Source organism: Dipodomys merriami, unplaced genomic scaffold (assembly GCF_024711535.1).
Source record: "Dipodomys merriami isolate MVZ:Mamm:240054 unplaced genomic scaffold, mDipMer1.0.p SCAF_17, whole genome shotgun sequence".
In the NCBI taxonomy this organism is placed as follows: Eukaryota; Metazoa; Chordata; class Mammalia; order Rodentia; family Heteromyidae; genus Dipodomys; species Dipodomys merriami.
Window position 1 is genome coordinate 10,873,577 of NW_027203048.1, and position 61,968 is coordinate 10,935,544.

The 61,968-nt window shown below is 49.9% G+C and overlaps 1 protein-coding gene across 3 annotated transcripts; it reads left to right on the forward strand.

Moving 5' to 3' along the window:
• The first annotated feature begins 22,514 nt into the window (after positions 1–22,514).
• Fosl2 (FOS like 2, AP-1 transcription factor subunit) lies at positions 22,515–47,402 on the forward strand. Of its 3 annotated transcripts, none has more exons than XM_070025288.1 (4): positions 22,515–22,600; positions 36,345–36,596; positions 40,296–40,403; positions 42,646–47,402. In XM_070025288.1, exons 2-4 carry the CDS (start codon positions 36,360–36,362, stop codon positions 43,162–43,164), a joined length of 864 nt encoding a protein of 287 aa, XP_069881389.1. In that variant the 5' UTR covers positions 22,515–22,600; positions 36,345–36,359; the 3' UTR covers positions 43,165–47,402. The 3 variants fall into 3 exon arrangements, with proteins under 3 accessions (XP_069881389.1, XP_069881387.1, XP_069881388.1); XM_070025286.1 differs by lacking the exon at positions 22,515–22,600 and adding an exon at positions 25,651–26,648; XM_070025287.1 differs by lacking the exon at positions 22,515–22,600 and adding an exon at positions 27,418–27,841.
• Positions 47,403–61,968: the final 14,566 nt, after the last annotated feature.

Here is a 61,968-nt window from a genome sequence, read left to right on the forward strand (position 1 = left end):
GGTGGTTCTGGGCTATGCCTTGAGGGCAGGAGAGAGAGGTCCAGGCTTGGGAGGGAACCCTAGAGCCTGCAGGGCCCAGGGCCTTTGGTTTGAGACACTGGGGGAGGAGTGAGAGTGAGGCGGGTTGTGCGAAGGCCCGGGCATGGCAGAGGGAAGACGCTGACGCTGCGAACCAGGGAGGTACCTGGCTGTGGATCCGTTTAGAGTGTGTAGTCTCCTTGTCCTTCTGGAAGTGGCCAAGCACAGGCATGGCAGGGCATCGGAGGGGCAGAGCTGTGGATGGTGAGGAGGCTAAAGCGGGCAGGTAAGAGGTGCTAGGGTCCGAGTGGCCTGGAGAGGAGGAGACTGGCCACTCCACCTAGCAGCTGCTGGATAACCTCCAACCCAAATCTAACCATGTCCCAGCTGACCTCTCCTTCCTGTGCTATCAGCTTTCTAGGACAGGTCCAGAGAGCAGGTGGGACCTCCCTCCCAATCACATGCCGAACTCCTCCTCAGATCCCCCATCGGCAAGGCAGTCTGTCCTCATGAGTCACGTGTGAGTCAACCTCAGAGTGGCGAATCAGCATCTCCCCTGCCCAGCAAACAGGAGGCTGACCAGCTCCTGAGCCAGCTTACCTCCCGCCTGCCATACACCCTCCATTCTTGGGAATAGAGGCGCTGTATTCAGAGTCCCGGTAGGTGGCCACCCCAGGAGAGGATGATGTTCTCTGTCTACTCTCTGCAGCGATGAACACAAGCTTGGGGCTCCCCTACCACGCTCCCTCCAAGGTCCACAGCTGGGGTGGAAGCCCGCAGGCATCTGGGGAAAGAGCACTGGAGCCTGAAATCAGGCCTGGGAAGGGGAGTCCGAAGAGGAAGGGGCTGGAATCCCTGGGGTGGGTGAGAATTGGGGGTTCCACAGAGCTTTTCTAGTGGAAATAAAAATCCCATGGCCCTTTGTCCCCAGAGCCAGAGTGTGATGTGTGTGTGTGCGTGTGTGTGTGCGCGCGCACACACACACACAGGCTCACATTCATATGTGGACATGCTCTGTCTCTGGTGGGACTTGTTTGGGATTTGAATGTGTTTGGGACTTGAGTGTGAGTCTGTGGGACTCACATTCATATGTGGGCATGCTCCCATCTCTGGTGGGACTCGTTTGCATCATCTAGATAAATATCACTCCCCAGAGATCCCTAAGGAGACAGAACAAGACCCCCCATGTCATTATTTACTGTTTATTTATATGTGTGTATGTGTGTGTACACGCACATGTGCTCACCAGTCCTAGGGCTTAAACATAGGGCTTAGGGCCTGGGCACTGTCTCCCTGAGCTCTTTTGTTATTATCCTTCAAGGTTAGTGCCCTACCACTTGAGCCACAGCTCTACTTCCTGCTTTTTGGTGGTTCATTGGTCCTAAGAATCTCACAAACTCTCCATCCCGACCTGGCTTTGAACCATGATCCTCAGATCTCAGCCTCTTGATCCTGATGCCTCAGCAGCCAAAGCAAGAGGACTTTCCTGACTCAACGAATCCTCTGCTTTACTCCAGCCATGAAGACCAGGCTTCTGTCTCGTTCAGCTAAGCAAGGCCTCACCTCACTGCAATAATGGATGCAAACCATGGCCTGGCCTGTAGGAAGCCCTTTATAAATGCTGGTTTTCATTGTCAATGTTTTTTGCTCTTTCTGTTCCCAACTACACTAGCACTCCAGATTGACAGCCATCATTCTTTTGTGTGTCACAGGCTGGGGTCCTTGGGGTGAAAGTTCTCAGAGGCCTAACAGAGTCTGCCGCCAGCCCCAAGGGAGTTCTGGAGCCGGGATCTGCTCTGCAGATTCCTGCCATGGTGGAGCCCTTTCTGTACTCACAGCTCTCAGTCTTTGAACCTGGGAGCCCTGAGAAGAAGCTCCTCTTTGATGCAGGGGCCATCCCCAAAGAGGCGGACAACTAGACAGTCACTCGCAGCAGCCGGGTGGGCAGAGGCACAGCAGTGACCACCGTACAGGACACCTGGCTCAGAGACGGGGTCACCTTAGCTATGCATTGTTGAAAATATTCACCCATCCATTCAAAACCCAAGGTTGGTGAGGCAGATGGCCCAGGCAAGACCCCGGGGTCTGAGTTCCAGGAGCCCTTCAGGTGTGATAGGATCAAAGGGGAGGAGAGCGCCCCAGTGGAACAGGCCGAATGCAATCAGATTTGACTTGTTGGCTGAAGGAGCCAGCAGCAGATAAGGGTGCTGTGGGCAACTGCTTTAATAGCTCTTCTTTTTAAAGGCAAGTATCCTGGGTCTCTAAAATTTCTCTTCCTTTCTTGGACTGATCTGTTTTGTGTGTAGAGTCTGTCGACTGGTTAATCCTGTAGAGTCTCCTTTCCTGAGTCTTTTGCTTCCCAGTGCTGCTCTTCCTTCCTCATGTCTCAGTCCCAAGTATGGTGGGGAGGGGGGGTAATGTCTCCTGTTCCCAGATACAGGACTCAAGTCTGGGCTAGGCTCAATTCTGGACAGGACAGTCCTTGGCCCAGCCTGACCACAAAGTCAGGGCCTCCTTCTTATCAGTTAAGAACCCAAGACTCAAGAGAGGAAGCTGGTGGTTCCAACAACACTAGAGAGTAGAGCCAGGAAGTGAGCCCCACTGCTCCCCCCACACCCCTGGGGCCTTCCCTCATGCAGAGCAAACCCACAGCTAGAGCCCACTCCACTGTCAAAGAGGCCCCAACACCAAGACTGGACGAAAGGAATCAGGCAGGGGGAGTGGAGAAGCTAGGTGGCTGCCTAGGAAAGGGAAAGGGAAAGGGAGAAGAATGTGGAGGAGGCCCAGCAAAGAGGCAGGTGAGGAGGGGAGAGGTGGGGGCTGCAGGAGGTCCAGGCTGTGGAGCTGAGGCTTGGGACTTCGGGCTGTGCAGGCGGGGAAGGTAGGAGGAAATCCTCAAGTGAAGGCTGGGTATCCTAATCTGAATGTACTCTGCACCATCAAAAGCTGCTTCTTAGTCCTCCCTTACTCGCATTGCCTATGTCCAGGAAGGGGAATAGAGAAGGGGCAGGTCCTGTGCCTGGGTTAACATGGTTTGGCACAAAGGGAGAAATGGAGAGGCAGCAGCTGCAGGCTGAGTGGGCTCTAGCATCTAAGTTCCATCCTCACCTGCACTCTGGAGGCCCTGTTCTCTGCCCTGGCATGGGGCTTCACAGTGAGTTTGCTTTGACCTCAGGGGACAGGGAAAACACATCCAAGTCACATGTGTATTCTCTGATCAACTTCTTTCAACATCCCTGGGAGAACTTTCCTTGTTCTTATGTTCCACCAAACGCTTCTGGCCCAACAGGGTAAACTAACGCACACACGAGGTCCTGGACAGTTAATAGTCAGGTGACTGAGGGTCAAGTCTGTGCCCTTCCTCCAAGTGCAAGTCGTCCCTGTGCATGGGACCATGTACCCTGTAGCCCTTCCCGGCCTGACCTTAACACCTGAAGAGTGCTGGGCTCACCCCAGACCCTCAGATCACAAATTACTTATGCACTGCCAGGAAGGACTGGCAAGCACAAGTATTGGACTTCTTAAATCTGGGTTTGAATCCAGCTGGGGCCCTTGCCACCTTCTTTAGAGGAGGATTTTAAGGTTCCTCATCTGTAAAGTAGGGGTTGTGCTGGATGGTGAGAAAATGCTAATATCCCTGCTAGTATTCCCTGCCTACCCCGAGCCCCCGAGCCCCCGGCAGACAGCCGCCACCAGGCAAACCCCTCTGCTGGGGACAGTTCTCACCCTTGATGCCGTCCTCTGCCCTGGCCTGCGATCGGTTTTCTTAAGGACAAGCTTTTAAGTGCAACTTCGTCCTTACAGGGTAAAAGTTTTATTCAGAAGAGGGAGAACCCCAGCAGAGACTCTGAATAAAGGCCAGTGACCACCCAGGATCGTGAAGGGGACCTTTGCGACAAAGGCTATGGCCAGAAATGGGCCAGATGGAGGTGTGCGGCCGTGGCTGGTTGCTTAGTTTCCAGTTTAAATGAGGAAATTCCAATACTACCCACCCAGCCACAGGTGAAGGCCCTCAGCCCTTCCGGGCTCTTCTACCTTGGAATTCCAGTGTCTGGACTGAATTTCTGGATTTTCAGGCATGACAGAGATATGCACTCTGTGGCCCCTCTCCTTCCTGCTTCTCTGTTTGGGTTGTGGGAATCCAGACCCTGGATCCGCACCTTCTCTGTCCCTTCCTGTCAAGGGGGAATCTGTTCAGCCTCTGAGCAGCTGCCTTGCCTTGTGGCATGGAGTGGTCCTGGGGCTCTGGGCACTGGCAGTGTTGAGGTAGCCCGTGGTTGTAGCCTTGCTGACTCCTTTTACAGATGAGGCCCAGGTTTGCCCAAGTGCAGGTAGCTCCTCAGAAGGCTACTGAGATTTGAGTAAACATTTGGCTACACCAAAAGCTGCTTACAGGATCTAAAACTGAGAAAAAAAAGAAAGGGGAAAAGAGGAGGGAGGAAGTCATGGCTTCTACTCATAAGCAGATGCAGTATTCATGTTTGGAACTGCCATTGATGAAAGAATATTGAATCACTTCTGATAAATACCAATGACAATGCATATACTGGGTTGACTCTGTGCCAGGCACCAAGTATTTTACATCTATGGACTTAATTAATCACCTGAGCTGAGGAGAAGGGAAAGAATGCCTTTGTGCCAATAGAACACCTTTCTCCCAACTCTGCACTGGTCTCTATCAGTCTATTTCACCCTCCTTCAAAACAAGGGCTGGGGAGGATAGCTCAGTGATAGAGCACTCACCTAGCGTGCATGAGGTCCTGTTTTTTAAAAAGGAGAAGGAGGAGAAGGAGGAGGAGGAGGAGGAGGAGGAGGAGGAGGAGGAGGAGGAGGAGGAGGAGGAGGAGGAGGAGGAGGAGGAGGAGGAGGAGGAGGAGGAGGAAGAGGAGGAGGAGGGGAGGAGGAAGAGTAGGAGGAAGAAGAAGAGGAGGAAGAAGAAGAGGAGTAAAGAGAAAATAAATCACCTCCCTTTTTAGGTCTTTTTGGCCAGCTAAGCCCCCTTCTCTCCTAGCCATCATCCCCAGTGGAGCCCCAGGATTGCTCTTGGCCTTAACACTGATTCAGCCAGCTTCTTTGCCTACACCTGGGGAGATTTTGACACCATAGTGAATGAGTCATCCAGTACCCCGTGGCCTCAGGGTTTCTTGACCTCTGCAATCTTCTGGTCATCAGGTTTCTTTCCACAAGCTATGTTCCTGGCTAGAACCTGAGTCTGGAAGGCTTCGTTCTTAAAATCTCCCTCCGATTGCATCTTCCTGAGCACCCACCTCTGCCTTCTGTGTCACCGGACCACAGTCCCCCCTTTCCCCACGTGTCCCCCAGAGGCTTCACTCTATTACACGTTCGTGTGCATTTCATTTTTACCCTGGTCCTAACCTCTGACCAAGACAGTGAGCAAGTAAACGCCAGGCTCTTTCCACTCGCATGTTTTGAGGCACCGTTGGCGAATGAGATATTAGCTCACAGAATCAGGCATCATCTTATGAAACTGCATCCTGTTCAAATGGCTTATTTGGGAAAAACAGGTGAATATGGCTTAATGCTGTTAAACTCAGTACTATAATTCTACTAAATACACGAAAAGAGGAAAAAGAATTTTATTGTCTAGATAGATACATCAAAAATAGATTTTATGAAGTCCAAAATACTTTTAAAGAGTCTTAGAAAAATTAAATGCCAGAATCTTTCTTTAACATGATTTAAATAGCCAGGTCAGAACAATAGATAGCATCATGTATGATGTTCATATACCAAGGACTTTTCTATTCATGTCAGGCACAAGATGGTGCCAGGATCTGCTCCTGTTATTGCACATTATGCTGGAATGGACAAGCAGTGTTGTAGGTTAGAGGCCATTGCCCAGAGTTAGTCATTTCCAGTAGCAATAAGCTACTGGTGTCCAGATCTGAGTTTTTAAAATGCCATTCTCCACTAAAAGGAACCAGAGGTCCTTAGATAAGATTCTATCTTTGTGTGCTAAAAAGTGAGAAAACAAATGAGAATAACGGAGACATGTTAAAATGACAGAACTCTGCCTGAAGAGGCTCCCACTGGCTACGTCTGGGACAAATTATTACAGCAGATTACAACCTTTGGCTAAAATAAGAATTCATGAATCTGGATTGACATATTGAACAAATGAACAAATGACTCTATGGAGTAAGGAATGAATGGATGGGGAAGAAAGACACTCCTTGCAATAGAATCCCAGCAATAAATGGGCGACAGACAAGGATATTCACTATTCGGTATCCATCATAATGATGGTTGATTAAGGCTGGAGTCATCAAAGGATGCGAAGGTGAGTGGGCGGAGGGGAGCCGAGCAGCAGGATATCGATGCAGTCTTGCAGACGCTCCTCCTCACATACTTATCACATACAAAGGCAAAGATGGGGAGGGTATGGTGGAGAAAAATGGCAGGTATCAACTGGACCTGGTGTTAAGATCAACATCACTGTTAATGAATGGTCTGTGTGGGACAGGTCAGTAATATATGCCCAGTATGGTGGCTTGTGACTTACATCTTTCTGAGGTGTGTTTTGAATGCATGGCCTGAGAATGGACACAAGGAAATAGCAGTTTTCCCGTTGGGAGACATCCTACGGAATGGATGAGTACTCTGTAAGACTGTCAAGCTCCTAACTGGTAGAGAAAGATCAAAAACCTATTCCAGATACAAGGAAGCTAATGAGGTATGCCAACCAGATGCGATTCAGAACCCTGACTATGCCAACCAGATGAGATTCAGAACCCTGACTATGCCAACTAGATGCGATTCAGAACCCTGACTTGGCTCCTGGATCAGAGAGACAAATGAGGCATTGGTGGGACAGTTGAAGAAATTTGCATGAAGTCTGAAGATTGGATGATGGTGTTAAACTGATTTTGATTTCCTAATTTGGAGAGTTGAATGGTAGTAATGAGGAGAGGATGTTGTTCAGAGGAAATAGAAGCTGAAGTGTTTAGGGGTCATTGGACATCACGTCTACTGACTTGTTCTAAATTCTCAAATGGTTCCAAAAAAAATAAATAAAAGTTCTCTCTATGCCTGTTCGTGTCTCTGTGTCTCTCCCTCCTTTTCTTCCTCCCCCTCCTCCTCCTCCTCCTCTTTCTTCACTTCATTCTTCCCCTCCTTCCCTACTGTGTCCTCCCTCTCTCTATATTTCTGTTCTTTGCCAAAGAAACATCCAGGAACAAGGCCCTACAAATTTCTGCAAGCAAAGCAGGAGAAAACCCAACCCTCCTTTTCTCCATTTGTCAGAACTTTATTGGAAACAAGAGGTTTCCAAGGACTTTCTGTGCTTTTTGATGACTGAGAAAGATCAAGGAAGAAAGCATTTTGGGTGAGAGGTATCTCCTCCTATGGTAGCAGACAGATTCCATCTCTCCTTGGGAAAACAAGTCCTGAGAGATGGCAGTGTGCAAACAGTTAACTGTCAGCTTCAGAAATTTGTTGAGCTGATTAATGTCACATGGATTGCTTGAAATCAGCCATGGTAGGACACGATAGAAATTCCCATATGCTATACATCAGATTGTTATTGTGGGGTTTTTTTTTAACGTGTGTGTGCTTGTGATTGTTTAACACTGAACATCAGTATCTCCCATTCGGTGTTCTGGTGTCTAGAAAGTAGGGCTGAGCAACAGGACAGGTCCCTGGAGTTGTGCAATATGGCAGCGTCAAGGTCTGAGGCTGTTCGCTGTGGACTATCTCTGCAGCCTACAGCATTAATGAATTCATTTTACATTACATAGTTAGAATTGTGCCTCATTATGCAAGTAAGTGTAGCTTGTCTCGAAACTACTAGTTCTGGGATGTATTATTTATGTAAAAAAAAATCACAGTCTCCATGTGGGAGACCACCACAGAGACACCACAAGCACCAAAGGCTTCTGATTGTCTCCAGGAAGTAAGAGGGCCTCCTCCAGAACTCACAGACTAAGGACTCTTTCATGCATTGGGCCCTCTGTGAGGCCAGCACCCTGGCACCTAACTCACCATCTTGTCAGTCTTGTAGCCTTATGAAATCTTCCCCTCGTAGATCTTCCCTCTCTAAAGATCTCTTTGGAAGCTACCCTTGGTTCTCCCAAGCTTGAATGTGATCCCACATAAAGGTGACCAGAGGAGTTTGGGGAATGAAGAAGTAGGACATCTGCATCCAGAGCTCTTGGATCAAGGCGGCTGCTCTGGGTCATGTTTCAGTGGTTCCTTGATGCCCTGGGCCTCCATCTCCTGTGGCTACCATCCTTTCAGAAGGAGCCATCTTCTGCTGACCAGCTGGACTGGATGTAGGCTGCCCTGGGGGCTCTCCTGGGAGCAGCACAGCAGGGGAGGGGAACCCCAGGAAAACAGAGCCTCTCACCAGCCCCCTGTGGACCCTAGCTGACCAAGGATGTCCTGAGTGTATGCTGTTAGGGGTGGAAGGGCCAAAACCACTATAAATTCTAGGAATTATTAGGTTGGCTCTAACCCCTTCTGCCCTCTTCTGACTTAACTTCAGTCTGTACCTTGGTTTTCCCATAAGTAAAATGGAACCAATCATCCTCAAAACATCCCTGAAAGGTACTAATTACTGTCTGTAAGAGGCTTTGAGATCCTTGGATAGAATATAACAGTACTAATAATGGATAATAACACTTTGTCCTTCCCCAAGCCCTTTCATCCATGGATCTCAAAGCCTTTTACAAACCTTAATTAATTCTCACAACACCCCAGTGCAGGAGGCTGATAGTCATTAGCCCCATTTTACTGGTGGGGAAACGGAGAGAAGCCAGGAGACTGGCTTGAGGCCACACAATAAGTTGGCAGCCTTGAAGGTTAGAACTCACAGCCCCCGGCCTCTGGGAAGGACCCAGACAATGTGGGCTTCCATGTAGTCTTCAGTGGGCAAAGAGGCAGATGAGGCCGCAGTAGTGTCTTCAGCCTGACCAGGGCCCCCTGGGTGCCCCCCAGGGGAGTCAGAGCCACTAGGTTCTTGGGAGACTTGGAGAAATCAAAGGCCATCCATAGGCATAGGCTTTGCTAGCTTGCAGTGACAGTTCAAGGGCGCCTACTGTATGCTGACCTTATGAAAAGATGCTTTTGTGTTATTTGGCCTCATCCCCCTGATGAGGGGGCGTAGATTTCTCCCTTTCACAGATGAAGAAACAGGCTTGGGGAAGAAGCCATCATTTAATCTCATCTACCATGAATCAAGTGGCCTTTGTCTTCAATGTCACTAGTACCTGCTGCAAGCCATGCAGGCCACACTAGGCATGATTAGGGAATCAGGGAAACGGCAGCACACAGAAGAAAACCAGCTCACCTGATGAGCTGAGAGTAGACAAGTGGCTGTTCTTCCATGACCTCTCCCTTCCCCAGCCCCTGACTCCTTCCCAACCCCACGCGAGCGAGCAGGTGAGGCTGAATGAGATCACGTCAGCCAGGGCTTTGAAGTGCTTGGAGACAGCATATCCGGGTCCTCCCAGGGGAAGATGAAAAGCCATGTGTCCTGGGCTCCGTGTCATCCCACAGAGACATTCCCAGAAGACTAGGGACGGCAGGGTCACCTGGGATGACCAGGAATCAATCACCTGGGAACAGAGCCTCCATGGGCTGCCCCCAGACCTGGCTGCCAGGGAGGAGCCAGGGGTGAGTGACACAGCCCTTTTCCATGGCCTGTGAGGGGCAAGGATGAGCTGAGATCAGGACTGTGTCAACAGGCAACTTCTCTCCTGTCTGGCCCCAGCATTCCAAGGGAGTTGACACAAGAGACCGCTGAGGTCCTTAAGATAGAATCACACACTCCAGAACAATGTCTGTTTTTAATGATTCCCCTCCTCTGTGAGCTTTGACGCTTTGTTAAGAAATCGGTTCATCCTAGTGACAGCGGAAGGACCTTGGGGACTGGGCAGGGTAGCAGGAGACCTGGCTCCAACTCCTGGCCACCTTTCAAACGGGCTGTGTGGTCTATACCAGGGCCTTCCTGCTCCCTGCCTCAGTTTCCCTGTTGGTGAAAACCATAGCAGGGAATGCCAATACAGTAACCTTGTGGGGGCTTTTGAAACCCAAAGCAAGAAATAGAAGCATGGCAAGAGCAGCTTCTATCCTGGCCAGAGAGTGGAGAATATGGCACTTGGGGAAGGCCTGGGTGGGGCACTGGGTGGGGATCTTTGGGGGAAAATGCTAGCAGCTCCATTGACTATTTTCTCACAGCTTGCTCAGTCTTGATCAAAATGGTATTTAATATTTGTGTGGTCTTCAAAGTCAGCAAAAGTTATCTCTTGCAATCTCCTTCCGTGACTGTGGGGAAGGCATATTCGCCCTCCCAACTCCGGGGCAAGGAAACCGAGGCTCAAAAAAGACAACAACCTGCTTTAGGACAGGGCGTATGGACCAAACTTGGGCCTCCACCCCAAATAGCTGAGATATTTTCTAGAAAGTTCTGTACCATAGAGTCCGTCCTAGGGAATAGAAGCATCTCTACATGACCCAAGTTGAGGGTCTAGATCCCAGAGCCCACTTGCTGGGTTTTCCCCCTGTTTCTGAGGGTCTCGCGGAGGTGGATGAGGTTCCTGGAGGTCCCTTGGAGTGGAGTCCTGACTCCACTGCAGGACTCTGGCACTGGTGAGGCCAAGGGTGTGGCCAGCTGTGAGGTGCTGGAGCGGCTGCTGGCTGGCAGGACGGAGCAGGGCGGGGCATTGGAGGACAGGGTGACCTGGGCAGCGAGACCTGGGACGGTTGAGTGTGGCTCACAGTGGTGGCAGCGGCAGAAGTGGGAGGCCCTTCGATATCTGGGGAGCCTCGCTGAGGAGGCTCCCACTGTGTGGCTCAGCAGCTTCTGGAAGGTGCAGCTCATTCTCTCGCCCAGCAGATTTCTCCCCAGAGAGCCTGCTCAGACCTGCCCTCCCCACAAAACGCAGTAGCAACTCCCTGGGGCGGAAAGTGTCTCTTCTGAAAGCAAGACAAGAGTTTAATTAAGCCCTAAACGCGCGCACAGTTGAGCCTGAAATTAGGGTGGCGGAGGGAGGGGGGGAAAAGGCAGCTGAGGACAGGGGAGGGGCAGGGTGGTGGGGGAGGGGGCTTCAGCCCAACCCTTCCCAGCTGAGCATAAACAATCCTGTGAGCAAACACGTCCTGATTGGCCACAAAACATTTTTGACCCAGAAAGAGGACAGCATCACCTGCCCCGGCCACCTCCCCATGCGGATGGGCATTGGGATTGGTGAAGAATCTGGAGACTGAGAAGAACGAGATCAGAAATAAAGTGAAGCCACTTTGGAGAGACGGTTCCCAGGCCTTGTGTGGCCCATCCAGTGTGAACCAAGACTGGACACTGGGTCCAGCCCACGGGCTCTGGACGATCCAGTCAAACTGCAAGCACAGGTGTGCCCAGGTTGGGGCCCCAGCCTAGGGCACACAGCTCATCTCTCCCAGGTGCCCCCGGCGGAAGAGAGCAGCAACCAGCCCTGATTTGTGCAACCAGCTGGACTCCTGGCCTAAAGGACAACGCTCTAAGACTTGATTCACCAGCAGCTGCAGATATTTGAGCCATGTGTATTTGAGCCATTTGAGCTTGGAACGCTGACTCTCTCCTCTCTTGTCCCCAGGTCTTCCCCAGCTGTGGCTGAGACAATCAAACCACAGCCTCTTTCTTTACCTCGTAATTGATTCTCTTTGCCCTGCATTTTGGGTTTGGTCTTAATTTGCCAGGGAGTAAAGGCAAGAAAAGACAGGCGGGCAGGCCTGTTCCTGCTTGTCTCTGGGCAGAGAGGCTGTTGCGACAGAAATCCTGGGTGCGTGTACAAGTGCACACGTGTAGCTGCGAAGGAACAGGCTGTACGTGGCAGGGGGTCCACTGAGATGATGATTTGTGTCATGGAGACCAGGGACCTGAGAGAGAGAGAGAGAGCAGACCCAGTTGGTGGCCTGCTCAGAGCTCACCAGCCTCCCCGTGTTTGTTCTTGGCTCAGTTCCATACCTAGTGCTTAGGGCCACTTGCCCAGCAGGGCAGCTGATTGCCTTGTGGAGATGGCCCAATATTCCTGGGGCTCTGAAGCAGGCTATGGGTTCTTTGACTTTAACAGGCTAACTTCAAAAGATGACAAAGTGAAACCAGGCGCTGGTGGCTCACACCTGTCATCCTAGCTACTCAGGAAGCTAAGAGCTGAAGATCACGGTTTAAAACTGGTCTAGGCAAACAAATCTCAGAGACGCCGATCACCAATGAACCAGTGCTGGAAGTGGACATGTGGCTCAAGCGGGAAGTGCCAGCTGTAAGTGAAATTGCTGAGGGGCGGCACCCGGGCCCTGAATTCCAGTTCCTAGTACTGGCACAAGGTAAAAAGGTAACCAGATGGTTACCTTTTAGTAGGCATGGCAGAGCCATGTAAAGCAGCAGCCAAACTCTGGCCACGAAGCTGTGCCCATTTGTGTTTTCTGACTTGGGTCTTGCACACCTATGGCTTCTTCTGCCCTGGGGAGATGGCAAATCCTGGTGCAGCTTCTCCATCACTGAACCCAGCTGTCCTCCAGGGACAGTAACCGGCACACCTTGGTCAGGAGGGCCTTAGCCATCGGGCGGCACAGCCTCTCTTTCTCACTGTGCACCCCTAGGTCCAAAATAACAGAAATGTATTCTTTTCCATTCTGAAAACTAGAAGTCTGAATTCAAGATGCCAGAGGGGGATTCTCTGTCTGTGTTCATCTTCCCAGTTGTCTTTTCCTCTACTCAGTCTACCAAAGACATTAACCATCAAAGTGGGGACCTGCTCAGATAATTAAAGATGATCTCAGGAGCTCTAACTTCGTTAAATCTACAGATACTTTTCCCCCCAAATAAGGCCATATGTACAGTCCTGGCATTTGAACTTGAACTTATATCTTATGAGGACCCCATTTAACCCGCTATACCAGCCGGTGGTTTGTCAGCTTGGGTGCTCGGGAGCAGGAAGCTGGCTCCTTTGCTCCTTCTACATCCATACAAGTCGGATTAAAGTTCTTGCTTGCTGGAAGCTGAGATTCTCTTCAGCACCAACCTCTCGACCCATTGGGCCTAGTTCTGGCCTTCAAAATAACAGAAAATGCATGTAAATAGAGTCTCTATTCGTACTCTGTCTCTGATTTCGATGGGAAAAAAATCAGAAAAAGAATGGATAACCTTAGCCTTTCTCGCTTTCTTGCTTTTTTCACTGTTTCTTTTTTGAGACAAGGACTTGCTATCTTGCCCAGGCTGGTTTGGAACTTGCTAGGGAGCCAAGGCTGGCTTCAAACTTGAGATCCTCCTGCTTCAGCCTCCTGAGTGCTGGAATTATAGGCATGTATCACAACACCTGGCTCATCTTTAAGATATCTTGATGTTAAGGAAAGTACACAGACCCTGAACTCCCTAGTGGCTCCACCCCTGTGCCTCAGTTTCCTCACCGTAACAGCAGAGGGCAGCTGAATCCCTGTTTTGTGGGATGCATTTGGGTAACATATCCTGAAGATTCCTAATTCACACTGGCAGAGACTCTGAGAAGCCTGGAGTAAAGAGACCCTACCAGGGACTGGGGGTGTGGCTCAGTGGTAGACGGCTTGCCAGTATTGGCAAGATTCAGGTTGGACCCCCTCCTCCCATCCGCTGCCCCACAAAAACAAACAAATGAAAACAACAAAAACCTTCTAAACGAGTATCTCCCAAGCTTAATTAGAATCCTTTTATCAACCAGTATTTCCAGTATCTTTTCTTAACACCCTGCCAGACGTCCTCAAGATATTGGGAAATGAAGGTCCTGGTGATGCCTCAGTGGTGGGGGGGGGGGGTCTTTTCCAGCTTTCACAGCCTGTTTTAATCAAACCAAATGGTTTATCCTCTTAGGTTTCCATCCCCAGCACTGTGCCAAGTATTTTGATGGAGATAAACAAGAGATGAAATTCAGGGTTCTGGAAATTACAAGGAACCCCCTCAACTGCAGGTGGCAAGCATGAGCGTGTGGCTAACGGCCTCCTGCTCAGGACCCAGCTCCTGCCTGGTCCCAAGCACATGGAAGGAACCTATGGCAGGAAACCAAGACAAGAAGGAACATTGCTGCGGCCTCTTCCCTGAAGACCCAGACTCTGCCTCGTCTCAGACTCTGTGCTGCCTGCCTAGCCCTCCCTGCTTAGGAAATACTGTTATGGAAGCCCAGTTGTCTGCAAGCTTTATTTGGGAGATGTCAACTCAATCCTCCTACAGTTGCTGGAAAAGAGAGTGGGGTGAGGAACAAAAAGTTCAAGGTTGCCGGATCTTACAAAAGGAGAGCAGGAAGACTACCTAGACCTCCCCAGGGAAGGATGGCTAGGCAGGGAAGAGAAGGGCGTGTCCTGAGGGAGGAAGGAGGGGAGAGGCTGCTGTGACTCACCTGGGTTGGAGAGGGATGAGGGGATCCAACCCAGGGCCAAAAAGAGAAGGAAATGTTGACCGTGAGCTCAGCTGAGAGAGCAGAGTAATCAGCAAAGGCCACCCGAGTTTATCTCCCTTCCTTTCATATATTGTTACCTGGGCTGTTACTCTCTCTTGTCTTTAGTAGCCCCAGAAAGATCCACCCAGCCTGGGATCCGCCTTCTAGAGTGTCACCTGCTACCTAACAATTTCCTCTGAACAAACAAGGTTCACAGAGGTTTTAGATACAGCTTTGGTACTGTTCATTGTATCTGGGACCCTGCTAGCTACTTTTAACATGTATATTATTTAATCCTTGCCACTTTTTAAAACTTTACAGGTGAGCCCGGAGGGCACCGGTGGGGCTCATGCCTATAATCCTAGCTACTCAGGAGGCTGAGATCTGAGGACTGCAGTTTGAAGCCAGCCCAGGCAGGCAAGTCTCGGTGAGACTCTTATCTCCAATTAACCACTCAAAAATGGGAAGTGGTGCTATGGCTCAAGTAGTCCTAGCCTGGAGCACAAAGTGGCTCAAGGACAGTACCCAGGCCCTGAGTTCAAGCTCCACAACTGACAGGGGTAAAAAAAAAAATGACAGGCAACGATACTAAGGCTCACAGAGCTTTAGTATCTTGCCAAAAGTCAAGAGGCAAAGCAAGGAATAGTACCCAGAGGTGTGTGACACCTGATCTCACACCATTGCTTTTAACATTAAATCACAAAGTCAACAGATTCTGATGCTATGAGAAGTTCTCCCCTAGGTCTGCCCTGAATCTCTGGGCTGAATCTGATGGATAGAAAGACCATGCAAGTTGAGTGGATCTGCTCCTAACCCAGCCTAGAGAGACACCACCCATGCTCTGGTCCAGTTCCTGGGGTGGGGAAATGTTTGCCTTGTGTTAATGAAAAGAAATAGATGTGATAATAAATAAATGCCCAACCCAGAGCGGCAATCGGTGTTCCTGACAATAAAGTTCTGTGTTTGCTCTTGGCTGTGGGTTATATTCATTGGCTCCGGGCACTGCTCAGGAGCCCCTGGACACATCAAGCAGGGTGAGGCCCCAGGCACATTTTCCACTCTCCAGGTAAGGGGGAGGGAGGGTCCTTTCTGCCAAAAGATCCCAGAATTAGCCCTGAGAAAAGAGGTTTCTACATACCTGCTCCAGGCACCCCAGCCTCAGTAATGGAAGTTCACAAGCCTTCTGGGTTTTGAACTTGGAAATGGTGCCTTGCTCTTGGCATCAGGACACCAGAGTCTGGTCCCAGCTCAACCTCTGCCACCATGGGTGACCCAAAGCAAGCCTGCTTCCCTCAGTGGGCTCCGTTTTCCTGTGAGTTTGATGGGGTGTGAGAGGATCACACGACAAACGGGTGTTGAGGTTCCTTCCATCTCTGGCATTACCAGACCCCAGAGACGTGGTATCTTTTGGAACTTGTTTAAGTACATGGTGCCACATGGGTGGGGAGAAGACCCCGCAGATCCAAGACCCCGCCTCCCTTTTCTGCACCAGGGGACTGCATGCCTCAGCCAGCCTCAGATTCCCTTCCTTTCCTTTCCATTCTCTCTAGCTGTCCTGTGTGTGGAATTTCCCAATTTGCAGGATGTTTTTCAGGAACATTATCTCATCAAGCCTCACCACAACCCTGTGCGATAGGCGGAGAAAGGAATGCAGCACCGTGAGCCCCAGCCACACGCCAGCCCTTTCCCAGGCTGCTTCCTGGACGGACTCTTCCTCCAGAGCTACTGAGCCCTTTGGGGAATAAGGCAGTGTATAAACAAACGGACAGAGGAGGGGTGTTTCGGTAAGTATACACATGCATAATCCTCGCATGACCCACATCTCACCTCATAGAGGGCTCCCAGAATTGCTCCGAAATCCTAGGCTATCCATCAGGAGAACTAGGGATTTGAACTCAGACCTGTTTAGTTTGAACTCAGACCTCTTCTGCCACTTTCACGAAGCACAGAATCAACATGCTTCTTTGCACTTTGCAAAGTGAATTGAGTATACAGAGATAAAGTGGCTTTGTCAAGCTTTTACAGCATGCAAGTGGCAGAGCCAGGGCTCAAATGCTTGGCTTCTGCCAATAAGCCTGAGGCTGTTTCTGGAAACATCACAGCTGCATTAAAAAAAAAAAAAAAACCAACAGTAGGGTCCCTTCCATCTTCCTTTCCTTCCTTGCTTCCTTCTCTCCAGGGACATCCCCTCCTCTCTCAAGTGCTCATATTTCCTGGGCAGAAAATTGCATGATGTGCCCATTGATGTAGATAATAGAGTCCTGTTACCAGAACCTGCACGTCTTAGAGGCTAAGGGTGGAGTGCCCCATGGGGCAATGTGTGTGCCAGCGACCCTCAGCAGCTGATCAGGATGGGTTGTGCTGGCACTTAGAGGAGATCAGAGATTCTGGTAGCACCAGGCTCCGTTTTCTTAGTTGCACATGTGAGGTGTCTGGCCATGCCTGAGTAGGCCTTCTCTGACTAAGCCTGCGCTAAACAGGTGGATGGGGTATGAACTTGGACTCTTCCTCCGAAGTGTCACCTGGCCCCCATTCAGTACTCCCTACCCCTCTCCTTGCACAGTGGCAGCAGCCACAATCCCTTGGTCTCTGATTTGGGCTCTTGCCATTCCCTCTGCCCTTCTCCCAGTCACCAGGATGATCAGCTGGAAACTAGATGCTTCTCCTCAGGCTGTGGTGCATTTTTGTGGCCCTTGGGTCATGAAAAAGAAATCTTCCTCCAAACAGTGTGAGCAACATTATCTAAAAAACTCAGACTTAAAACTCAGCCTGGATCCTGTCTTCTACTCTCTGCTGAAGACGGTGGCGTTGTCCCATGAGTCTCGGGTCTCTTTCTGTCATATGTGTGTATCTGGGCATGTAGGGGATGACTTTGTAGGGGAAACTTACAGAAGCATCAAAGACACATAAAGTGCACACGTGTGTTCACAGTGAGATAAGTTTGTTCAAAGTGAACGCATCTGTATATACCCCTCCAGTCAAGAAACGGAGAGAACCAGAGATGTGGCTCGAGTTATAGAATGTCATCTGTAAGTGAAAAGGCTGAGAGTACAAGGCACTGAGTTAAAGATGAGCACAAGTTCAAAGATGAGGAAGGAAGGAAGGAAGGAAGGAAGGAAGGAAGGAAGGAAGGAAGGAAGGAAGGAAGGAAGGAAGGGAGGGAGGGAGGGAGGGAGGGAGGGAGGAAGGGAGGGAGGGAGGGAAGGAGGGAGGAAGGGAGGGGAGGAGAAGGGAGGGGAAGGAAAAGGGAAGGGAAGGGAAGGGAGGAAACACATCTCCTTGGTCAGCTGATTTAGATAGAGGGAGGGCGGGAGGGAGGGAAGGAAGGAAAAGAAAAGAAAAGGATGGAACTGGGTCTTCAGCCCCCTCCATCTCAGCCGTCCCTCAGCCCTGCAGGACCAATGACAGTCTGCCTTTTAACATTATTGCTTAATCAAAACACTTTCTATAATGGACCAATATCTATTACTTTGTATCTGGTTTCTTTTGCTCAATATTCTACTTGCTAACTAGCTATGGATATGTGTGTAGTATACACACGTGTATGTATATAGTCCACACATGTAATGTACATGCATGCACACAAACATATACATATGTATATAACTAGATACACAAATAAGTTGCGTCTCCTTTTTTTGATGAAATACTTTAAATCAAGACCTGAAGCAAGGGAAAAGAGTATGGCTCAGTGTTTCACATGACCAAGGCTTCCCGAATTCAATCCCTAGCACAGAAAAAAAATATGTATGTGTATATGTGTGTGACATGTGTAATATATTATGTACATCATATATATGTATAATATATAACGTTAGCTATGTTCTTCAATATGCTTCTCTACCTAATACAGATATTATCTTACATAATGTAATCAACGTCATATTCCCATCCTAAAACAACTGATAACAATTTTTGGCCATCCCATATTAAAACTGTCAAAATTATGTATTTATAAATGCACAGCCTATGAGAAGGTCTGTACCCCCCGCCTGGGCCTCCCTCCCCCCTTCTTCAAGTGGTACTAGCATTGCCTCTGGAATTCAGTCCCAAGCCTCTGAGTTTTCCATGGTGGATTCGAAGTCTCACAGGACACACAGCAGATCTCCATGGTCAGCTGATTCAGAAAGAGTTTAGTTTCTGAACCACCTTTACAATGTCTACCACACTGCCAAAGCCTCTCTTTGAACACCTGCCCCCAAACTGTCAGGGGCCTTACACTGAGGTCAAATCTACCTTCTTCCACATTGGTACCCATTCTAGGTTTAGCCTTGTCCTCTGAGGTCAATCCATGCAAGTCTAGCTCTTCTAGAGGGCCTCAGATATTTGGAGATATCTGAAGACAGTTCTCTTCCCACCCTAATACATCTCCAGACTAATTTACACCATTTTTCTGGCCCCAGCCAATCCTATCAAATTGCTCTTGCTCCTGGACCTAGATTTTCCTGGACCTGGTCCATTGTTAATGCTATCTGCCTTGCAATCAATCTCTCCGACCTTCACTTGTTCAAATCTTATTGAGCTCCAAGTTCATGGCTACAATTTTTCTGAGGTGTTTCAGGTGATATGTTCTTATCCACTGTATTAACAAGTAAATCCTGGTAGCTGTGTGTGGTGTTGAGTGTTCTCTGCTTTGTTTGAAAGTTAGTGAAGAATCTGTCCCATCCCTCACCAGACTCCAGATTCCTTGAAGACTGTCACTTTTTTACCTGTCTTTGTGCTTCTGGAAGTGTCTGGTAAACAATAGATGCCCACCAAAAGGGGTTCTGTATATTTACAGAACATTAGTCAGGTGAAAGTGACAGACATTCAGCTCAAATAAGCTTAAGCAGAAAAGGAAATTTCTTGTCATTTTACCAGAAAGAAGGCTGTCTCTAGGGAAATGACCAGAGGATGCACAATGGAGTCCAGGTGATCAAACTGTCATCGCTCTCCGTTCCTTAGCTCAGCTTCCTTCTGGGCTGGCATGACTCCTAGCAGCTTTTCCCCAAGGAGTAGTAACAATTGAGCGCTTGTTTTCCAAGGATTTCAGCCAAAGCCTTAGCTCTCATTCCCATCAATCAGTGTTGGGTCATCCATACACTCGTGAAGAAATCAGCAACGATAGTAAGGGGCATGAGATGTTCTGTTTAGCCAGAACTGGATCGTGTGACCATGTGTTCAGCCCTAGAGCTCAAGGGTAGGCCCAATCAATACCTGGCACACGGGGGAGGGAGAGGGAGATTCCCCAGCAGAAGGATGGATGCTGGACCAACAAAATGTCATAGGTTCAACAAAGCTTGAAGGAGCTCAGGGATAACCAATCGACCTTCTTGCTCCTTGTGTTTCTCTGCACACTGTTACATTCCCTTGCTGTGATCTTGACGCATTGACTCGCCTTACCTGAACCTGTTTCCTCATCTAGAAAATGGGACAGTAATGGTAAAACTTGTCTACCACCTAGGCTGTTGATAGATAAAACCCTGCTTGAGTGACTATGTATGCAGAATGGCTTAAACAGAATGATTCAATGCTGTGCAGATGTGAGAATTCTTTTACGTCATCTGTACCAAGACTCTCAGGCCAGAGTTAGAATCCCACTCAATTGCCTTTTAGCTTTGGAAATGGGTGACTTCACCTGTTTTGAACAGTTTTCTTGATGTTGAATGGGGGATGGTAATTACAACTACCTCACAGAGTGAATACTGAGCTAACGTGTGACACAGTTAAAATAATATCTAGTACAAGGTAGGCCCTGTAAAAGGTTTTAATAGGTGCCCCTATTGTTATTGCCTTATGACCCCCCTGTTTTGTCTGCTGCTCTGTATTCTTCTCAGCTAGACTATAAGCTGCCCAAAGGCAAGACACATCCAGGTTCATTGTAAGTGCTGAGCAAATCCCTGGGAGCAGGCTGATAGGTGGCTGTGAGACCTTGGGGGAGGTCTGGGCCCCCAAACCACATTATAAGAGGACAGACTCTTCTTGAACTTCCTGCTTAGCCATGGACCCTTCAGGGGAGGGGCTTGAAGAATGCCTCCTCACCTGACTTCTCAGCCCCTCCCAACGGGATGGCCTCAGAGGTGGATTTCCAAGTGGGATTTGTGGACATCTGACAGGGTACTCATCCAGATCTAGAGGAGCAGGGGACAAAGTTTCTCTCAGGGGACTTCAGGGCTTCCTTTGCCCCAATGACCAATACTGGATTCAGTCCAGTCCCCTAATGGAGAGTGCAAAGCAGAGATTTGGAGATGTCCAGAACCGTGATCCAGGTCACAAGCAGCCAGAACAGGGCTGAGCTTGGCTTTTTGATCTGGGTCCTACCAAGCCCTGGGTCACCTCTCCTCCTGTAAGTCTGAGAACAGAAGGGAAGCTGGTTTCTTTCTCCTCAGGACCTGACAGACAGACCTACCAGGGATGACTTCTGACTCACAGAGATATTTCTGTATGTCTAGTCACTTTATCTCTGGACAATATCCAGCTTTTAAATAATACCAAACAAACAAAACCGGGTTACAGGGAAGTACTTCCCTTGCCTTCCCAAGCAGAGCCCCTACTCAGTCTCCAGGCCCAGTGGTGGTGGGAGGCGTGGCCTGAAAGTACTCATTTGCATCCGATTCCCAAAAAAAGTCTTGTGCAAACCTCAATGAGCAGCCAAGCAGCCACACATCACTTAACAGCAATGATACCATCTGAGAAATGCATTCATAGGTGATTCTGTCCTTGTACAAATGTTGTCGAGTATGCTTACATGAACTAAGTCAGCGTTAATGCCACTAGGCAATTGTGTATTGGGTATTCAACTGGTAATTCTAAATGCGATCCAAGGCAGCCGGAAGGATTTGTTTTATTGTTTGCTTTGTTGTTTTAAATAAAGGATACCATAATTCAGCCAAGTGAATAAACTGCCATACTGTCAAGGGTACAATTTGATGAAATTTTTATGTACCTACAAGGTGCATGGGACCACATTAAGATGGAGAATATTCCATTTGAATATAACTGTTGTGATTGCCTCTAGAACAAGATTGACTTCCTTGTGTTCTGGTCTTCTTCTTGGGGTATATCTGTCCCATACACAAAATAGGATTCCTGATGGGAGAAGTCTAGTGTTACCTCACACAATCCCTAAGTAGTGAGGGTCTCCTTGGGACTTCAAAGAGGTGACCCAAGTGAGACTGCAGGAGGGAACAACATCCTTGCTCACACAGCTCCTTCCCCCAAGATGTGGATCAGGTTAGAACAGTTGCCCTGGGAAGCCAACCTTTCAGGGTTGCATTGATCAGCCCTCCAGTCAGATGATCAGCCAGAGATGGGAGTTAAAGGAGCTTTCTCATTAAGACCTCTCTTTTTGAACCATCTGGGCTGAAATCCACTTCCTGATTCTCTCTGACCAGTTCATAGTCTTTATGCAACTGGAAACATTTCCATATTAAATAAACAGGTATCAATTACGAGATACAGCTGGCTTTCAGAAATGTCAAGCCATCATCAAGATGTGTGGTTTGCTATTAAAAAAATGATGGCAGAGTTGTTCAGATATGACAGATAAGAGAACAGTTTATCATGGAGTGGAATTTGCTCCTATCCTTTCAAGGTTGGCAGAACACGGGGTTTAAGTCAGGTGAGATGGCTTGAGTTCCGTTGGCCAGTCCACATGCTGGGCAGTCTTGGGGAAGCTGCTCTACCACTCTGTTCGCTGCCTCTCCACATCCCATGTAGTGTTTATAGAAAGACACGTGAGTTCATGTGTGTATGAGGCTCCAGGCTTCCTGCATGGAACCCTTTCTGAACTGTGCACGCCGCTGCAGCCCAGATGGGGGCCCCAAGTCATTTCTTGGGGGTCACATACTGGGCCGATGGATAACTAAGGAAACTTGGGGCGGGGCAGGGCAGAGGGTGAGAAGAACCCCAACAGCCCTGTTCTCCCAGGCTACCTTGTCTCCTTCCTTCCCTCGGTCTACACGACCCCTTGCTAGGGCTGAGTGAGTTAGGGTTGTTTATTTGCTCAACTGAGAGCTCAAGGAGCACTTGTAAATTAAAGCCAGGGCATTTGAAGTTCGTGGTTTCAGGAGACACCCCCCCTCCCCCCCAGTGAGAAACACATCCTGACGGCAGGCTCGGCCACGTCCTGAGCAAGAAGAGCCTGGTGTCTAGAGAATCTCAGCTGACTCCGCACCCACTCCTCAGTTTCCCGGGACAAGGTACTCAATCTCAATCTCACTTTTCTTCATCAGCAACCACGGAATGAGACCCACCCCAAACCCTTGTGTGGATTCCAGGAGCCGATTTTGTTTTGTTTTGTTGTTTCCCGAATGGCACTTGACTCGGCTAGTGCGCGTCAGAAAGCTCTGCGTCGGTTCTTAGCACCTAGCCCTCCCAGAACTCCCCAAGTGCGAGGCCGGGAGGACTTCCCACGGAGAGGAGAGGGCGCGGCGCTGGGCTTGCAGGCTGCATTCTCCGCTGGGCTTCAGATGGAACCGGGCGATCCGTCTGGAGCCTGGCAGCCCCCAGCGAGCAGCTCTGTGTCCGGGGTGTTAAGGACGGACCGTGGTGGATCTTGGGGCCCCCGGCGGGCGCGCGGGCGCGCGGTGAAAGGCAGCACAAGTTCTGGAGCAGGGCAAGGGCAGGATCAAAGCGCAGAGGCAGGCCGGGCGCACCAAAGGGAGGCCAGCGGCTTGCATCAGCGCAGATTCCGTGATGCTCGGCAGACGTCTGGGGGCTGCTGGGCTTTACGGGAACCCACAAGAAAGGAAAGGACCCGGGGGTGCGGGGTGGGCGGGCCGGTGAGCGAGGGGGCGCTTGCCCGTAGGCGCGCTCCCGGCGGCGCCGGTCCGTAGTTGGGCGCGCGCCCCGGGCGGCCAAGATCGCGGAGGAAGCCCCGGTTCCCCTGCCCCCTCCTTCTTTTCCTCCCGGGTTACTGGAAGGACGTGTGTGGGAGAGACCCAGAAGCACCCGGATTTTCGAGCTCATAATGGGGGCGTTGGAGGGGGGGACGGAGAGAATCGGATTGGCGCTGATGCTCAGAGGAAAACCAAAAGTGCGTTGTGTCCGCGCCGCTCCGGCCCGCGGCCGCTCCGGGGAGGCCCCGCGCTCCCGCCGCGCTGCTCTCCGCAGCCCCCGGAGACTTAGCCCGGGCGGCCGAGGGCCCGCGTGGCGCGGGGAGGAGACCGAGAGGAGAGTGGGCAAATGTCACGATTCCTCCTGCGCCCTGCCCCCATCCCCACCCCCAGGTTTCTGGGTTCTGCTGCCGCTCCTGCCGCTGGGGAAGGGCTGATCCGTTTTGCGTCAAAGGACTGCATTTACTCAGTCCTGCTGGGAGAGGCGCGTAAACACGCCGGCAGGCCAGGACTCACGGGTTGAAAAAGAGAGCGAGAGCGAGCGAGAGAACAACCATGCGCCCGCGGCTGGTGTGCGTGCACGCACGCCCCACACCCCTCGCCCGGGCCCGCGGAGCTCCGGGCGCAGCCGTGCGGGCCGCGGCCGAGGCACGGCCAGGCGGGCAGGCCTCGTCTCACTGCGTGCGCACGTCCTTGGGGATGGCGCTCGGGACAAAAAGTGTTTCATCGTGTAAACAATGACCCCCGAGTATTGTTTGGGATTACCGTATCTTGAGGCCCTTGGGGCGGCGATACCGCCAGCCGTCCCGGAAACGCCAGCGCTTTATATAGAGCCCCAGGAACGCTTCGAGTTCCCGGCTCTATTTTTTTTTCTTCCCTCACAACGCCCCCACTTCACAGATAAGGAAACTGAGGACTGGAGCCGGGATGTGAACGGTCTCACAGCGCCTGGCGGTCCGTCCTGCAGCCCCACAACCCACCAAGCCTTCCTAAGTCCCCCTTGAAATCCAGATGGCGCTATTTAGAGAGGTGGGTAAGACAGATCCTAAACCGGGGCCTAAAATTCCCAGGCTCCGGGTACAGTGCTTCTTTCTGTAAGGTCGAACCACATCATCTCTGCCAAAGGACTGGGACTCCGGAGCAGACCGAGGCCTTAGAAGGTCCTCGTTCCTGGGCACGTTGACATGGGAGTCAACTGACGCAGAGAAGTTGAGCGACTCGCCCGAGACCTCACAGCTCGTAAAGAGCACAGTTCGCACTGGAGCCAGTTGCTCCCTAGCCTAAGCGCGCCCCACCCAGCCAGGCGGGAGGACCCGGAGTCCGGCTCCGCACGCCCTGAACTTTGCTCCAAAACAGCTGAAGACAACTTGGGGCACACCCTCGCCGTGGCCGCCCCCATCCCTGTTGTTGTTGTTATTATTATTAAATACATTCTGAACAGCCTGGCCTTTGCAAAGGGCCGATTACTCCCATGACATGCGCTCGTTCGTGGCCTGGCTTAGGCGGGCTGGTTTCGTCTTCAAGGCCTAAACGAATTAATTGTAGGACTGAAAAAAAAAAAGTAAAAACAATTTAAAGAAAAAAAGCACAGAAACACACACAAAAAGGGAAGCGGTGGGCAGCCCGCCACGGAGGGGGAAAATAGGCCGGCCAGCCTCGCCTGGCCTCGCCTGGCGGCGCCGCGCCGGCCGCACCCCGCCCCGCCGGGAGCCGGCCGCAGGGCGGCGCGGGTATCCAGCGCGCCCAGGGCGCCCGCTGCACCGGGCGGCGCCGCTCAGGGCGCGGGCGACCGCGCACAGCCGCGCCCTCCCTGCGAGCCGCTCTGCGCGCCGGGCGCTCGGCCTCGCGGTGGCGCCGCGCCGCCCGTCTGGTCTTCAGGACCGTGATTGTTTTCTAAACCCTGGAGCCCGGGCCCGCGCGGCGGCTCTCGGGGCCCCGCCCCGCGCCCCTTCCTGGGGCGGGAGGGGGAGGCCGCGGCGCGCTCGGGAGCGGGCGAGGGATTCCCTCTCCCTCCACGTCACCCGAATGCGAGGAAACCCGCACTCGCGTCCTCTAACGCAAATGACCATCTTTGGCAACGTGCGCCAATGGAACAGACCAAGGGCGCTGCGCCCGAGGGGGGCGTGGGGGTGCGGAAGGGGCCCGGCGGCCTCGACCCCGCCGGAGCGCGCGGCCTGCCGGCTCCCACCTTCACCACCGCCTCCCTTCCCCGCGCGGGGTGTGCGGCTGGCGTCAGCACGACCGCGAGCTGGGGCAGGGCGGGGAGCACGGCGCCCGCCTCCTCCCCTCCCGCGCCTCTCCCTCCTCTTCCTGGGCCGTCTTCCCCCCCCCTCCTCCCGCCCCTCTCTTCCCCCCTCCGCCTCCTCGCGCGCTCCTCCCTGCAAGGTGGAGTCTGGGGTTGACGTGAGTGGATCCACATGGTGCGGGGCTAGAGAATAAGAGTGTGGAGTTGAACTCGTGCCATTGTAGTGACTCATCTCGGGCAGAGCGCAGGGGCTCCGAGCGAACCAGCGAGCGAGCGAGCGAGCGAGCGGCGCTCAGCAGGGGCAGGGAGAACGAGAGAGAGAGGAGAGCGAGGGCGAGGCGCGGACGCGCGAGGCCGGCCCGTCCGGGAGCGGGCGCGGGCGAGGGGTGCTGGTCGCTGCGCCGCGTCCGTTTCAGCGCGGACTCCGCTGGGAGCCCACAGGCACCGTGTCGCTCGCGCGATCGGGGCCCCGGGACGAGCGCAGGCTGCTGGCTAGTCAAGTGTCCGAGCCTCTCGGAAACTCAGGCGGCCAGGCGGCCACAGGAAGTTTATTCTCGGGCTGATTTTCTAAGAGGAGGAAATAGAAGTTTCTCCAAGCCGGGCAGCCTGTCTTTTCACCCCCCCCCCTTTCTCTTTTTCCTCCTGCCCTCTCTGAGATCGTGGGTCCTCCGGGTTTGGCCAGCGACACCCACTGGGTCCCGATTCTCTTTTGATCCCCAGTTCTTCGGGCAGCCGGTCCCGGCGGAGGCTCGGGCGCGGGGGCGGGAGGGCGCGCGCCGGAGAGCGAGCGAGGGACGCGCCGACTTTTTTAGAAGGAGGGACTGGGGGTGACGACTGGTCCCCGCGGCGCTCGCCGAGCAGGAAAACCGTGCCGGGCGACACTTCCCCGGGTGTCGCCGCTTCCCGGTCCGCGCCCGCCGCTGTGGGGCCCAGCCGGAGAGCGAAGACCCGAGCCCGCGGCGCGGCCGGCGGACGAGCGAGCGCGCGGCCGTGTGCGCGCGGTCGCGGCGAGGGCGGGGGAAGAAGAACACCCTGTTTCCTCTCTGGCCCCCACCGCGGATCATGTACCAGGATTATCCCGGGAACTTTGACACCTCGTCCCGGGGCAGCAGCGGCTCTCCTGCGCACGCCGAGTCCTACTCCAGCGGCGGCGGCGGCGGCCAGCAGGTAGGTGCCGGGGCCCCGTGCACCTGGCGGGCGGGCGGACCCTCGTCGTCCTCTTCCTGCACTACCCCCCTCCCCTCGCCCCGCTTTCTTTCCCCTTTCTTGCCTTACCCGGCCACTATCGTATTGTGGATACATTTTCCTTCTTTTTTTCTCTGCTCCACCCATCCCCACCACTTTTCTCTTCTTTTTTAAACTGGAGCGGATAATGGGCTCGCTGAGCCAACACATTCGTTCCTTCACGCTCCCTCTGTTCCATGTAAGCTCTTGGAATCGCAGGGCCCCTCCCGGGAGCCTGTTGCTTCCATTCAAGACCCCCCCCCCTCCCCGCCGCCCTGCGACCCATTCCACTTTCTCCTTTCTCCATGGTGGACAGACTGGTGGACAGACGAAGAAAGCTTCGCGCCCACGATTCTTACCCCCCCTCCCCCCGCAGCTAGGGTCCTTGCTCCTGCGGGGGGGGGGGGGAGGACCGTCTCTCTCTTTTCCCATGTTCTCCATCAGCCTTGGTTTATTTTTGAAAGTAAGTTAGCGCCTCAGAACCCAGGTTGGGGCTCCTTCGGAGTAACCCCGAGTGAAGGGAGGGGGGGACAGGCGCCTCTGGGAATCAGGTGCGAAGGTCAGGAAGGAAGAAGCCGGCCTTGATTGGCTCCGGGCACCGCCTGTGAGTGTCTCTCGCCAGTTTCCTGTAAGGGTCCGGGCAGGAGTCTACGTTGCCCCCCTGGAGGAGCTCCTTGAGGGACTTGGGGTATCTGGCAAGGAAGCTGGCAGAAAGAAGTGGGAGAAAGAGACATCATCGGAGCTCCTGGGTGGTTCTGGAAGCAGAAAAACAACTCTTTCTAAAGCAGCCCGACTGGTTTGCACTGGAGGGTTTGCGCCTGTGATCTGCCTGTCTATAAATACCGGAGAAGTGCTGGTGGGGTAGTGGTGCTGGTGGGGCGCCTGGCCTCGGCGGTGGCCCCCCTTCCTCCCTTGGGACGGCGCTGGCTCTCTGCAACCTGAAGCCCACCTGGGTCAGACTCTGAGTCTCCAGCCAAGTTGACCCACAGCCTGAACTGCTTCATAAGGCAGTTGGCCTTGGCCACCAGAGCTAGACAGTAGGGCTGGAGTTAGCTCTAGGGAGGAGTGGGTGCAACTGGAGGCATAAGAGAATCAGGACTTTGTTTGGAATTGGAAGTGATGTCCCTCCACACCTGGTGAGTCCCCCAAATGGTTTTTGTACCCGCCTCGTGTCCCTCTCATCATCTGCTATAGAGAGCCTAATGTATGCATCGAGGTGGCTGCCTGTGGGCAGCAAGGTGAGGCGTTACAAACCTAATCCCAAAAGTTGATGATTATATTTGCTTTCTGGCCCGTTGGTGGTTTGTGTTGAATCCAGTATCATTCAGCTATGCTACAGTCATCTGTGTCTCTTCTCTTACTTCTCAACAAACCCCGAACTCTCCTCTCTTCTTTCCTGGATCAGGAAGGGATCTTTGGATTTCTTCATTTGCTAGCTTGTCTGAGGCTGCCTGTGATCATGGGTAATCTCCCTGCCTGGCTTCTCTTAGACCCTGGGGCCTGGATGGGAAGTCAGACCGGACATCAGTGCCCCAGCTGAATAATCTGTGTCACTAGGGCTTTGAGCCCAGGATGTGAGTGAAGGCAATTCCCGGTTTTGGAAGCCAATCAGACAGGAAACCAGTGCTAGAATGAAGGAAGAGAACTGAGTCCAGCAGAGTGTAATGGTGCCTCATTACCGAAGCAAAAAGCAGCTGTTGGCTAATTCCTAGCATGCTGTAACACATGAGGATTTTGCAATTAGCAACAAGCAGTATACTGGGCGCTCATGTCTGTCTGCCCGGTCGGCCCAACAGCGTGATGGAAGCACCTTTCAAACTAGGATTGGCAAAGCAATGCTGTTTTAGCCAAGTTTCTCTGCCCACTCCTTGGGGGGGGGGGGGGCGCGGCGGCTTGAGGATCAGCAATGGAGAGGATTTTTCCATTATCACCCCCACTCAGAACAAAACTGCCCTGTAGTCCCAAAGACTAGACTCAGAGGCTTTTGTTACTTCACAAGTCTGTGCAATGACCCCACCCCATCCAGACTCTAGGTAACTTTATTACATACCAGATAAAGACTATAATCACTTTATTTCTTTTCAGCTTCCTTAATCAGGGAGTCTTTTCTGGGCGGTTAGTGAATGGTCCTTCCTTCTTTATGGACCAATCAGTGTAAGGTGTTCTCTGGTTTTTCCCCTGAGCAATTGAATATTACATTTTTTTTAAAACCAAGTTTGCAGGCCAGCGCTTTACTCTCCTTCCCAGCCTCATAGGGCTTCATCTTAATGTATGGCCACAAGTTCCCGTGGCTTTGTGGTGCGTGGGGGAACATCTCTTTGTTAAAGCCTTGATTGAAGGAACTTGAATGTGAAAAAATTTCCTGTTGCAGTTATAATTTTAATCTCAAAGATTGATCACTGATGGTTTTGTTTGGTTAGGAATAATTGCACGCATGTGTGTGTGCACATATGTGCTCACGTGCACACGCACCACCCCTCCTCCCCCCCATTCTGCTTTTTGTTATGGTTGTTATTTTCTGTCTCCTAACTTTCTGGGACAACACCTCCAGATCTGTGCCCTTCCTGGCTGCTTGGCTGTTACGGTTTCAGGGCCTCAGCATTACGCAATACAGCCAGTTACACAAACATAGGTCATTTCATAACTTGTTTTCATCAGCCAGGCCCCCTTTAATCAAAAAAACAAAACAATAACAAGACACAGAACTTTTCCAAGGCTACTATCTGCCTGTTTCTCAGATAAGTTGTGAAAATAAATTAAATGGGGCATTTCTTTTTTGGAATGAAGGAATATCAGATGTACTCTTTTCTTCCTCAGCCACTCTTTCCCAAGACACTCGCGCACAAGCACACATGCACACATACGCACAAAATTCCCCAGAGTGAACTTTTGCCAACTGTACCAGGCTGGGACATTCCTCACATCAAAGAACTTTTACCAGAAATGACTGTGATTCCCAAGTCAGTCTCAATCCTACCTCTCTAGTGCCCCCTAGAGGACATTTCAAGGAGCACTATCTTGGCAATGTATTTTTCCAGCCCCAGAGTGTGTTAACTTGGTTAGTTTTCCAAATTCTTAGAATTTTTCTTCCCTCTCTCTCCCCCCACACCCCCCATCTCTCTCTGCTTTCCACTTAGGGCAAATAAATACCATATATTTAACAGTGGTTAACTATAAACTTCTTGACTTTAAAATGAATTTCTTAAAATTTTTTGTTCTAAATAAAACCTTGTTGAAAAAGGAGTTTTTTCTTTCCTATTTTGCTTTTCTGTTTATTAGGGTGTCTGCATAATGTTTACAGATTACCACCACTTGTTTCCTTGGTGTGTTTGTATGGGATGGGGCATCATTCAGAACCAGTGGATAGGTGCATATTAAGGGCCTGTGCTTTTTTTTAAACTTAGTTTTTATATTAAATTGTGTGTGTGTGTGTGTGTGTGTGTGTGTGTGTGTGTGTGTGTGTGTGTGTGTGTGTGTATTTGCCTTGCTCTTCCAGATTTTGTAGATTAGGGCCAAACAAAATATTATCCCAGGAACTTGTCTGTTCCGTTGATTCTTGATGGTGGAACTCAGCTTCAGTTTTTCATCAAAGCAAGCGGGGTGAAGTCACAGTCATGTATTGTCTAACTGGCAGTTGAATTTTCCTTTCCAAAACCCATTACTGTATTTCTGCCTGTCTTATTATTCAAGGTGCATATACAATGAGGCGACTTGGGGGCCTTTTCTGTTTTGGAGATACAAACGTACCAGAACTAACACATCCAAATCACTGTATCCTTTCCTCCTTGTACCTTAAAGAGACTATATTTTATTGTTGTGGCTCTTGGTCAGGGTTGGAAAGGTTTTGCAATGCCCCTCTTTTGGAATTACTTTCAAGCGTATACTTATGAAAATTCTCTCTGTTAACAAATCTTTCTTGGAGGTGAGGAGTAAATTTGATATGTGGAAATTACCAGAACATCTTTGGGACCAGTCTGATGTAGGAGGTTCAGATGGGTGCTGTGTAGAGTATAATCCTGAGCTGTGTGAGCCTTAGTCTTGGAGATCTGCCTGAGAAAATGCTCCCCGTAAGAAAGCCTACTGAAATGTGCATCCTTGCTGGCCTGTCTCTCTAGTAAAAATGAATAAAGACCCTGTATTGGGGAATTAAAGAAATGAACTAATTTGGGAATTAAGGAAACTTGTTTGTATGTTGAAAGAAATTAAAAAAATAGCATCGTTACCCTGTGGGTATGTCTCATGTATGTTGTGTGTGGTCACTTCTGGAGGCCACAACATTTGGAAATGATGACAGCTGCCCTGACTGAAGTAAACATGTCTGTTCCAAAGCCCATTGGGTGGGTCCCTCAGCTCCTCATTCCCTAGCACTGGAGAGGGAAGGGTTTCTTTGGGCTCAACCTGTCTCAGTCCTGTCACGGGGCTGGTTATCACCTGCTCACCTCTTGTGGTTCTGAGAGGAGATGGCAAGTCCTTCCCACTGAGTATAGAGCTCTGAGGATAGGTGCGGTAGGAAGGAGGTCCACAGAATAGAATTCAGTCCACAAATAAATTCTCCAGTGCTTTGGAATAGGGCTTTTGGCCTGGAGGGCCCTGGGAGCAAAGGAATCAGGGAAGCAGGGTGGAGCCTTCATTCCAACCATAGTCTGCTTTGCTTTGCTTTTCCTTGTGGTTTTGTGTATTTTTTTAAAACCTTAGTACTAGTGGTTCCTTCAAGTAAAGCTAGCAAGAGAAGAAGGCTGGTGAGGAGTAGGTCACTTGAGATAGCATTTGTATGCTGTAAAGCTCTGGGACTCATGAGTTCGCAGCAGCCATTTCCATTGTGACACGAATGGCATTTCCTATTTCTCAGAGAAGAAAGGTTAAAGGTCAAAGTGATGCCCAATGTGGACCCTGAAGGCTGGTGGATTTCCATTCTGAAGGCTTTGGAGGCCATCTGGGTTCAGCAAAGACGCTGGGCACCTGCACAGTGGTGATATTGACCTTGACAGGGCTCGTATGGGAAGTGTGGAGGCAGCGTGCGCCTTTGTTCTTTCTCTTCCCCTGAGACGATCTTCTGGGATGTTGGAATTTTCCTTTCTCCACCTTGGGATTGAGAAAAGAGAAAAGAGCTAGTTATTCTTTGACATTGCACCTGCCTTCCCCAGAATTTAAATAGTGTATGCTTGGGGAGCCCAACAGGAATCAATCCAGTGGAGAAATCTCTGCCAGAGGATGGCATGGAACAAGAATACCAACTTCACCTTTTGCCTCAAATACGGTGTCTACCCAGCTCATCCCTGGCATAAGCCCAATGTATGCCTGTAGAAAATGGGGACCCAAATCCAAAAGACTCTGGTGTCACACATCGAAATCTAAAGCCCTGCTGTGGTTCCCAGGTCAGCAACTGCTGGACTGTGAGACTCCTCTGTCCTTCTGGGCTGGGGCCTTGATTTCCCAGCTGTGTCTTATCAACAATGGGAAGGGTGTGGGCATTCTCACCAAGCAGCCATGGTACCCAGGTACTGAGTTCTACAGGGTACCACTGAGATTCCCACTCCCAATAACCCCATAGAAAACTGAAAGGGTTTAAACTTCACTTGGCATCTAGCAACCCAAGCTGTTGAGTGAAAGCCATCCATCCTCTGGGCTCCCTGGGTTAGAGAGGTATCATAGTTCTGATTTGGCTTTCTTATTTCCTCTTGATTCTGAGCCTAGGAGATGACACTGATCCTCTAGGACAAACTATTTTTGTACATGACGCTTAGTGCAACCCAGACACACCTATTTGTTTACATATCACCTGTGGCTGCTTTCAGACAGTGGTGATGGAGCCGAGTTGCAACACACACTGTATGGCTCAGAAAGCTTCAAGGGTTTCCTACGAGGCTTCATCCAGTGGCGTTTGAAACTCTTGCTCTTGAAGGTCTGTGGGGGCCGCTTTGTCTTTTTATAGGCATTCACCCAGAAGTTGACGGGGAAACACCAAGTATTTGGAAACTTTGCCTGGCTGGAATGCCACCCTGCCATCCAGTATCTTCAGTTCTGTCCTCAGAAGAAGATCTCTGGGGGGAGGGGGTAACAGAGCCCCAGGGGATCCAGACAAATAACCTGTCCCATTCCCTCAATGTGTGCACGCACCTGCACCTGACACCTGCCCAGCTAATGTTGCCTGCATCAGGGAAATTGTTTTGCTTTCTGTTGAATGTTAACTCATTCACGAAGAACCACAGTTTATCATCCCTGACTGACTCTTGTGTCTGCTGGTATAGAAGAATGCTTGGGTGACTTGTGGGACCACAGTCCCCTCTTCTCCCTCAGTGTCGCTGGCTTTCTGAATAACACCTTTGGAGTTGAGGCAAGATCCATCTGTCCGATCTAATTGAAACTTTTGTCTCCCAGAGAGGTTCCTCTGGAGACAAAAGCTTTCTTTATGGAGCCGTAGTCCCCTCTGGGGATGGGACATTGTTTTTCTTGCAGTTTGGAGCCAGTGTGTTATCCAGATGGCTGTACCTCTGTCTGAAACAAGGTGTACATGCATGTCAGAGGCAGTCATTACCTCCTGCCTTGTTTTTATTGCTGTCTTGTTTTGTCTAGACTAAGCCATTGCTGCAAGGAATCTGGCTAATGTCTACCAAGAAGCACATTCTGTGGACCTGCCTTCCACTGAGCAGGTAGACGGGAGGGCCTGAGCGAGGCTGGGAGGCGCTCGCTCATCCCAAGGAAATTTCAGTCTCCCAGCTTGGCTTCAGGATTTTTTTTTCCATTACGGTTATTTCTTGGAGTGTGTACACTTTGTGGGTGCCAGCTGACCCCATGGAGTAGGTGGTCATATTAGACCACTGCACCAGATGTCTGGGGGCCACTGCACCGGATGTCCTAGGTCTACTTGCACAACCCAACTTGGGGAAAGAAATGGAATACAAAAGATGGGTGCTCCACATAAGTGGAGGGCTGGTAATTCCTGGAGCCACCCTTAGCAGAGCACACAGACCTTTGTAATGATGATGATAACATGATGACGGTGGTGATGATAATGGTGGTGATGATGGTGGTGGTAGGGATGATGATGATGGTGATGTTGATGATGATGATGATGATGATGATGATGATGGTATCATCTTCCATTTGTTTGCAGCTGTGTTTCTTAACCCAATAGAATCCTGGTCACACATTAGAATCTTCTTGAGAGTTAAAAAACAAAACAAAGCAAAAAACAACCAACAAACCAAAACCTGTCCCAGACCTCTATCCTCAACCAATTATATTAGAACTCTAACGATGAGGCTCCAACATTGGTGTTGTGTGTGTGTGTGTGTGTGTGTGTGTGTGTGTGTGTGTGTGTGTTTTACAAGCTTTTCAGAATTTTTCTCAGTCAGGGTTGAGAACCACTGGTATGCTTTGCAGCCTGTGATTACAAGTAGCTGCTTATTTAATCCTTGTGACAGAATAGGGAGTTCAATGTGAGTGTCTCCTTTTTGTTCTGGAATTTCAACTTCAGTGATTGGCTGGGCAGAGCACTTTGAGGCTGAGCCAAACCTCAAACCCAGGCCTCTTGACTCTAAGTGCAGGGCTGACTCCCCACCCCTGACCTAGCAGCCTGAGAAAAAAAATCACTGTCTGGGACATGGTGCTTCGGCATGTACTTAGGTATGTTCTTCTCACATCTCCTGCAGCCCTGCCCATCACCCAGTTTTTTTCCTCTTGAAGATCATTTCTCATTTGTCTCTGCATTCTTCCTTCACACACAGAGGAGTATTGGCTCCTGGTTAAATGTTCAAAGTTTAGGGTTTTTGTTTCTTTGTTTTGCTTTTTTAAAGAAGTGTAACTCAGAGTCCATCACGCTAGCCAGATGTCCTCTAAAATCCCAGAATTCATTGTATTTGAGTAACCTTCCCCATAGAATCCCAGAATGCACTGCATTGAGTAACTTTCCTTGTAGAATCCCAGAATGCACTGCACTGAGTGTAATCTTTCTTATAGAATCCCAGAATCCATTGCACTGAGTAACCTTCCTTGTGGAATCCCAGAATGCATTGCACTGGGAAACCAGAGTCTATTGCTGTGGGTAGCTCTCCTGGTCCTGACTATTGTATTGGGCACTCTCATTATTAAATGCTGTTGGCTGCAGCCCTGGGGCAGTGTGAGTCAGCCACATTCCATCATCCAGCCTGGGGTCAGGTAGGGGTAAGGAAGGGTCATAGCTTTGTCAACTACTGCCCTGACATTGACCACGGGGAGCAAAGACAGGAGAGGTGGATGCTGCTGATGTCTGATAGCCTGGCTGTTCTGATTAGACCAGAGCAAGGGGGATATTACAGCATCTGTGCTAATGATAGTACGATTTCATTTGGGGTCAAACAAGATGTATGGTACCTCCTTGGTGCAAGGGAAGGTATGTAAAGACCCGCAGCAAGGATGGCCTGTTGTATCTGAGCACAGTGGGGGGTGGATGCTAGTACTCAGGGTTGGATTTGGAGGGGGGAAAACCCAGCAAGGGTTGTATGGCCTTGTGTGGCTGAACTGGATTGAAATCCTGACCCCAAAATTTATTAGCAATGCGGCCTTGAGTAAGTTACTTAATCTTTCTCAGACTAAATTTCTGCCTCTAAAATGAAGATAATGACTGTACTTACCTCAGAGGGAATTAATGAGATAATCTGGGTGAGACATTAGCACGTTGTGGCTGGTCATTCGGGTGTTAGCTATTAGTATATCATCATTTCACCTGTGAAGGGGGACCTTTTGGTGAACACAAACATCATCTGTGGATGAGGATCCATTGGGAGCTTTTCTCCTGAAATGCTGGAAATAGTAGCTGTTATGGACAAGGATCAGCCTGACTGCTGAGGGGCCGGTTCCATTTTTGTCCCCAATCATCTTCTCAGATCTTAAAAAGAATGCTTCCCCTAGCATGATCCAGAGAGTTCTGCAGTGTGACCTGGGCATACATTAAGAGATGAGGAGAAAACTGAGCGTGAGCGCAGACACATCTGTGAACCCAGAGAGAGGGATATATAGATAGTTATGTAGAGAGAGCACAGCACGTCTACCCCTAGAGAGATGCTGGCAAAGGGAAGGAAGAGGATCAAGGTCAGCCACAGGAAATCTGGCTGTGTCACCATGAGCTGCAGACTCATGTGTCAGAGGACACTTTCTCATGGGCCTGTGCTTACCCTGATGGGCTCATAGCCCCTTCCTGAACACTTCTTAGAAAGTGAAAACGGAGATGAGAATGTGCTTCTCGGCGATCTTTCTTCATTCAAAGCTGCTTCTGGGTACGTCTCCAGTCAAGGTCTTGAGCCAGTACCCTAGAGAAAAATTGGCAGGTGACTCAGTGGTTCAGGAAGGCCAGGTGCTGCATCCTGCAGATACAGCCCTGGAGGGCTGCAGCATGAGTGAGCAGCCAGGCTTCACAGGTGTCCTAGGTGTCACTAAAGACAGGTGACACCTCACGGAGCCACCTGAGCAATGCCACCCTCAGGACCTCCAGCAAAGAAAGGATTCACCACAAAGCCCCAGGAGCAGTTAAGGAAGCCTGTGGGGGATCTGGCCTTGCCCTCTAGCCACTGGCCCTGTTGTCAGTGGGTTCTGGCGTTAGCTCTGCTTGTCTGGTTACACTCAGTGTTTCTTGACTCAATCATGCCTTTCTCCTGGTTTCAGAAGTTCCGGGTAGATATGCCTGGCTCGGGCAGTGCCTTCATCCCCACCATCAACGCCATCACCACCAGCCAGGACCTGCAGTGGATGGTGCAGCCCACAGTGATCACCTCCATGTCCAACCCTTACCCCCGCTCACATCCCTACAGCCCCCTGCCGGGCCTGGCCTCTGTCCCAGGGCACATGGCGCTCCCCAGACCCGGCGTGATCAAAACTATCGGTACCACCGTGGGCCGCAGGAGGAGAGACGAGCAGGTACGGCAGGAAGGAGCCATGTTGGTGGACTAAGCACAGAATGCTCTTCTACAGACTGCTGAGTAGCGGGGGGAGGGGGGGGTGGGGGTGGGGGAGGGTGGGATGTTCTGGAAGTACTGGGGATGGGGAAGATGATGAAGCTAACTAAGCCCTGAGGAGCATATTCTTGTCAGTGTTGAAGGCAGAGCTGGAGACCTGAGTAGGCCTGGCTTTGACATCCACCCGTGTCCCTCAGAATCTCTGCATCCCCATTTCCTCAGTTAGACAATGAGGATCATGGTCTCTGCAGCCAGGATTCATCACTTGAGGGAAATCATGAGTGGAAAAATCACACTGTGGGTATGAAGTGTCAGTGAATGGGAAGGAGTGACAGGTCCTGCCTGTGGCTGGGACCAGCACCACTGATCCCCCTGCGTGTGGATCTTTCATTGTGGTGCTGCCCACAAGGCTTTCCATTCCTCTTCATGTCAGTCTTTGCCTGGAAGCAGCACCCACTTGTAAGTGCTAGAATGCAATCTTGAGGAGTCGTGGCTCGGGGCCCCCAGAAATCTACTTAGCCCCTTCAGAATCTGGGGGAGAAATCTGCTTAGCCCCTTCAGAATCTGGGGGAGGTAAGCAGGGGGGGCGGGGGCAGGGAGGACAAACGTCAGCTTTTTTTTTAAACTCTGGGGCTCAGTTTGAGGGGGAGCCAGATTGGCCTGGAGGGAAGTCGGAAAATGGTGGGCCCTCTGCTTTGGAAGAAGCATCTCTTGAGTCATCAAAAGGGCCATCAGCAGAGAGCTAGCCCTGGTTTCAGAAAGAGAAGTTAGAATCATGTGTAATTCCAAATGGAAGGACTGATACCTTCCAAGACCCTGTCTTTGGCCCAGACTCCACTGCCTGGGTTCTCATGGCAAGTAAATGGGCAAGTCTAGACTGGACTCCCTATGTAGTGCTCTTCCCACAAGGCTAGGCTACTGTGAGCCCAGGGAAGGGAAAATACATTCACAGTGGAACTCTTCCCTCACCCCCCGCCCCCCCGGCCATGAAATGTGAACCTGGAGAAGTACTCACAGTACTAGAGGCTTTACCATCCAACCTCTTGTCTGTTTCCACTCCGGATTCCCAGGCTCCCTGAAGTTGTAGTACAGGGCTTTTCAGCATGGTTTCCAGGGTGTAATGGTGGGCCCAGGGCGAGTATTGTTTAGCATACATAGAGTTATAGGGAACCAGAAGTCTCCTCAGGAGTCCTGTTCCTTGGAGGACAAGGCATCTAGTGCACATTAATGGTGGGATGAGAACAACAGGATGCACAGGGAAATGAATGTGTGTAGGGACACCACAGGAGAGCTCACAGTGGCTTCATCAACACCGAGAAGCCAGATTCCCCTAGGGTCTAAGTAATCCCAAAAGCAAGGCGGGCTCATAGGAGCCATTGTGGACTAGTAGGACACCAGGATGTACTGAGCACGATGCTACGCTCTCTGCAGGGCTGCTCCACACCACACTTAGTTTATATCTGGGAGGGACTCTGGATACTCTATTCTCAGTTATCCTCTGTACCCATCTCATAGATAAACAAACTGAGGTCCAGAAAGGTGAAGGGCCCTCTCCAGAGTCACACAGTGAATTAGTAGCAGCGCCAGGACTAGAATCCTTCTCTTGGACCTTCAGCTCTGTGTGTCCCCCCACTTCTCTCCTCCATTTGACCACCTAGGTAGGCTCTAAGATGATCTGTCTGGGGAATTCCTTAACTTTTTTTTTGGAAAGGGACAGAGAGACAAAGCCCTCTGTCCCTCTCATCCATTAGGAGGTAGCCTTGTGGAAACCTGGGGAGCAAATATTTTAAAGCCTTGATTTGGGGGTTCTGAGCCCAGGTTCTCTCGGTGGCTTACCCCTCTCCCTGCCTAGACCCCAGCTCAAGAGTACTCGGCTTTCCTACAAAGCCTATCTGGTAGACGACCTCTAGCCGGGGCTCCGGGGCTGAGGAGGCAGGTGGACAGGACGGGTGTGGCTTGTGGGTGGGCCCCTGGTGATGCTGACTCGCTCAAGCCATAACCAGGTTGATCTCACCCCGACACTTCCTCTGGCAACAGGGCCCACAAATTACCCCACACCTCTGGGAGCGATTTGGGAAACCCAAAGTCATCAAACAGGGAGGAAAGCTCAGGATTATGGCCAGTCCTTTCTGCTTTCTGCACCTCAGCATCGAGTGCTGGGGAAAGGATCAGCTTTCTGGGCCTTCTGGGAGCTCTTGCCTTGGACCCAGAACTACAGCATGGCTTTGCGCTCTCTTGGTAACCCTATTGACCTGTGTGGAGACACAGTCAACTAGTGGTCAAGTGGCCTCCTGACCTTGGCCAGGCCACGGGGTCACCTCTGGTTCAGCAGGCATGGGACTGCCTTCTTTCAGGACACGACAGCAACAGACTGTGACAAGGGGCACCTGTGGTTCTAGGACAGTGGGGGGACAGGACCACTTTTGGGGGAGTCAGCAGTCAAGGCAGAATTGCTTGCTTCTGCAGAATCTTGCTTCTCCTCCAAAAGTGGCTTCAGTTCTCCTCCCCGCCCCCAAGCTGTCTTTTTGAACAGGCCTGGGGTTCTCTTCCTATTGGAATTTCTAAGCTCCCAGAACAGCATTTGGGGCTGTAATTGTTGTGCATTAGGTCACTGCAGGAGAAGTTCTTTGCTTTGGTTCACAGCCATCTCCTTGAGTCACCTGTGCCTGAGAGGGGCACTGGGGCCACAGCTGGGAAGGGACTCTGAGTAAGCCTCATCACCAGGGATGGGGCCCTGAGCTATTTGTAGCTATTTGAGGAGGAAGCTTGTCTGGCACACAGAAGGTGCTTACATGGTGAATGAATATGAATGGGAAGGTGGGCAGCAGGACTCAGGGTAGCTGAGGGCTCTCCTTTTGCACATCCTGCCCTGCCTGTCCCTGTGCCAGGCTCACTGAGAAGTCCTAGGGGTGACCTGAGAGCTGGTGGCCATGGGCTACAGCCCTTCCACTGGCAACAGAACATTTCCCCCTGCGTGGGTCTCACTTTGCCCAGCCGCTCTGGCCCAGCTACATAACCAAATGGGGATAATGGAGCTCACAAAGCAGGCAGGATAATTAACCATAGTTGGGAAGAAGTGACAGTGGCAGGTGGGGCCAGGCCCACTGGCTGGAGGGGAGTCCCATCTGGCCTGAGTTTTGAATCAGATCTGACATAACTGCTTCTCTCTGCAGGGATCAGGGAGAGTCTCTGACCTATTGTCGGCCTACTCTTCTCTTTTAAGCACATCATCTTCTAGAGGGGTCTTAGCAATAAGTCTCCTCCAGGCATGCACACAGTGGCCAGCTGCATGAGCCCGGCCAACAAATCCTCTGCCCTCCATCCTCCCTTTCCCAAGTTCCAGAAGTTCTGCTGGCCTTACTTAAAATGATTTTTTGTTTGTGAGTTGTAGGGCTGGGCCTGGGTGCTGTCCCTGAGCTCTTCAGCTCAAGGCAAGCACTCTACCACTTGAGCCCCAGTGCCACTTCCGGTTTTTGGGTAGTTAATTGGAGATAAGAGTCTCATAGACATTCCTTCCCCAGGGTGGCTTTGAACCATAATCTTTAGGTCTCAGCCTCCTGAGTAGCTAGGGTTATAGGCATGAGCTCAGCTTAAAATGGTTTTTAAGATGCTGTGAACCATCCACCCCATGTTACTCATGATTCTTGACCTTGGCTTCTAGCTATCTCCCGAAGAGGAGGAGAAGCGTCGGATCCGGAGAGAGAGGAACAAGCTGGCTGCAGCCAAGTGCCGGAACCGTCGTCGGGAGCTGACAGAGAAGCTGCAGGCGGTGAGGAGTTGTGCAGGGTGGTTGCCGTCTGGGTGGGCAGAGGGCCCCAGGCCCTCCCAGCCCTCTCCCTGCTCACAAGTGCCCTACGATGAGTCAGTGGCCAGAGAACATCCCTTCCTCTGAGCACCGTGCTTAATGACAAAGGGAAAGAGAATCAAGTGGCCTTTGCCACCAGCCTGGGCCTCCAGAGAACTGGACAGCCTTCGTGGGTCAGTGCCTTTTGCTCACCCGGTGCCTGAGTGTGGACTGCTCTCTGCCAGGGCTTCTGAATGAGGGATGGCAGAGGGTGTGAGGATTGTCTGATCCTAGGAACCAGGGCAGATCCAGACCTGCCCCTCCAGGGCTGCCTCCAAGGCCCCAGCCACCCTAAACACTCTGGGGTGTGGAGGGTGGGGGTAGGGCAGAGGGTCCTGATGAAGACGGGCCGCATGTCAGCCGCAGTGTACTTTCTTGTGGTTTTCTCATGGCCTTCATGAGCCTTGGTACCTCAGTCTTCCCTGTGAGTCACTTTCTCATGCTCCCTAATTGCTCAGAGCTGGGGATAAGCTTGATCTGACCCATGTCAAGTCACTCCATTAATACCCTAAAAGACAGGCTATGGACCATTTGTAGGAAGTCTGAAACCAAGGCTGACTCCTGTGTAGAATGTTCTGGGCAGAATATTTTCAACGTGAAGAGAGACTTTGTCAGTGGGCCTCACGATGGCAAGTTAGGATAGGGCTTTAGAAAACACCCCGTCCATCCCTTCCTTTAATCCTCCCAGGTAGTAGCCCCTCCCCTAAGGATGAACCCTGCTGTTCATCCTTCAGCCTTCCATCTTGGACTTTGCAAATTCCATATTGTCTGCACTAATGTCTCCTGGAGGTTTTGGAGAGTTGAGCTTGCTTCCCCCTCAGATAAGGTAGACCTGAGAGAGCCATCATCAACACCACTGTGACTTCCTCAGCAGGGCCCTCTGCCCTGCAGGGCCCTCCCCTCAACAGCGCCCTCCCCACTGCTAGCCCTTCTCCAGCCTGGAACTTTCCCGCAGCCAGGCCTGAAGTGTCTCCCCAGGTGTTCCTCACCATCAGCCCCAGGGTAGGGTGCTTTGCCTTCCTCCCCTCTCACCCTACTCCTCCCCCGCCTCCCCCGCACCTGACCTGCCACCCAGGTCCCTGAGCCACATCCTGCACAGGAAGAAGCCTCTCGCAAGATCATGACGTTCATCAGCCCCTTGAGACAGATGGAAACTTTTTTTTTTCACTCCGGAATATGCTACACTCTGTTTAATGAAGCTCATGCTCGTATCTCCTCATTCACAAACGGGAATCTGTGTTGGGGAAAAATTGGGGAGGAGGTTGATGACGCACACCCCTCCCCCCCCAAACACACACCCACCTACATGTATTGTCCCCTCTCTAAACATGGCTCATTGCTCTGGCTCTGTGTGAAGGAAGAGGGTTGAGGTCATTGCAGGGTGACCATCTCAAAGGCTCTCCAGGCCTCTGTCAAACATGTGGCTGGACTGAGTGTTTTCTGAGGTTCTGTGAGTCCTGGTACACCGATTTCAGAAATTAGAACAACAAAGGAAGGAGCCAAAAGGGATGTGGTGAGCATTTATATGAGCCAAGTGCTGTCCTTGCACTGAGGATAAAGGACTGTGCACCCCTGCACGCTCCTCTAGTATGGGCTCAGTCTCTCCATCCACAGGTAGACTGGCACAGGGCTGAAGAGTAGGAGAGAGAGATAAGGAGCAAGGGAGAGAGAGACTCCATGCATCTCTCTATTACTACAGGGGCAGAGGGACCAAGGCCATAGAAGCAGTACAGAACTCAGTCAGATACATTGGGATTGAAGTCCGGCCTGTACTTCTGAGCTGTGTGACTTTGGGCAAAAATTATTACATCTCTCTGAATTTTGGTTTCCTCATCTGCCAAATGGGTTGCTGATAACATCCGCTCTCAAAAACTTCTGGGAGATCGAATGAGATAAATGATGAAATGATACACTCACTACAATGCCTACGTAAAATAAGCTCTCAATGACAGTGCGGCTACAATGGTTATTCTTGCCACTCCTCGAAGCCACCTCTCCTCTTTTAGAAATAAAAGGGATTAGGAGGGATCATGTGGCTCACACCTGTCTGGGCCACGTGTGTGAACTGCGGCTCTTAGTAGATCCTCTGAGGACTCGACTGGCTTTCTTTTACTCTCCTGGACTGGACTGACCCTCGTATCCTTCTCTTCCTCCCCTGACCCCACAGGAGACAGAGGAGCTGGAGGAGGAGAAGTCGGGCCTGCAGAAGGAGATTGCAGAGCTCCAAAAGGAGAAGGAGAAGCTGGAGTTCATGTTGGTGGCTCACGGCCCTGTGTGCAAGATCAGCCCTGAGGAGCGCCGGTCACCCCCGGCCTCTGGGCTACAGCCCATGCGCAGTGGGGTCAGCACCGTGGGTGCCGTGGTGGTGAAACAGGAGCCCCTGGAAGAGGACAGCCCCTCTTCCTCAGGGGCGGGGCTGGACAAGGCCCAGCGCTCTGTCATCAAGCCCATCAGCATCGCTGGGGGCTTCTACGGGGAGGAGCCCCTGCATACCCCCATCGTGGTAACTTCCACGCCTGCCATCACCCCAGGTACCTCGAACCTCGTCTTCACCTACCCCAGCGTTCTGGAACAGGAGTCGCCTGCGTCACCCTCCGAGTCCTGCTCCAAGGCCCACCGCAGAAGCAGTAGCAGTGGAGATCAGTCATCAGACTCCTTGAACTCCCCCACGCTGCTAGCCCTGTAACCCTGCACTCATCACTGCCTCCTTCCCAGGGACCAGCGTTGTCAAGAGCAAGAAGGGGGATGGGGTCCTCTGCCAGGGAGCTTCCTGGCCCTGGGGGAGACCCAGGTGGGACTTGGCAGTGAGGCATTGGAGGACTTGGGCTGATCTCTCAGAAGCCATGGAACCTTCTTCCCTGTTCATCTTGTGAGCAAATCCTGCTTTTCTTTTTTGTTTTCGAAAGCCATGGAGGACTTGGTTCAGTAGACTTAAGACATCACTCTGGCTGCTGAAGAGAGCCTGGAGCTGGCCCACATAGTTCCCACCCCTTTGATATGCTATTGTCTCTGGAGTGCTGATGTCCTCCCTGTACCCCACCAAGCATGCTCCGTGCCTTCTGGGTTCTCTTAACTTTGACTGGTCCCTTCCCTCCCCCAGTGTGAGTTTCAGTCCCTCTTGGTTTTGATGAAATTTGCCATGACATTTCACCTGGGTGGTCTGGATATTAACACTCTTCGTTTCTGGAGATGAGGCAGCAAATGACACTTCTGCTGGGGCCACCTTGTCCAGAAGGGGCAGGCAAAGTGCAATACAGAACCTTCTCTCCCCAACACTCCCCACGGTGCCAACGCCATCTCCAGACCACCAGCGGGGCTCCCTGAGCTCTCCAGGGGACACCACCATTGCCCAGCGAGCACCAAGTACACTTCCTTCCCACTTTGGAGATGCATCAGCTGGGCCAGAAGATGAGGTGTGAGTGCCACAGCCGTGCACAGGTTGGGTTTGCCAAATGCCTAATTACCAGCCCAGGAAAAGTGCCAACAAATCTACACAGGTGTCCTACCCAACTTCCCTCCACCTGGTGTCTTGGGCAGGGCATCTCCTGTAATTACTGCCTCACCATTCTGTCCCTGGACCCTTCTCTCCAGAGCAACCATACATCACTCCAAGGCCCTGCTGGGCCCCACCGTTCCCTGGTTGTCAGGGTGACACCACCTTTGGATTTCATGAGCTGAGCATGGGTCTGGACCCTCCCCAGATTCTGACCAAGTGACTCTTCCGCAAACGTCAAAGGGTAGAAGGTCTGGGGGATTGGGGAAGGTGGAGGTAGGGGTCATGTCACAGCAGCCTCTCTGGCAGCTCAGTGAGGTGCAGGTCCCCTTCTGCTCTCTGTGGTCTCTGCCACTTCACTGATCCAGAGCTTTCTTTTCCACCTGCTCCCTGTCCCACTCCAGGGGTCTCTTTTGGTCCAGTTGGCTAGTTGTGAGTAGCTGGCCCCAGCAAGGTCTTGCTGGGGCTTGGGGATTTCTGCACCATTCTGGGGTGTCTGGGGTGGGCTGCTGTGGTTGGAGCCAGGGTGCATTGCTTCCCACGGCAGGAGAGCTGCCCTTCCCACAGGTGGCAAGGCCTCCGGCAAGAGCAGGCCTCAGCAGAGCCCTTTCTCCCCAGAGCCTGTGGATGCTTGTCCTGGGAAGCATGTCTGCTCAGAACTGGCCTCTGAGGGAGATTCACTGTGGCAATTCAGTTCTAGAGACCATCGTCCACTATTTAAAACAATTTCTAATATAAATAACTTAAATCAAGTTTCCAAGTCTTGACTGTGGAGAGAGACACGTTCCCTTTACACATGCTGGTCATTATTTATTTCACCACCCACTTACATACACACTAGACACGCGGGATGGAAGGGCTTGACATACAGCCCGGCTAGGACCCGAAGTGATGTGCAGGGGCTGGCTTGGTAGAGAGACGGGATGGAAAAGCAAAAAGACTGCTCTGAATACACGTGATCGTTCCCATACTCCTTGCTGTGATGTTTCATCCAGGTTTCCCAGGGCCTCTGTGAAGGGTGCTCCTGAGAAGAAGACTGGCCTCCAAAGAATTAAAACGGCAGACGGGAGCCAGGTAGAAGAGGAGGGCAAAGAACCCCCAGGGTGCTCTCAGTGAGGAACAGCTTCATCATCTCAAGTGGTATTTGTAGCCAAGCAGAAGCCATTTGCTTCTTTGTGCATGTAGCTCTTTCTTTACGTGGAGCTACTCTCTGCTCATTTGTTTCTTAAAGCCCCTTGTCACTGCCCTCTGTGTAGCCCCAATCCTATGCAGGTCATGCTCTGTGATTTGGAGCCCAGCTGGACAGTCCTGAGCGAGTCTGGCTTCAGTTCAGATCCCAATGTCAATGTGTTGGCATGGGCACCAGCAGAAGGCACAGCCAGCCAGCCCCCCAGAGCGCAGAGGCCTCTGAGGGGCTTTTCCTTCAGGAACTCCTTTGCTTTGTTCTAGGAGGTTGCTTGGCTTCCCCCAAGGCCAGAAGTTATTTGAGGAAGGCTGAATATTCAAACCTGGTTTGCTCTCCAAATTTACATACCAGTCTCTCTCTCTCTCTCTCTCTCTCTCTCTCTCTCTCTCTCTCTCTCTCTCTCTCTCTCTCTCTCTCTCTCTGTCTGTCTTTCTCTCTCTCTCTCACACACACACACACCACACACCACACACACACACACACACACACACACACACACACACACACTCTTCCTTCCTCCCTCCCTTCCCTCCCTCCCTCCCTCAATCCAAATTCCCTACCACCCAGCCTGCTGGACCCTCCAGCTAAGGGAATGGCTGTAGTGGGGAAGCCTTCGTGCTGTGTCTCCTTGTGGTCCTAACCACAAGGCAGCTGGTGTGGGCTCAGGTTGGGCTGCAGGCAGCCCTGGGTTGGCATAGGGCAGGCACTCCTTGATCGATGAGCATGAAACAGTCTTCATGGTCACCTGGCTGGCTTCTCCGGGAACAGCCCTCCCCCGAACTGGGTAGATGGAGACTGTTGTTGACACAGGAAAGAAAGCAGATCCCGGGTGAAGCTTAGGAAATTGCCAGAGCCAACTCTTAAGTACAGAATTCTCTGGGGAGGTGTTTAGAAAGAGTTGAGCATTACTCTGCTTATGGGAAAGGCCTGGCGTGCCCACAGGGGCCGGCCACACAGGCATCTCAAAGTCAAGAGCTGTCAGGGTCTGCTGCTGCTTTTTAGGCTTTGAGAAAAGAGGCCTATCCCTTCTACTACTTGGCTCCAAGTATAAGGGGAGCTGCGGGCATTGGGGCTTGTTTCTCCCCTTTCCTCAATGGACCAACAGTGCTCCTTGCGATCTCACCATTTAACTTTCAAGTTGATTTTTTTTTCCTCCCTGAATCAGACATCCACATGGCCCCTTGAGGGATGAAAAGAGTAAGCACCTCAATGGGCCAGGCACTGTAAGGCACTTTTATATTTATCATCTTTAAGATGAGACTGAGGGATGAGGACATCCCCTTACTAAAGCCCCCAAGTAATGACTAAACAAACACTTAGAAGGGAGAAGTCTCTTCAAATCCTGGTAGGATTCCCTACAGTTTAAGGTTTGTTCTCAAAGACCCATCCCTTGTAATATCCACCCTACTCTTGGACCCCTACTTTTTAATTTTCTTCTGTCCACCTCAGATGGCTGGAGGGGCTACCCAAGGCCTTACAGAATTTGTGGACCAATAGGAAAAGTGGTGTGTATAATTGCTTTGTAAAACTTTAAGTAAAGGGGTCTTTCTGCATTCTGCTTGTTGAGTCTTTTTGACATCCATGTTAAAAGCCAGCATCTCACTATTTATTGACAATTTGGAGTGTGTGTGTGTGTGTGTGTGTGTGTGTGTGTGTGTTTGCACGCTCATGTGCATTTCCAGGTGTGTCCTGCAGTTCCCTATAAGGAAATCCAGTCATCCCACTACTAATTTGGCATCTTCTCTTGCTTCTAGTGTTTTGATCATGCATCAACGAAGGGTTTTAATGTCCCAGTACTGACAACATGTTCAGGAGGGATTGGGTCAAATTCTGATTGGGGGGGAGGGGGTGTTGCATAATGGGAAAGGGAAGGGGAGAAGAAATTGACATTTATTTTATTATTTATTTTAAATGTTTACATCTTCTTTATGTTGTACCAAACCTGAATAGAAAACAGATAGCATTAAAGTACTCAGTTGCTCTCTTCGCTCTCTTTCTCTCACTTCCTGTTTTTTTAAACTTAGGATAATGATGCTTTCTTTGTTTCTGAAGTGATTTGTGACTTGTGCTGTATAAACTGTAAAAAAAAAGTTCTGTTTTTAGAGATGGTTTGTCATTCCTCTGGGGACAGTGGCTTCCACGAACCCTGCATTGTAAGAGGGCACAATGAAAAAGACCCCGTGCCGTTCCTCAAAAAAAAAAATCACTGTCTCTATATGATTAAAATTTTATTCCATTTAACTTAGTTTGTGGTTACTTGATTTTTTCAGGAAGAAAATATGCGACTTTGTATAAAGACTAGGTATCAGGGTGTCTTTTGCAGTGAGAGATGTATATATAGTATTTTGGTATATAGTGGAAATCCATAAGCTTTGTGCATCTGTATTTTGAGACATGTCAATGATGTGGAGTGAAGTCTGCTATTAGGCCCTGGAGGCAGTACAAGGTTTCTGTTGCTCCATGGGGGAATTTAATTACCTTTCTGGGCACCATTTTTAAGTCATGGTGAAATGATCCTCCTGGAGAATCTCTTAAATTGTCCTCTCCAGGCAGGACCATGAGCTAGCTCAACATCTTTGTATACTTTTGAAAATTGAAGAGTAGCTCTGCTTGGAAGCATCTCTGGTGGTATTTGTTGTTGTTTTGTTCTGTGGTTGTACTGTATGTAACACAAGGCTACAGTATTTGCACTAAAGAAAGCTTGTTAGAAAAAGCTTGCTGCTATGGAAGAAAGAACATATTAAATTCTTTTCCCTCGCGGGTTTTTTTTTTAAATTGTTGTTCGCTTTTTCACTTTCCGTTGAGTAGCATTTTTGTAGAATAAAACGAATTAAGATCGAAGAGCCTCTGATGGTTGGTTTATTCCATCTTTCTTCTCTATCGCTTCCATTGCTTCTTTTTTTAGTTTCGATTCCTTTCTGCCTTTGGCTCTCTTAGGTAAAGTTGGTCTCTGCTGGGGTGGGGAGGAAGCTCACCTTCATCCTAGGGCAGTAGACCCCCCCCCCCAACCTTTCTTTTTCCCTGTGACTTTTCCAAACCCTCTCTATCCTGTTTCCCACTGCCCTGGGCCTAATTCTCAGGCAGCTGCCAACTACTGCCAAGGTGTGAGCCAATAAAAGTTTAAGGGTATTTCCTTTGAACAGGTTGACTCTGGAAACCCAGAAATCTTCAAAGCATCAATTATATGTATTGCTAAGGTGTCCTGGTCTGAGAGATCCCATGCAGGAAAGGGCTGGAAACAAGAGCCATGCAAATTCTGGGTGATCACCTCTACATTTTTCTCTAAGTCACAGGTGGTCCCATGTAGAACATTCAAGCATTGTCCCAGGCCCTTTGTTCTGTAGATGAAGGAATCAGGGGTGACTGAGGAATATCTTCTAGGGTGTTCTTCCCTCCCAGTGTAAATGCTAAGAGACAAACCCATCATTAGGTAATGCCCGTAATGCATAGCCACTGCCTAACAATTAGCTCTAAAAATTATACCGCTTGCTCCGTCACGCTTGAGACAAACTCACTGTGGAGACCTCATTGTCTGGAGGACCCAAGATCACTGGATTCAGGTGCCTGTGACCCCTGGCTGGCAGAGCCATTGACCCTCTCTGAGCCTCAAGTTTTCTTGAGGCTGGGCCATGGTAGTTGTGTAAGAGCATGAACTTAGATGTGATAACAAAATCCCTTCTAGTCCCTTCCCAGCCAGCTCACACTATGGGGGAAAAAGGCTGCTTAGAAAGTTCACTACTGGGGCTGACTGTGATCCACCTGAGAGGAAAAGGACCTAGATGGAATCTTCAGTGTTTTAGTGGTAGCCATACTTGCCTGAGCAAGGGAAGTGTTTCCTGGTGGGGCACATGCTGCAGGAGGCAGCTGCTCCAAACGTTTACCTTGGCTTCTCTAGGCTGTGGGGATGACTCTTCCTGAGAAAGGCTTGTGTGCACATTTCTATGCTTGCCTCTCACGCCTGGACGCTTCCATACATTCTCCACCTTCCTATAACACTTTAGCATCTACTTGGTTTAAATTTCCACCTCTTTACCCTTATGGCAATTAGAGTGGTTGCTGATTGCCAGGCACTTATTAGATGGAGTCATATGCTTCTTTGTGCAGCTGTAAATGCCTTAAGAACAGGCAGACAGCTGTTCAGTCTTTTATGCAGGAGAGGGGAAAAAAACCCAACAAAAGTTGGCTACCACTGGCTTCTCAAATTTTAAAAGTGTCTAGGAGGGGAATTTTAAAATCACTTGTAAGCCTAGGTTCAATTGGTCCAAACCAGTTCTATGATGTTGATTGATCTTAATTCCATTTCCACCATTTAGACTTTTAAGCAAAGGGCTGGGAAGGTGGCTCAGTGGTAGAGCGCTTGCCTTGCATGCATGAGGCCCTGGGTTCAATTCCCCAGCACCACATAAGCAAAAAGGAAAAAGCCGGAAGTGGTGCTGTGGCTCAAGTGGTAGAGCGCTAGCCTTGAGCTGAAGAGCTGAGGGATAGCGCCCAGGCCCAGAGTTCAGGCCCCACGACCAGACCCAAAAAAAAAAGGAATGCAACTGCTAGACTTAAGCATTCAGCAGAGTTCTCAACAGACGCCTTGATGAGGGTGTCCTGGAACCCCTAGGCTGGTCCTGGAGCTCCCTAAGTGAACTCAACTTTTGTCTCTAGGCTTCTTTAGACCCACCACTACGTAACTGAGAAAGAATTTCTCCTGGAGTAGGTACTTTCCAATATGATGAACAATGATTCCATGTGTGTGAGGGCCAGTGCAAGGGTAGGAAGTACTAGACTCAGGGGGAAGCTTAAGTGGTTGAAACACATGACATTGGTTATACAGTTGACTGATATGGCTTGACTACAGTATAGCCATTGGGTCCTGGGCTTCAGTACCATGTCTCAAATGAAATGTGTGATTTTCCTTTTGGGCTTGGTGTTAAAAAGGAGTACTTGTCCATGGGTAGCCTAGCCCCTGCTGACCACAAGACCCACCAGTCCCCAGAAGGCCTGGTACAGGATACTGATGGCTTTCTGGGCTGTACACTTGATCTGGAACATTGTTCTTTAGTTGCACTTGCTCATGCTGACAGATATTCTGTTTCTCCATAATGAGACAACAGAAGTACTGTGCCCCAAGAAGCCAAGGGTCATAAGGACTAGGCCACTTGGCCTTCTTTACCTTCAGACCTGCCTAGAGCATCAAGAAGCTAGACCCCATTGCTCTGCCCATTGGATAGGATCCTCCTCCTTTTTCTCTAGGGCTCCAGATGAACAGATGCCATAGAGAAAAGACTGTCATAGTCTATGAGTTGTCTCTGGAAAATTTCACTGGTCAAAAAACAAACCAAGTAAAAACTTTCAAGTTCCACTCTGGAATCAAAAGGCCCTCTGATTGAACTGAACACCCTAACAAATCCTTATGCAAGCCAAAGGCGGAAGCAAAGGAAAACAAATATATAGTCATTCAGGCTTGTAGTGTTGTTCTGGTGAGTGTCAGTAGACATGGCAAAGACAGGGTCTCCCATATAGACCAGCATTTCATTCCTTCTCTAAGGAAAAAGTAGGGGCCACAGTGGGAATTTCATATCTGATTCTCCTCAGGTCATTTGGAATGCATTTGGAATTATTTAGTTATAGGTGTTTGGTGTGTGGGTGTGTGGTGGTGGTGGTGGTGGTGTGTGAATGTGTAGTAGGGCTTGAACTCAGGACCTCATTTTTGCTTGGCTTTCTTGCCCAGCTGGTGCTCTACCACTTAAGTTATACCTTCAGTCAAGATTTTTCTGGTTAATTAGAGATAGAGTTTTACAAACTTCTGTCTGGGCTGAACACAAACCTTGACCCTCAGCTCTAAGCCTCCTGAGCAGTTAGGATTACAGGTGTTAGTCATTGACAACTAGCCAAGTTATAGTTTTTCTTTTTTTTAATTGAGGTTCAATTCAGTTAATAAAAAAATTAACCCATTTAAAAGCAAACAATTCAATAATACTCATTACTTTTACAATACTGTAAAACCACCACCTCTATCTACTTTCAAATCATTCTTATCACCATGAAAAAACTCAGCATTAAGCAGTCAACCTTTTCTGTCCATGGTAGTCACCAGTTTGCTTTCTGTCTCTATGACATATTTAGATAGACACTCCCAATGATTCTATTTTCTGAACTGGAAAAAGAAATAATGTAAAACATTGGCATAGAAAATAAGCTAATAACTTAATGGTGTGTTTTCTACCCTATTTTAGATTCATACCTTTTCATGTGCTTTCATGTACATGGTCTCTTCCAGTAGTCCAAGAGACAATTGTTGCTAATGTGTTGAGACATACCAGCTCAGGGAGAAGTTCCTTTCTGTTATGCAGTGATATGTCGGGTACAGTGGCAGCAAATTCCATCACTACCTTGATCTGGTACATAAGCCATGCATTTATTAATTCCTCAAATAAAGACAAAATAAACTTGAAAAGACAGACTGTTCACTGATGAAAACAGAAGCCCTTTTCACATAAATATGAGATTCCCCATATTGAAAAGGAGTATGAAGAAGGAAACTATCACCTTCCTATTAAGGTAGGTATGAGAGAGAAACATCTCTCACTGATTCAAAATATTCTTGTGTCCCACTCAGTGTGTGAAACCACAAAAAGGCACTTTCTAGAACAACTAGATAAGACACAGCGTGTGTGAATGTGGCACCAGATGTCTCTGCTGGATCGTCTCATCTTGTTCTTGGCAACAGTAGTTAACTAAAGCCCAGAAGCTCCCCTCAAGTTTGGTTGGAGTGAAAGAATAGAGAGCACTGACATTTGGCCTGTGGCAGGTTTATGGGTGGTGGTGGTGATTCCACAGCTCAACATGAAGCATCTCCTAAAGAGAGAGCATCCACCCTCTATACCCCATTTAAGATTTAAAGGGACCAAAGTCATTTGGGGAGAGGGGTTGAGACAGGATATATAGATAAGGAAATAGGCAACACATTCTTCTTAGATATCAAGATGACTAGAAGTTAAAAACCAGAAAGCAATTGAAAAAGCAGTTAGGCTTCTCTTCAGACATACTCCTTTTAAATGCTAAGCTACAGGGACTTAGCTATCTTTGTCTGCCCTCTCCCTTGAAATGGTAAAAAATTTTGCATAATGAACAGAGACAGAAAGGTAGGAAGCCAATATGGGAAAAGCCCTAAAACTCACCTATTGTTCCTGGATCTTGGATAGGCCTAAACACCTCTGTGCTTTAGAATCATAAATAGTACTCACTTTGGCCACTCAGCCACCCAGAACCATTGTCTAATGGTTTAAGTTGTTAGATGATATGGCCGCATCTATACCCCCAGCTCAGAAAGAATAAAGGCAGCAGATAATACTTGTCATTTTGAGCCTTCAACTCCCACTTCCCATGTGATGAGCAGGAAATCTCTCTCTCTCTCTCTCTCTCTCTCTCTCTCTCTCTCTCTCTCTCTCTCTCTCTCTCTCTCTCTCTGTTTTTAGCTTCTCTTCTATTTCTCCTTACTTTTATCCTGGTCTACTAAAATCCTTGCTAAAATGAGAGCTATGGAGAGACCAAGGGCCTTGCAGAGGGAATGATTTGAAGACAGTGACAGAGGAGGAAGGCAGGAATGGCATAGGGGCCGAGAGTGGCTCAAATGTCCTGAGCAGACAATGCTTTTTAAGGATGATTGGAAGTTAAACTGTGGTCTTGGGGGCATTGAAAGGCAGGCTTAACTCTCTTTCCGCCATCTATCAAATGTCATTTGTACAAGGCACTGTCTTTGTACCAGGAGGCAGGTGAGTACAGAAGTCCTTGTGTCCCACCCCCATCTCATTCAGGAAGGACAAATAAATCATTACAAGTTCACTCAGAATCACAGAAGTGAGTAAGGTGTCATGGGCATAGGTACTAATGGAACCTTCCCAAATCTAGGGTGATGATGGTGAAGGAAGGTTTCTTAGAACCTGTTGCAATTAATCTGAGACACCCCTGCCAAGACTAAACGGGAATGAGAGATTAATTTCTAGGTACTGGGAGCTACTAAGGAGACAGTTGAGTATGGGGTGTCATCACTGCAATCAAATTCTAGAAAGATTAACAGGCATGCAGGACAGGTGGGGAAGAAGATAGGAGGCTGACAGGAAGTTCCACCAAGGCTCCAGAGAGAGTCCTGGCTGGCAAGAGGGCATTCCTGGAGAGGCCAAGCTCCAACCATCTGGTTCTAGGAACAGAAACCAGGAGGTAAGAGGGGGAGCCAAATGTCGGTCCAGGTCTTGAGTTCAATTTCAAGCATGCTCACTGAGGCACTGGGGGAGTTGCAGGGGTCCATGGACTGCATGGCCACGTGAAGGCAGGCGGGAGGCCCAGTGGAAGAATTTCCTTCTGGAGAAAAGCACAGGACCTCCAGCCTGCTCCCCGCCCCCACCCCCATGAACTTGTGTCCCCAGGTTGCCCTGGACCTCAATCTTGATGCTTTCCTGACCAGGTCTCTTTCTTGTTCTCCAGAAGGGCTCATCAGATGGCCCCTTCTCTTCTCAAACTGTGCCACAGCCCCCTCACTTTCTGTGGATGAGGTCATCTTCCCCTTTTGTAGTAAATGCAGTGCAGAGGAATCGTCTCTATGTCTCTATCACAATGCTGACAGCTTCTCTCCCGCGTTACCAGAGAAGTCCCTCCTGCTCCCTAAGTCCCATTTTTCCATCCAGTGCTGGGTCCCACCATACCCCACTCCTCAGGGACCATTTTCAACGAATTCTCTCTCCCTCCTTCACTGACTTCTACTTTTCCAAAGGCCTTTCCCTAACAAGATGAGATCAAACCTTTCTCCTCTTAAAAATGACAAGAAGTGACCCAAAACGCATCTATGACCCCCCCACCCCCGCCATCTCCCAATTCATTTCACCAGCCTTAAAAGAGTGCTTGCTTCTCCTCTCCCACACTTCTCTCAGCTCCCAGGGTGCTGCCTTGCCCCACTGCCCCCACACTGTGCACGTTCTTGTGAGGAAATTCTACAGATGTCTCAGCCATGACCACCCTTGGCCACTGCACAGTGGTCGGCCCCTCCTGCCAAGTGCCTCACTCTTCTAGCCTGGACCCCGATTGCTCCTTCAATCCCCCCATCCATGTGTCCGTCCAGTAGGTCAGCCTGTCTCAAATGGACATGTTCTAGCCATCCCTGTCACTGGATGACACAATCATCTCCAAGCCCCACTGTACAACAGAGAGTTACACCCATCATAGGGGGCTATGGTCTACTCCTGCCGCTGCAGGTTCCAGGCTGCTAGACCCAAACTGTTTAGGTGGTTCTCCTGCCTAGGGCTTACTGTGGAGGAACAACAACTAGGATTGGGTTCAGCTGCCCAGAACACAGAACCCAAGTAAACAGAACCATATGTGGTTTTATTCTCTCTCTCTCTGTGTCTCTCTGTCTCTGTCTCTCTGTCTCTCTGTCTGTCTCTCTGTCTGTCTGTCTCTGTCTCTGTCTCTGTCTGTCTGTCTGTCTCTCTCTCTCTCTCTCTCTCTCTCACACACACACACACACACACACACACACCAGGCACAATGGCTTAAGACTGTAATCCTAGCTAATTGGAAGGTGGAGTTCAGAGGGTTATGGTTCAAGGCCAGCCCAGGCAAAAAGTTTAAGAAACTCCATCTCAACCGATGGCTGGATACAGAGGCTCATGCCTGTCATCCCCAGTGACATGGCAGATCACAAAAGGATCACATTCCCCAGATCAGGCAAAACATAAAAGCAAGATCCCCTACCTTGAACGTTAACAATGTATAAAAGGACTGGAGATGTGGCTTGGGTGGTCAAGGACCTGCCTGGCAAGCACGAAGCTCTGAGTTCCATCCTCAGTACTGCCAAAATAAATAGAACAAGTTTAGAGCTGCCAGGAAGGATTACTTTATTGGTGTCTGTATCTCTGGATGTTTCCTTTTGGGAGGTTGTTACTGGCCTATTCTCTCCCATGGCCACCCTTGAAACTGGCACTGGAAAGTAGGCATTGAATGTTCACGGTCTACCTCCTCCTATGCTGTAGATTCTGAACCCAGGAGCTCTTTTATGATTTAGCAGTTAGTACAGTAACAGGCCGAATCCGTTGCTCCCTGACCCTACCTTCAATACACAGTCCTTAACAGCTTGACAGGCTTTCAGTCTATCTGCTTCTAGCTAGTTTCTTCGGTAAAAGCCACAGCTGAAGAGCTAGTATGGACATCTTTTTAAATACATGAAACCCAACATGGCTTGAGAAGGTAAAAGTAAAGCTCTCTCTTATGGCCCCAAACACCAAGCCACCAAGTTTACATTCATACAAAGGCTTCTGAGGAGATATCTCAGGTCATTTTGTAGAAGATGGGGGTCCTAGAAGGGCTACCCCTCCCTCATCTGTCTGGGACAACAGAAGACAAAAGGTAAGGACACACACACAGGTCTCATCGCCTGCTTTCTCCTCGGCCTCTTCCCATCTTCTGGTCTAAAGCTCAGTGGTGTTCCTCTATTAGCTTCGTTAGGCAAAGTGCCACCATCAGGCTTGTTTCTTGCTATCTTAAAAGGAAGGTAAAGACAACCAAGACATTCTTTTCCTTTATTTGTCCAGTTGAAAAACCGCATTTGGGATGACAGAAGCTAAGTATTATCTCATTCTTCACATTTCTTTTTCTTTGACCATCCGAATTCTACTTCTCAGACAAGTGGTTGTTTGGGTGACCAGAAGAGGGTCACATACACAGAAATCTAAAAGGGAAATGAATGAATCCTATTTTTCAAAATAGGATTCTGTTTACATAATTAAGGACTTCCTGTTTCACTAGGGTAAGTCCAGAATGTGTAAGAGAGTCTATCAGGTTGGCCTCCTCTTTATCTCCCCAGCCTCAGCTGATCCAGCTTCTGGCCTCTTATTTTCACAATCCTCCCTTCCACAACCACACTGAGTTCTCTCAGTTCCTTTGACAGATTGCTCAGGATCTCCTCAAAAGCTAGAGTACAGCCTAGAAAGCGCTTTGTCTCTCTAATCATCCAACTCCACTTCCTAGGTTTTGAGTTACAGATCACTCGTTGTTGTAGGGAGAACTTTCTAACACATAGCATCTGTCTGGTAATTATTTGGGGGAGGGGAGTGCTGGTACTCAGTCTTAAGCTCAGGGCCTCAAACTCTCACTTGCCTTTTCCACGCAAGGCTGCCACTCTCCCGCTTGGGCCATTGGAGATACAAGACTCACAGACTTTTTTTGGGGAGGTGGGGACATGCTGGCTCATTTCAAACTATGATTCTCAGATCTCAGCCTCCTGAGTAGCCTTCTCATTACAGGCACGAGGCACCAGTTGCCAGCTCATTTGTGTTTTAAATGAAGCATGAAATTTCCGGTTGGCTCAACAACTAAGAATGGTAAGAACACTGTCAGACTGTCCTTAGGTCACCACAATCTCCAATCTGGATTGGGAAGATGAGTTTCCACAACACAGATGGGCCTAAAGCTCTTCATGTTTCCTCTTTTTATTTCTTAGTGTAACTTTGACTGGTGTTCTACCACTTGAGTTACAACTCCACCTTGGGCTTTTTTTGGAGCGTGGTTAATTAGAGGTAAGAGTCTCAGGCTGGCCTTGAACCATGGCCTTTAGATCTCAGACTCCTAGGTAGCTAAGATTACAGGTGTGACCCACAGGTACCCGGCTTGGCCTTACAGTTTCTTTTAAAAGTTGCCATTTTACTTCATTTGCCCCAGTAAAAATCCCTTTGTACATTCTGCATTTATTCCTCACAACTATCCCCAAGTTATAGATGAGAAAGCTCAGGCTCTCTCGGGAGGTGACTTGCCCAATGTTACCCAACTGATCATCGGAGAACTACATGCAACTCAGCCATGACTGCTCTTTCTTGGTGCTTTTTGTTTCAGTCTTTCTGCCTCATCATGAAATAAGCCATGAGTAAAACGATCTCTTGTAGAAGTTTTCACAGAAGTTGTTATTTTGTTAAGTGGAAGATAAGAAAGTTTCTCTGTGGAAGACTTAAGCACTAAACTCCAAAGTTGGATTCAGTGCAAACTCAAGGCATTGCACCTTTTGCAGGTCTATAAGGACAGCAGGCAGAGGCATTCATCACCTGTGGGAGCAGCGGACGATATCACAGAGGTGGCAGGGTTGGCCTCTCCATGTGCTGCGGGGTCTTGGTCACTAGCTAGGGCTTTCCCTGCCTATCTTGCCCGTCTGGCTCAGTGTCCAGTTCACTAACAGCACCCAGGTGGAGCCCAAAGGCACCCAGGCAGCTATCTCCTTGAAGCTTCATGCTCAGGATGGTCTGTGCACAGTACTAACCCAGCTGAGGGGTTTGCAGGCACTTTGGAACTGGATATAGAAGGAGGCTCAAATCTCTTCTTGGTCACTCATTTGCTCAGTGACCTTGAACACGTTACTTAACCTCCCTGAACTTCCATTCTGTTATTGGCAAAACTATTCCATAGGGTTGCCATAAAGACTATGGGACATAGTGTACTTTAAAGGAACTCAAACACAGTCAGCCCTATAAAGGACCCACACCATCATTATTGAAGCCATCTTCCCCTATGATGAGAGAGGGATGAAGCAACAGGTCCAAGGCTATATAGCCAGTTAGTGAACAGGCTGAGCTTCCCCCTGTGACCATAGTTTCTATTCCTCCCCCAGCCAGGCCCCTTCTGAGAATCCCTAACCCATGAGCTGAACTGATAGCCTGAACCTCACACTAACTGCTGCCTCTCAGGCCTGTTTGTCAATCGCATGAAGAAACCACAGGTGGCTACTGTTTCCCCACCCAGCCACAACATTGTCATTGGTCTGCACGTTGTTGGGGTTTTTCCTGCTACCCTTTGTGGGAGATGAGCCCTCGCTTTCATGGGCCATCTGAGGGTGCCAGAGCCCCTGACCTGCTTGTCCTGCAGCTAGACTCAGTGGCCAGGACTCACCCCTACCCCGTCACCTGCTTCGTCAGCCATCGGTCTTTGCTTGACTTCGGAACAGCTATCACCGTCTCCAACAAGCTGCCTCACATGCAGATCTGTTTGGAGTAGCCTCTGAGATCATGACAGATACCTTGACACTGTGCCATAGAGCTGAGGAGCCCTCGCTTATATCGATCTGTCTCTGGTGCCCTAATGCTGGGCATCTAGTGACCAGCAGCTGTACCCAGCTGTCCGAGCCCTGCGCAGATCTTTCTGTGGGGCTATCTGTCATGCTGGGGCTCCTGTCCCCTTCTGCTTCTTCCAATTCATACAGACATCATGACTATTGTCCCCCCTGCCTCTACCCCCATGCCTGGTAGCTACCAACTCCTTCCCTCTCCTGTGTTTCAGGCCAACCTGGGACTCAGGAGCAGGTGTGAGCAGATGAGTGGTTGACAGGAGACCATTAGATGACCCCACTACCTGCCAGGCCCAGCAGGGAGAGCCACGAAGGGCCCATCAGGAGTGGCCACCAAAACACAGCCTTGCTGTGTGACAGCATGAATTGTGCATAATCTAGGGGGTATCTCCCATCATTATCCCCACATGAGAGATGGGGAAATGAGGGAGAGGGATAGGGGCTAAGCATCTTGTCCAAGGCCACATAGCCTGAAACTGGCAGAATAGGGGCTGAAGCCATCGTCTGGACCCGTGTGCTATTAGAACACTGACTGTGCTATCAGGCCTACAGCTTGCTATCCCTCAGGACATGGCTATATCCTCTCTGCTGGTCAGGACAAGTATGTGGAGTGCCACTCATTAAAGCCCTTCCCCTCCAACACACACACACACACACACACACACACACACACACACAAACACACACACAAACACACAAACACACACACACACACACAAACACACACACACACACACGAGTTTTCCCTGATGTAGCCCCCACTCTAGAATCCCAAAGAGTGTCATGGAGAATCACCTTGCTACCAGGGTGTCCTGGGCCAGGCCTGTGGCCAGCTACCCCCATCACTACTTGGAGAAGCATTGTCAGCTTAGAGGTACCCGGTCAGGGGATAGAACCTAAGCCTCAATAGGCTGCCTGAGACCTTCCTGCCACTTGGACCTGCCCCAGGGCTGGCATGGAGCTAGGACTACAAGAAGCCCAGAAGTGTATTGGGTGTGGGAGAGGTATTGCTTCTGGCTTTGGCCCTTCCTGTTCCTTCCTCACCTTTCCCCTGTGAGCTCTAGGAGCAGCCCCATCTCTCATGCTCCCACTCCCAACCCCAAGTCTCATTCTCTTTCTTGCCACCAAAACACACAACTAAACTTAACTTATTTCTTACTCAGCACAGGGCCTGGCAGGCGGGCAGCTCTACAGGTGTGCCTCACTCTGCCCTTTGTGCTCACCTCTGACCTATATCTCCAGCCTCCACTCAGAGGTACCCACTCGCTGGATAAAGGCTGGACTCTTTTTGGCCTGGTGTCATTGACATTGCTCTTATCCCTTTTCTGCCTTTGAAAACTCCTTATCCTGAAGGCTGCAGAAGCATTACCTTCTTCAAAGCTTTCTGGGGTCCCCTGGGCAGCGAGTCTCCTGCTCAGCTGCCACTGGTCTGCCCACACTTTCCAGAATGATTCCCAGGAGCTTATAGGGCATTGTTGATTCATTTGCTGTCTTTTGAGTGCCACAAAGAAAGGTGGGGTAGGGATACTTCTTTTTTATTTAGATGACTTTAAAAAAATTCAATTACTTGAGTAATTCATGAAAATATACATGTTGTACAACAAAAGTTTCTTAAGCTGGAGTTGTAAGCTCTAACCTGAAGATACCAGTTAGCAGATTCATTAGGAGTTTTCCCTCTGTGTAAATTTATTTAGTATGTTATACAAATGAGTCCACTCTGTAGGCATTATTCTATGACTTGCTTTTTTCTTTCTCTTAATAATGGTGTGTGTTAGGTCAGAATAACACTGTCTCAAAGAGATACACATTCTAAGCTACAAATCTATGGAGATGCTCCCTTACATGGCAAAAGAGACTTTGCAGATGTGATGAAAACTCTTGAGCTAGGAAGGCTATCCTAGATGAGCTGGGTGGACCCAATGTCATGGATGGGAAGGAGAGCCTGAGAAGGATACATTTAGAGATGGCTACCTTTGAAAATGGACGAAGGTTGATTATGAATGCCTTCTATGGAGAACCAAAAGCCAAGCAGCAGATCGGAAGGGGCAAAGAGGTTGGTGGGAAAGAAGGCAAGTCTGTATTCATCAACTGGGCCCAGTCCTGGAGGCTTTCTGGAGGAGGGATTGATCTGGATGACTGTCCCATAACCCTAACTTGGGGGGTCCTATGGATATTGTGGGAATGCTCTTTTCAAATCCTTTCACCCAGATTCTGGATTCCAGGTCCTCAGATATCCAGGAAGAAATCCGCCCAACAAGTAAGATCTGTCCAGGCCAACTTGCAAAAAAAAGATGGCCAGTGACTTGGCCAGCTGCCTCCTGGTTGCAGGTGTCTGGCCAGCACCCAGGGCCAAGGCAGGGCTTGCTCTACCTGGCCTGATCATTCCTATTTGCTCACTGTGGTAAAGGGGACAGCTGCAAACATGGCTCAGACAAGTCCCTGACTGGCCGCCCAAGTCAATGTGAGTGTCCCAGTGACCCAGTGGGGGGGGGGGGGGCAGAGAATGACAGAGTCAGCCTTCCGCATCCTGGAGCTCCAGAAATACCTTCCATGTCACACTAACTTGCTGAGATACAGGGACTCTCTCTCTCTCTCTCTCTCTCTCTCTCTCTCTCTCTCTCTCTCTCTCTCTCTCTCTCTCTCTCTCTCTCTCTCTCTCTCTCTCTCTCTCCCTCCCTCCCTCCCTCTCCCTCTCTCTCTTTCTCTCTCTGTCCATTCAATATGGCACTGGTACAGTGGCTTCAGAAGTCCAAATAAAAGCTGAAATAATTCTCATGTCCGAAATAGGCTCTTGGTATGAAGAAATATAAATATCGTGCATACCAGTCCTCCCACTCAACTATCTGTGGCTGGATTTACTCTATAACATTCCTCGGGCAGAATGTTACCTAGTCTTTGATTGAACTATTCCAGGGATGAGGCGCTTACCACTTTCCAAAGCAGCCTGAAACATTCCCAGGCCGTGCTCATGGCTAGAGAGCTCATCCTCACACCATCTGTTCCCTGTCCCTGTCTCCCCATGATTTTTTAGGTATTTGAGGGTAGCTAATGACTTTCATCCTGGATGAGGGACATCATGGAGTTTTCCAGAAGGAAAAAAAAAAACCACAGCTATTTCAACCCCTTGACTTCCAGGCCTTCTTCCTCTTCTATGGCCCCATGAACAGGCCTGGGACAAGCATGAAGGCTTCTGAACTCTTCTGATTATAGACCACATACACTTCCTCCCACTGTCTGGGGCCAGGTGGGGTTTCTCTCTATCTTTTCTTGGGAAAAAAGGAAAGGATAATCGTCTTGGAGAGAGTGCTGTCCAGGCCTGGTGGGAGCCTTTGAAGAAGTTACTACATTCACTGAGCTTTAACTGTGTCATCTATGGAATGGAGAAACAGCTACTGCATTGCTATGAAGTTCAATGACATCACATATAGGAAAAATACTTTAAAAGCAAAAAACATGTTCTATAAATGATTAACCTTTCCAATAGTAACTAAAAGAAATGTGAAACTTGCAACTCCTTGGTCCTGGGCCTTCCTCCTGGGGTTTAATTCAAGGCTGGGGCACTGATTCCTTAGTTTTTTTTTTTTTAAATCCAAGGTTGGTGTTCTACCTCTGCTCTACTTCAGCTTTTTGTTGGTTAATTGGAGATAAGAGTCTCATGGACTTCCTACTTAGGCTGCCTTTGAACCATGAGCCTCAGATCTCTGCCTCTTAGGAAGCTAGGATT

Coding starts and splice junctions, on each gene's coding strand:
- Fosl2 (XM_070025286.1), top strand. CDS start 26,544: ATGTACCAGGATTATCCCGGGAACTTTGACACCTCGTCCCGGGGCAGC. Junction 26,649..36,344: donor GCGGCGGCGGCGGCCAGCAG/GTAGGTGCCGGG, acceptor TCCTGGTTTCAG/AAGTTCCGGGTAGATATGCC. Junction 36,597..40,295: donor GCAGGAGGAGAGACGAGCAG/GTACGGCAGGAA, acceptor CTTGGCTTCTAG/CTATCTCCCGAAGAGGAGGA.